General features: G+C 44.0%; 2 protein-coding genes across 11 annotated transcripts; one reads left to right on the top strand and one right to left on the bottom strand.

Annotated features, from left to right (window-relative positions):
• Positions 1-554: 554 nt before the first annotated feature.
• Positions 555-31,829, bottom strand: LOC137534619 (oocyte zinc finger protein XlCOF6-like). 5 transcript variants are annotated; one of them, XM_068256207.1, is made up of 7 exons: positions 31,599-31,829; positions 24,158-24,331; positions 16,747-16,881; positions 14,623-14,701; positions 13,465-13,559; positions 8,790-8,904; positions 555-5,293 (listed from the first exon to the last, which is right to left on the bottom strand). In XM_068256207.1, the coding sequence occupies exons 2-7, from the start codon at positions 24,233-24,235 to the stop codon at positions 3,882-3,884; spliced, it is 1,914 nt and encodes a 637-aa protein (XP_068112308.1). In that variant the 5' UTR covers positions 24,236-24,331; positions 31,599-31,829; the 3' UTR covers positions 555-3,881. The 5 variants fall into 5 exon arrangements, with proteins under 5 accessions (XP_068112308.1, XP_068112310.1, XP_068112309.1 ...); XM_068256209.1 differs by having other exon boundaries at positions 24,158-24,267; XM_068256208.1 differs by lacking the exon at positions 31,599-31,829 and adding an exon at positions 31,317-31,405.
• A 129-nt stretch (positions 31,830-31,958) lies between these two features.
• LOC137534616 (zinc finger protein 879-like) lies at positions 31,959-52,137 on the top strand. Of its 6 annotated transcripts, none has more exons than XM_068256199.1 (9): positions 31,959-32,066; positions 32,385-32,654; positions 40,316-40,545; positions 43,659-43,770; positions 44,598-44,726; positions 44,815-44,938; positions 45,507-45,604; positions 45,683-45,788; positions 50,405-52,137. In XM_068256199.1, the coding sequence occupies exons 3-9, from the start codon at positions 40,439-40,441 to the stop codon at positions 51,979-51,981; spliced, it is 2,253 nt and encodes a 750-aa protein (XP_068112300.1). In that variant the 5' UTR covers positions 31,959-32,066; positions 32,385-32,654; positions 40,316-40,438; the 3' UTR covers positions 51,982-52,137. The 6 variants fall into 6 exon arrangements, with proteins under 6 accessions (XP_068112300.1, XP_068112299.1, XP_068112303.1 ...); XM_068256198.1 differs by having other exon boundaries at positions 31,959-32,102; XM_068256202.1 differs by lacking the exon at positions 32,385-32,654.
• Positions 52,138-60,948: the final 8,811 nt, after the last annotated feature.

The raw sequence follows: 60,948 nt of genomic DNA, 5'->3' as shown, positions 1-60,948 counted from the left end.
GTGACTGTGGTCCTTGCTAATTTGAGGTCATTCACTAACTCCTCCCGTGTAGTTCTAGGATGCTTTTTCACCTTTCTCAGAACCATTGACACCCCACGAGGTGAGATCTTGCATGGAGCCCCAGAGCGAGGTCGATTGATGGTCATTTTGTGCTCCTTCCATTTTCGAACAATCGCACCAACAGTTGTCACCTTCTCTCCCAGCTTCTTGCTAATGGTTTTGTAGCCCATTCCAGCCTTGTGCAGGTCTACAATTTTGTCTCTGACATCCTTGGACAGCTCTTTGGTCTTTCCCATGTTGGAGAGTTTGGAGTCTGCTTGATTGATTGATTCTGTGGACAGGTGTCTTTTATACAGGTGACTAGTTAGGACAGGTGTCCTTAATGAGGGTGACTAATTGAGTAGAATTGTCTAACCACTCTGTGGGAGCCAGAACTCTTAATGGTTGGTAGGGGTTCAAAAACTTATTTCACTCAATGAAATGCAAATCAGTTGCTATCTTTTATTTAAGGATATTTTTTCGATTTTCCTTTTGATGTGCTATCTGCCACTGTTAAAATAAACCTACCAAAATGATACTGTTCTGAGACTTTTCATTTCTTTGTCATTGGACAAACTTACAAAATCAGTGAGGGGTCAAATAATTATTTCCTCCACTGTATCAGCTCTGTGCAGGAAGTGCTAGTAATGCTGCTCTACATCTTTACTCTATGCAGGAAGTGCTAGTGATTCCATCCTACATCCCTACTCTGTGCAGGAAGTGCTAGTGATGTCATCCTACATCCCTACTGTGCAGGAAGTGCTAGTGATGTCATCCAACATCCCAACTCTGTGCAGGAAGTGCTAGTGATGCTATTCTACATCCCTACTCTATGCAGGAAGTGCTAGTGATGTCATCCAACATCCCAACTCTGTGCACAAAGTGCTAGTGATGCCATCCTACATCCCTACTCTGTGCAGGAAGTGCTGGTGATGCTATCCTCCATCCCTACTCTGTGCAGGAAGTGCTCATGATGCCATAACTCATCCCTACTCTGTGCAGGAAGTGCTCATGACGCCATAACTCATCCCTACTCTGTGCAGGAAGTGCTCATCAGTGTTCTCCCCAGGCTCTTTTAGGCGGGTGCTCCACCCGGCTAGTTTTGGTGAGCACCCGGCTGTCATCGGCTCACCTCCTCCTATTCTGTAAGCACAGTTGCACACAGAAGCACCGGCCCTGCATTCTCTCATCTCGTCCCACCCGGCTATTTTTTCCTGCCACCCGGCTACTATTTCTTGCCACCCGGCTAGAAAAAAATTCTGGGGAGAACACTGCTCATGATGCCATAACTCATCCCTACTCTGTGCAGGAAGTGCTCATGACGCCATAACACTTCCCTATTCTGTGCAGGAAGTGCTAGTGATGCCATCCTACATACCAGCTCTGTGCAGGAAGTGCTAGTGATGCTATTCTACATCCCTACTTTATGCAGGAAGTGCTAGTGATGTCATCCTACATCCCAACTCTGTGCAGAAAGTGCTAGTAATGTCATCCTACATCCCAACTCTGTGCAGGAAGTGCTAATGTTGCCATCCTACATACCAGCTCTGTGCAGGAAGTGCTAGTGATGCTGTTCTACATCTCTACTCTATGCAAGAAGTGCTAGTGATTCCATCCTACATCCCTACTCTGTGCAGGAAGTGCTAATGATGCCATCCTACATCCCAACTCTGTGCAGGGAGTGCTAGTGATGCCATCCTACATCCCAACTCTGTGCAGGAAGTGCTAGTGATGCCATAACACATCCCTACTCTGTGCAGGAAGTGCTAATATTGCCATCCTACATACCAGCTCTGTGCAGGAAGTGCTAGCGATGCCATCCTACAACCCCACTCTGTGCAGGAAGTGCTAGTGATGTCATCCTTCATCCCAACTCTGTGCAGGAAGTGCTAGTGATGCCCTCATACATACCAGCTTTGTGTAGGAAGTGCTAGTGATGCTATTCTACATCCCTACTCTATGCAGGAAGTGCTAGTGATGTCATCCAACATCCCAACTCTGTGCAGGAAGTGCAATGATGTCATCCTACATCCCAACTCTGTGCAGGAAGTGCTAGTACTGCCATCCTACATCCCAACTCTGTCCAGGAAGTGCTAGTATTGCCATCCTACATCCCAACTCTGTCCAGGAAGTGCTAGTGATGTCATCCAACATCCCAACTCTGTCCAGGAAGTGCTAGTGGTGCCAGTCTACATCCTAACTCTGTGCACAAAGTGCTAGTGATGCCATCCTACATCCCTACTCTGTGCAGGAAGTGCTAGTGATGCCATCCTACATCCCAACTCTGTGCAGGAAGTGCTAGTGATGCAATTCTACATGCCAACTCTGTGCAGGAAGTGCTAGTGATGCCAGTCTACATCCCAACTCTGTGCAGGAAGTGCTAGTGATGCCATCCTACATCCCTACTCTGTGCAGGAAGTGCTAGTGATGCCATCATACATCCCAACTCTGTGCAGGAAGTGCTAGTGATGCCATTCTACATGCCAACTCTGTGCAGGAAGTGCTAGTGATGCCATCTCATACATTTGTGCAGGAAGTAATAGTGATGGCATACTACATCTCAACTCTCTGCGGGAAGTATGAGTTATGCCATTTAAACCCTATTTAAGAAGTGCTAGTGATGCCATGCTGTATCTTGGACCTCTGTGGGAAGTGCTAGTCGTGCTATCCTGCATCCCAAATCTCTTTGGGATGTACTAGTCATGAAAACCTCCCTGTGGGAAATGGTAGGTATCAGGACTCTGCTGAAGGTGCCGTCCCACTGCAGAACCAGTAAGATTGACTCCAACCCCTCTCAATCTTCAAGCTTCATTTTCCAGCTCTTTCCATTAATGAAAGACATACAGAGCTATCAAAACAAATCTGTTTGCATAAACAGAGTTCTTTTCCCTTAGCTGTAGTCTTGTTTAACTATGAACTGTAGGAGCACTAACAATAATACTGCAACTGATGGAATACGTAGCAGAAGACCACAGAGCTGATATAATGAACTATTTCTGTTCCATATTGTTATAGTGTCTGGTTATATTGCTTGCGTTTGTTGAACAGTTGTCGAGTCAGGTTTCTTGTAGAGCCTGGCATAAACTAGTCAATTTTTGTTAGATCAGGTAAATTATCACCTCCTACCCAATATCAAACGGTTCCCTGTTTTACCACCTTGCAGCAGTAGATATTAAGACAAGATTTTAGAAGAACTCTGAGCCATATGCAATTCACTTTTTTTACCTGAGTAATCTCCTAGGAGATAATTTTCATCTTCTCTTTAAACGAACTTTTCAGTATTTTACAGTTAAAAACTGCCCCAAAAGGTGGTGAAATGTACTATCAAATTTATTTTGAGTATTTTCTTGGTTGCTAGTAACTTAAAAAGCATTTTATGACAAGTTGTGAAAATATCACCTAGGAGAAAACTAAGGAGAAAAAGTGAATTGCACATAGGCCTCTTTGTCTTATGCCAATTGTGTTGCCCAATGTAGTACATATTAAAATATAAGACCATCATTTGCCTGTGCTCTAGCTGGCATCTTGTTCATGTTCTCAAAAATGTTGGATTGATATTTTGACCAAATGTTGATCAGAAATGCCCTACTTTGTAATAGATTTCCATTAGATGCCATGTTTATATTGAATCTAACATGTGCTCTATTGTACAGCGTATGACTAGCTTTAGTGTGAACTTACTAGCTGATACAACCAACCCTAATTTGGCACAACAGTAAACCAGAGCACAGTACCAACCCCTGGGCAGGCAGGTGGCTTCCGCAGTTTGCACATCATAGAGTACAGTTACGGCTGGAGTCTGGACCTAAAAAAATCCCAGATGAAAATGTCACAAGAGTTTCCTAATCCAGTTTAACAGCATGAGTTCTCCGATGCTCTTCAAGTTCTGTTATTAGTCTGAAGCGAACCTTGCACTCTCGACATGAATGTGGCTTGGCAGCCATGTGAATCTTCTGATGGGCGACAAGATTTGAGTAGCTGAAGAAGCATTTCTCGCACTCATTGCACGGGAAGGGCTTTCCATCTGAGCGGGATTCACTTTCTGGGCCAGTAATCAAATACGCATGCACTTTCTCATGTTCCTGGAATTTTGTCCAAGAGGAGAAACACTCGGAGCACTCCGAACAAGAATAAGGCTTTATGTTCTTGTGATACCTCTGGTGTCTGTTGAGGCTCGTTGGGTCGGCAAAGCATTTCTCGCACTCCATGCATGGGAATGGCTTTTCATCCACTGGAGGGCTTATGCTTTCCACAGTTAAGATCAAGGTCTCACCTGTGTGGACTCTCTCATGTTCTTGGAACTTCAGCCAAGAAGAAAAGCACTGGCCACACTCTGAACACAGGTGTGGTTTCTCATCCGTGTGTACGCTCTCGTGTTCATGGAGCTTTGCTCTGCACATGAAAAGCTCTCCGCACTCTGAACAGGCAAATGTCTTGTCTCCGTCGTGGATCTTCCAGTGTTTCTCAAGGTTTTTTTTCCACATAAAGCTCTGCCCACACTCTGTGCAGGTAAAAGGCTTCTCACTGATGGCGCGAGCTTTCCCATGAGCATCTTTATGGTGCCGATTCAGCTGTGCTATGAACTTAAAACGATCCCCACATTCGGAGCAGGGGAAAGGCTTCTCTGCGCTGTGAGTTCGCATGTGGGCTGTGATCCGTGACTGGCAGGTGAAAAGCTTCCCACACTCTGGACAGGGAATTGTTCCCTCTCCAGTGTGGTGGGCCCTCTGATGGTTTCTGAGAGAGTCTCGAAACACAAAAAGTCTCCCGCACTCCTTACATTCGAATGGCTTTTCGCCCGTATGAAGTTTCTGATGTCTAATAAGTTCCATGCTCGTGTGGTAACTCTTCTCACATTCAGAGCACTTGAAAGGTTTCTCTACCGAATGACTTCTAAGATGACGGTTGAGGGAGGTCTTGACCACAAAACACTTTCCGCACAGTGGACAGGAGAATGGAATCTCGCCTGTGTGTGCTTTTTGATGAGCCAGTAGGTCTGGTTTCTTTAAAAACGACAATCCGCATTCGGGACAGATCAGCAGAGGGTCATTCGATGTTTCTGGATTAAGCTGATCAGGGTTAGCGTTGGTTGACTCACCCTCTGTGGTGTGAGTTCCTGCGAGGCTGTCTGGGGTGGAGATGTTTCCATGTGATGAATCTTCTCCAATGCTGTAGTCTTCTTTTTTACAATCCTGGGCCAAAACCAGACTAGTTTCTGAGGTCTTCCAGCTTTTTTTCTGCTGGTCCTCTTCACCTGTTGGGAATAGGGTACATAATTACAAGTAGAACAACAACAAAAGAACATCAGCAAACCTCTAACTGGGAGAGTGGTTGAGGTGACCCAGCGGGAAATCTCAATGGAAAATTCTGCTATTGTGATTGGTTGCTGTTTTAACAGTTCTCCAATAAGAGCACCCTCAACAGCTGTTATTGGAGAACTGCTGAACCAGCAACCACTATGTGGTTTCCCGCTGGGTCACCTCAACCATACTAGTGACACGCTTCCAAGATTATTAGTCCCCCCCCCCCCCCCCTTCCAGTGAGTATTGCACTACGCAGCTCTTCAGAAGAGTTGGACCATTTTCCTTTTGGTTACAGCAAAATCCCACATACCACCTGGTACAGAACTTTGAAGCCTTACTATCTAGCTCATTCGTGTGCCGTCTGTATGATTTTACAATTTAAAGGTGGCCACTAACGATTCAATTTCTAGCAAAAAATTGTTTGAGCGATCAGATAATTCTCATTGGATGTGATCTGATTGTTTGTAAATAATCTCCATTGATGGGCACAATGGATTACGGATGATTATAAATCCAATTGGATTTTCGTCTAACCAAAATTTGGATTTTCTTGTCGGTTTTGATAGATAGTATGCAAAGATTGATTCATTGATGGTGTAGTGAACGATGTACTACGATAATTCACTTTCGATCAGAATTATTTGATTGATACAATGATTTTCACTAGAAATTGGATCGTTAATGGCCACCATTAATCAAACAGAAACATAAAAGTCAGTGGTTTGTTTTCTGCAGTTTCATGAACGAAACCAGGGTGTTACCAGCGGAAGCGTTTTTTGTTCTGTTCCACACCCTTGTGTGCAGGTACAATTATACCGTGTGGAGGACTAAGGAAACAATCGTTAGAAAGCTACTTCTCAATTTGTCCCAGGAGCACGCTAGCCTTTCCGCCAGACCCCAGCTATTAGTTCCTCAGGCCTTGGAACAGAATCCTCCTCCCTGCAATCTGCTGGCTGCATGGAAGGATTTGCCTCTGGTAAGGTCACTGCCATATAAGGTCCATAAATGGCAAGATGGGATTTTATCTTTGTTACAACCAATCTATTCATACATTCCTGTTGTCTTAACAGTTCCGAGGTGCACTTTCAGTATTACTAAGTGTGGTTAAATCCATTAAAGGATACTTGTAATTGAATTGTGAAATCTACACTGCCCACAGTGGTATGAGCCTTGAAGGCTGGCATACCTGTCTGCAGGGTCAGTGTAAGGTGCAGCCTGTATGCCGACCGTTAAAATCTTAGACATTGTAGTAGAATATAATGAAACTGCTGACTGTCACTCGGGCCCGTCCATCTCCACCCTCTTCTGTTTAACGCCGGCCCCTCCTTGAGCTCCACTGTGTGGCTGTCCTGGCTCATAGTGCAGAGAGCGAGCCGCGACAAAGCCACACTACATATGGATAAACATGTATATGTTTAGTGTGACCCCCTGATCTTATTGATGTGAGTTTTGCCTCTACCTGGCACCGTTTTCATGGGGTTTTTTTACATTTATAAATCAGAAAGTAGTTTCAATGTTGCGGCCATATAAAAAAAAAGATTTATAAATAATAAAAAAAAAAATGTAAACGGTGGCAGGGCACGGCAAAACGGAACCTAAAATAAGAGTGATATGGATGTTTCCTGTTGAACAATACCAGTTGCCTGGCAGCTTTGCTGATCTCCTTGGCTGCAGTAATAACTGAATCACATACCTAAAACAAGCATGCAGCTAATCCAGTCTGGCTTCAGTCAGAGGAGCACCTGATCTGCATGCTTGTTGAGGGGCTGTGGCTAAAAGTATTAGAGACAGAATCAGCAGGCGAGTCAGGAAACTGGTATTATTTTAAAAGGGAAAATCCATATCCTTCTCAGTTTAGGTACCCTTTAATAAGGTCAGGGGGTCACACTGAACACATACATTTATTTATTCATATGTATATGTTAAAGTGGTTCTGAACTCTTGGGCAGGACAGAAGGACAACATAGAGAAATGCACCATGTGTATATTTAGAGAGTTTAGCCTGTCTAATCCTTCTTATCTGTGACTAAGCACAAGTTGTAATTTGATCTCTCAGCAGTGTCAACTGACTGCCATGGCAGAGTTAATTGGTAAACACAGGATGTTAACCCTATGTCTGCTTCCATGAAAGCAAGAAGTAGACACACTGCGGATTTATTGCACGATTTGTATCAGCAACAAATAAATGTCTTCAAATGTTATTATGCTGGTGCATATCTTTTAGAGCAGAGAGGAAGTTGTGAGTTCAGGCCTGATCTGCTTTAAGTTGCAGATGTCCTTTAATCTAAAAATAAGTTAAATTCTACCTGGAGGCAAAATCCAAACTGATCCATTTAACCAGCACCTGTGTTTATTATTCATTGATTTGCTAGCCTCAACTTATGACTCCCATGTAAAGCTAATTAGCATGTTAGGAGAATTTCCCCTTTATCATTATATATCAGCGAAAAATGTCCTAACGATAAAGTAGCCTTGTAGCAGCCTTCCTGGGGTTTTCCTTCTGCTCACCTCCTCAGGGATTTCACCACACCCCTTCCTGTCCAGACTGCTTCCTTGTGTACATGTATGACTGGGGAATGGCCTAGACTGCCAGGGTATTTTCCCTCTCTCACTGCACCAGGGGTGGTCTCGCAGGTACAAGGGGAGGCAGCAAGGCAGACCAACAGTCCTGGATCAGGTACTTCTGCAGCCATGTGAACACAAGGGGGTAGAGCCAAGATATAAAACTTACATAACGTAAAGGAAGTAATGGTCTAACTGCAACTTGCATTCCACTCTGACCAAATAAATACGGTGGTTCCCAGATTTCTCCATAACGGCAGGGAAGCCCATTGAAGCACGTATGCAGTATTGAGTCAGCTGGTTAAAGTGGATTTCCAGCCATTAACCACATAAAGCATACCTGGGCCACTAATTAAATTAAATGTATGAACTTATATCAGGCCTGACATGGGTTTTTTTTTTTTTTGTATTTTTTATAATTCAACATTTTAAATGCCTGATGAGACAGGAAGTCTATGAGTACTGGTTCCGCTGAAATGGCGTTTTCGGGGGCTCCCCAATCCTCGTTGAGCCCACCATTCCACAGTGTAGAGTCCCTCTTCTGGCAAAGCTAGCAGCTGTGTACGAGCGGATCTGAACTGGGCATGTGCAAGTAAAGCTGCTCATGCCCAGTAGAATAAAGATGGTTGAGAACTCCTTTATTCATCTGTGCAAGAGCACTTCCTTCTACTGGGCATGTGTTGATCTAACTCACGCATGCCCAGTCCAGATGCCCTCATACACGGCGGAAGCATGACCACAAGAAAACTGCACAACCAGCTTTTATTGAATAGGTTAAGCTGGACCCTGTGCTGGAACGGGGAGCTACAGGAGGATCCGGGAGCCTCTGAACTATCCAGATACTCCCAACTACTGAGTTATCTTTTTATCAGTTTTATCACTGACCTGGGCTGTTCTTTGGAGAGATCTTCTCCATCTCTTTGTGTGACTCCGTACCAGCAATATACATCTCTTCTGCTTCTTCTTTAACTTCAACCTTAATAATAATCTGGTCATCCGGCTTAAAAAAACAAAACAACAAAAATAAAAACAGAAAACTGTTAGTGACACAGTAATGAATCATTGCTTTTAAATCTGAAGAGTAAAGGCAGCCATACATCAGGCGATGATAGGCAGATTCGACTAAGAGACACATTTCTCTCTGTTTGAATCTGATTAGAGAGATCTGTCAGCTGCCAATACACCACAGGCTGATTCCTGATCAATTTTATGCTGAAATCGCTGCATCCACCGTCTTGACGCTGTGCGCGGCCTCCGCTTGTCCTCCACTTGCTCCGGGCTACCTCTGCCATCCATCCACGTGACCCACTTGGTTGCCTAGTAACGTGGGCACAAGTGATGTCACACATGCATGCGTCCTTACTAGGCAACCACTTGGGTCACGTGTATGGACAAAGGACAGCGCCGCGGACAGGTAACGTATAGAGTGCAATGGGCACCAGGGGGTACATTAAACATTAGGGCGGACAGTGTCAGGGGTTTTGTAGCATTCCTCCCAATATCGCTCGCTGTTACAGCCGTGCACCCGATTGAGCAAGTCGGCCCTACATCTTGCAGCATACCTGACAGATTAATGCGGCCAATATCTGCCCGAAATTGGTCGCATTGTTGGTCGGGCATGCATTTGGCGGCACAGATTTCATCCGATTCCGATTATAATAATCGAATCAGATGGTCAATTGGCCGCCAAGTTGCCTGATACATGGCCACCTTAAAGGTGCCTACATACACACACGCCCAAGTTAACAACTTTCATGCAGTTTGAAACCTATTTACACAATCTGTTCATGGGCTGATGAAAACTGGATGTGTTTATGCCCCCTTTAAAGAAGTCTGAACAAAAATTATGTTTTTTTTTAACGAACCTTCCCCTACAGGAGGTTTTTTGATCGTGCGGCCTCTAGTGGTGGAGCAGGCATACATTTACTTACCTAGGGGGCAGCTCTGTAGCCCTCCTTGTCCATCTTCTCTGTCCCTTGCTGAAGAATCCGCAGGTTCCCGCTGGTTATTCGTATGTCCCTGGGCGTGTCATATAAAATGCCTGCTCCAACACTAAAGGCCGCACAATTCACAAAGCTCTCTTAGGGGAGGGTATTTTTAAAAAATTGTTTATAATTTAATGCTCAGATCCTTTTAAGCCTGGTACACACATCCAGTTTCGATTATTCAGTATTACTACTTGTAGTATGAAAGCTTACCTACACAATCTGTTCATAGTATTCAATATCTGTTGGCCTTAATACTACATGGAGGTGGTGAAATTGACCAATCATGATTGAATGTGTGTGTACCAGTCTTTAGGTTCCAAAGTATTCAGCCTTACAACCTCTGCAGTGCAGGCTGCTCAAACAAGGTTCAGTCAAATGAGTACTGGGGTTGGGGTTTCTTTTTGGTTCAGAACCCAGCCACGCCCATTCCTGTACCTGTCACGCCTCCACCAGGCCTTCTCCCACCAACTGGTGACAGTGATCACACAGGGAGGAAGTTAGTAATTGGGTAAGCCTACAGTATTGTGAAACCTCAATGGGGCACAACAAAGCCTTATTTATAGAAGTAACCCATGCTGCTGGTGTAATAAAGATGTATGGTATAATACACAGTTGTAATTCCAGGCAAGATGCAGAGATCTGCCACTTGGAGGGTAAAGTGTACCCGAGGCAGATGCTAACACAAAAAGGATAAATCCTGTGCCCTCCTCGCAACCCCCTACTGTTGCCGTGGGTGGAGCCCTGGAACATATCTGACGAGAGCTTGTGGGATATGTTATTGTGTCCACTTTCCCTGCTGTGTGTGAGCACGCCTGTACTGCACCTGCGCGAGCACGCCTGTACTGCACCTGCGCGAGCACGCCTGTACTGCACCTGCGCGAGCACGCCTGTACTGCACCTGCGCGAGCACGCCTGTACTGCACCTGCGTAAGTATGCCTGCTCCTCCGCAGGAAGTCAGAGCCGCTTATCCACGAGCCGCTCTGTGCTACTGTGCAGGTACGGCCACACTCGTGCACAAAGGGGTGCATGTTGCAAATTTCCAGAGGGGTCTGTGCGGCGGCAGCGCTGTCAAGGAGGACACTGGAAGCCTTTAGAGGAGGAGCCTGAGGCTTCCCTCTTCGTAGGTAAGTACAGTATTCATCTTTTTTGTTAGCATACCCCTTGGGTTCTCTTTGAAGAGGAACTGTATTGAAAATAAAGAATAAAAATGCTTATTTATTTTCAGTATTCATTTATATATTATTTAGTCTGTGTTTATCCATTGCAATATCTTTCCTCTCCCTGATCTACATTCTGAAATGTATCACTGGTGGTGACATCTTTAGTTCTGCCAGGTGATCTGTGCAGATACAGTGGAGGAAATAATTATTTGACCCCTCACTGATTTTGTAAGTTTGTCCAATGACAAAGAAATGAAAAGTCTCAGAACAGTATCATTTCAATGGTAGGTTTATTTTAACAGTGGCAGATAGCACATCAAAAGGAAAATCGAAAAAATAACCTTAAATAAAAGATAGCAACTGATTTGCATTTCATTGAGTGAAATAAGTTTTTGAACCCTCTAACAATAAAAAACTTAATACTTAGTGGAAAAACCCTTGTTTGCAAGCACATAGGTCAAACGTTTCTTGTAATTGATGACCAAGTTTGCACACATTTTAGGAGGAATGTTGGTCCACTCCTCTTTGCAGATCATCTCTAAATCCCTAAGGTTTCGAAGCTGTCTCTGTGCAACTCTGAGCTTGAGCTCCCTCCATAGGTTTTCTATTGGATTAAGGTCCGGAGACTGACTAGGCCACTCCATGATCTTAATGTGCTTCTTCTTGAGCCACTCCTTTGTTGCCTTTGCTGTATGTTTTGGGTCATTGTCGTGCTGGAACACCCATCCATGACCCATTTTCAGTTTCCTGGCAGAGGGAAGGAGGTTGTCGTTCAGGATTTCACGATACATGGCTACGTCCATTTTCCCGTTAATGCGATTAAGTTGTCCTGTGCCCTTAGCAGAAAAACACCCCCAAAGCAAAATGTTTCCACCCCCATGCTTGACGGTGGGGACGGTGTTTTGGGGGTCATAGGCAGCATTTTCCTTCCTCCAAACACAGCGAGTTGAGTTAATGCCAAAGAGCTCTATTTTGGTCTCATCAGACCACAGCACCTTCTCCCAGTCACTCACAGAATCATTCAGGTGTTCATTGGCAAACTTCAGACGGGCCTGCACATGTGCCTTCTTGAGCAGGGGGACCTTGCGAGCCCTGCAGGATTTTAATCCATTGTGGTGTAATGTGTTTCCAATGGTTTTCTTGGTGACTGTGGTCCCTGCTAATTTGAGGTCATTCACTAACTCCTCCCGTGTAGTTCTAGGATGCTTTTTTACCTTTCTCAGAACCATTGACACCCCACGAGGTGAGATCTTGCGTGGAGCCCCAGAGCGAGGTCGATTGATGGTCATTTTGTGCTCCTTCCATTTTCGAACAATCGCACCAACAGTTGTCACCTTCTCTCCCAGCTTCTTGCTAATGGTTTTGTAGCCCATTCCAGCCTTGTGCAGATCTACAATTTTGTCTCTGACATCCTTGGACAGCCCTTTGGTCTTTCCCATGTTGGAGAGTTTGGAGTCTGCTTGATTGATTGATTCTGTGGACAGGTGTCTTTTATACAGGTGACTAGTTAAGACAGGTGTCCTTAATGAGGGTGACTAATTGAGTAGAAGTGTCTAACCACTCTGTGGGAGCCAGAACTCTTAATGGTTGGTAGGGGTTCAAAAACTTATTTCACTCAATGAAATTCAAATCAGTTGCTATCTTTTATTTAAGGTTATTTTTTCGATTTTCCTTTTGATGTGCTATGTGCCACTGTTAAAATAAACCTACCATTGAAATGATACTGTTCTGAGACTTTTCATTTCTTTGTCATTGGACAAACTTACAAAATCAGTGAGGGGTCAAATAATTATTTCCTCCACTGTATGTTTGTTTACTAAGAGTCCTAAGCACAGAGGGAGATAATTGCTTGGCAGTTGGAAACAGCAGTTATTTCCCACAACCCAGCAAGGTTCACAGACAGCAAACTGTCAGGACCATGGTCGTGACATCACACTTTGGGGGGAGTTTCACCACAATATCAGCCATAAAGACGTCCCTGATGATCTATACGAGAAAAGGCAACGATTTCTCTTGGGAAAGGGGGTATCAGTTACTGAATGGAATGAAGTTCAATCCTTGGTTAAAGTTCCTCTTTAGAGCTGATCAGATAACGGCAGAATACCCTGTATATAGGCTCTAGGCTAGGCTGTGATATGTAGTGAAGTCACATGACTTCTCTACATATCACACAACATGGAGTTAGGGCTGAGACACACCAGAAAAGCTCCCCAAACGCTAGAGGTTTCAAAAGCTCTTCCCAATGTAATGCTATGGGGGTTTTTTTTTTACAAAACCTCATCACTCCAGTGTGCACAGATACATAGGATAACATTAGCAAGAGGTTTCAAAAACTCAAAACGCTCAGAAAAACTCCTCTGGTGTTCACCAGGCCTTACTTTGGGGCCGGTGAGTCCATCAGCTTCCCTTACCTGATCCTGAAGTGTGATCTTGGAACCTTCCTGTGTACAGCCCAGATACAGAGGACTGGAGCATGTATCTGGAGGATTTATGTTACTGGATCCATCTGTAGGAAAAAACAAAACAAACAAAACACATATTAACCACTTCACCCCAACGCGGCTTTTACCCTAACGGACAAGAGCGATTTTCACCTTTCAGTGCTCATCCCTTTCATTTGCCAATAGCTTAATCACTACTAATCCCAAGGAAATGATCTAAATCTTGTTTTTTTCACCACCAGTTGGGCTTTTTGGGGTTAATATTTGTTTTCAGTAATTACTTATTTTCTATGCATTTTAAAGGGAAAAACAAGGAAAAAATAAAAAATTTCTCCAATTTCATCCCCTATAGTTTTAATATAAACACTGCTGCTGTGCATAAAACACACACATTTTATCTGCCTATTTGTCCTGGTTATCACACGATTTTAATGATGTCCCTAGTACAAAGTATGGTGACAATATAGTATTTGGAAATAAAGGTGTATTTTTTCTTTGGTGGGGTTTTTTCCCCACTATTTTCACGTGCACTCGCACGGTATTGCACGTGCATGGGAATGCACGCGCGGGAATGTGCACGTGCACAGCTGCAGCAGCACTGTCTAACTTATAAAAACGACCTGGAGCCATTAAGAGGCTCTAGCAGGACGTTTTTATAAGTCAGCTTGTCATCAAAGTGGACCCAAATTAAAAATACAAGATTTCAGAAATAAAATCTATTTTCTAAATTATAATAATAAATAGCAGCCTTTTTTCAGCTGCATGATGACAAATATAAAATATCTTACATTTATTGGAGGAACCCCTCCCTTCCTTTCAAGCTGCCGGGACAAAATCCAGCAAACTGGAGGAGTAGATGGTGTCTGGCAATGGAGGAATTGCTAATGGTTGCCCCCAGTATAACCCTAGTTATGGAAAGAGAAGGGTGAAAAGCATGCACTGAAATGATCATAGGCTTATAGGAGTGTTTATTTATCTTTGTATGTGTCAGAGTGGTGCAACTAAATATTTGTAATAAAAAAAAATGTTTGGTTTGGGTCCGCTTTAAGTGGTTAAATATCTTTAATGAAAAGTGGTGGCTCCTCCATACTGCTCTCAACATTATGAAAGATAAACGTCTCCTCTTACCTGGCGATGAGACAGGTGGCTGATCTTCCAGAAGGGCATCTTTGTAATCTTCGTGTTCTTCTAAATACTCCCAGTCATCCTTGGAAAAACTGAGAGTTATATCCTGACACCTTACAGGAACCTGACACACACACACACACAATGGCCTCAATTCACTAAGATCATGCTGGAGATAATAAGGCAAGAGAAAACTTACCACCACACAGTGAGAGAGTTATCTTATCTCTTCATTCCTTATGCCTAGTACACACCATACAATTTTCTGTAATGCTGGGCAAACACAGCATACTATCTAGCAGATAGTGCGCCGGTATCGAGCCATCGGCTCAATGCCGGCGCGTCACCGCTCGTCCGCGTGCGCATCAATTCCTGCTCGTCGCCGCGGGCACTTTCTTCTCAGTGCTTATCAGCACTTCGTTTTAGCCTATTGTCCGCCCACGGGGATAGAGCCGGGAATCGATCCCCCGCATGATCGGACATGTCGGAAATTATCAATCGAGCTGATTGATAAGAAAGTACACTGCTGTGTATGCCTAGCATAAGATTTTTCTGTTAGATTTTCTGCATTAGATTATTTTCTGTAGAGACTGGTCACTATCTCTGGTGCATTGTCTTCTGGTTATCTCCTGCTGAGTAGAACAATCACTAATTGCTAGGCAGATAGATGGTTAGATAGATAACTTCCAACATGTTGGAAATTATCTATCTGGCAGGTAAATCTAATGCTGGCTACACACGGTGCGTTCCCGCATCGAATGCGGCGCTCGATTCCCGTCGATTCGTTTATTTCCAAGCATTTTCGAGCGCATTTCGATGATTTTTAGGTCGATTGCCATGTTAAGTATGGCAAATCGACCTAACGATCCATCGAAATGTGAATCAGACATGTCGGAAATAAACGAATCGACAGGAATCGAGCGGCGCATGGAGTGCGGGAACGCACCGTGTGTAGCCAGCATTATGCTGGGCATAGACGGTGAGTTTTATGCGCCGGATCTGCCGGCGCGTCCCCGCTCGTCCGCACGTGCGTGCAGATTGATTCTTGCTTGTCCCGCGGGCATCCCGTATCAGCCGCTCGATTCCCCGCTATTGTCCGCCCGCGGGGATCGAGCGGGGAATCTATCCGGCGGATCATTGGACCTGTCGGATATTATCAATCGAGCCATCAGCGGCTCAATTAATAAGGAAGAAACTCACCGTCTATGCCCAGCATTACAGAAAATCTAATTGTATGGTGTGTACTAGGCATAAAGTTACCTCCTCTGTAGTTATTTTCACACACAGTTAATTAACAGCCTGTCTTTAACTTTAGAATTCTGGAGTTATTTTAAGGATTGAAGAGTTAACTTAAAGAGTAACTGTCAGGCTGCAGAAGCTAATTTAAACCTCTATTCTCCTGTGTTAAACAGTTTAGAAGGAAGCCAGAAAGCCATTAGTGAAGATAAAAAATCTCTCTTACCTTTGATGTGTGCTTATCAGAAAAGCTAATTAGACCCAAGAGGACGCAAGCCGCATACTATACTGCAAAGCATTCTGGGGCCCTCCCCTCGGCTGCTAATGAGACGTTACAGCAGCTTGTAATCAGTCCAGCGCGTAGCACTGATAAATCTCCGGGCAGAGTACACTGCAGGAGTCAGCTATTGTTCCTAGCCACATGGCTCATTAATATTCACTGCACACTGTGTTATTCAGTACCAGCTTTTCTGTGATCAGGAAGCAGGCAGGACATGACGACACATTTGACAGAAAAACATGGAGCCTACCATGAGCTGTCAGGAGCATCTATCTCTGCACATACTATATACAAATTCTGTGAAATCCAAACGTGGACAGTGAAATGCATATGTAATTAAGTACAGCCAATATTTAGCTACTGATATATGTATTTATTTTCTCTGAGACCTTATACCTAACAGCTCCTCTTTAAAGACAGAAGAGTTAACTTTAGGTTTGCCTGAGGTAAAAGGTTTCCTGAATCCTACATGCCTTATCACCATGGTTATAACTCTAAAAAAAATTTTAAAAACAGGAGATAAGCTTAGTGAATTGAGGCCAATGACAAAGTCACCATCCAGACACCTTCCTGTTACTGGATAACATCCCATAATTCCTAGCACTGCTCACCTTTCCCATCAGCAGCTCAGTGATCTTGTTGCTGGCTTCCAGAAGCTTCCTCTCAATGTTGCTCTCAGGCACCACGCAATGAGGAAGAGGGATTTTGATTGTTACGAGGTCACCAAACTTCACGGGTCCAAAACTCTGTTGAAACAACAGTGATGTCACAAAACATTTCCACTCAGATTCATTACCCCATTAGCAGCTTCAAAGGGATTATCTAGTTTGAGATAAATGCACTGATTTTGACCTCAGCAGGCAGAACTCATTTTGCTTTACATTCTTGGAATGCCTTGATGTCTCTCTGCTAGCAGAAGATATAGAAACTGAAAGCAGAAGTCCTCCGTAATTTTCTCACTCTGCCCCTAGTGACAAGTAGCCATAAATACACATTACAGAAGTACTAATTAGTAGCATGGAAATGTAACCAATAAGAAATAAAAAGACAACTTTACTTACGGTAACGTCTTTTCCAGTAGTCAAGAGGACAGCACCCCTGGATGAGACCTGTCTCCCTCCCCCACCGTGGACAGGAACTGAAAAAGAAACAATTTGCATAAGCAATAGGCAGCAGTATAAGAGGCAACCACTTACTTCTCTACCTCAGTTTAATAAACAAGATGACACGGACCATAAAAATAATGCTCATACAAACCTTAAATCCTTCCACCCATAAGGGCGGGTTGTAGGGGTGCTGTCCTCTTGACTACTGGAAAAGACGTTACCGTAAGTAAAGTTGTCTTTCCCAGAACGTCATTCGGACAGCACCCCTGGATGAGACGATATACTAGAGATCAGGCTTAGGGTGGGACTACTGCTTGCAAAACCTTCCTTCCAAAGGACAAATCTGTGCTCGCAGATACATCCAGTCGGTAATGTTTCACGAAGGTGTTTTTACTTGACCAAGTTGCAGCTCTGCATATCTGATCAATAGAAGCGCCTGCCCTCTCTGCCCATGATGTTGAAATGCCTCTTGTGGAATGAGCCTTGATGGAAGAACCTAATGTCCTTCCCTGTGACTGATATGATAAAGCAATTGCTTGTTTGATCCAACGTGCCAAGGTTGTCTTTGAGGCTTTATTTCCTCTTGTCTTGCCTGAAAATAGAACAAAGATCGCATCAGATCTTCTCCAGGACTTGGTTCTTTCCAAATAAGTTAATAAACATCTTCTAACATCCAGAAAATGCAGTCTTTTCTCCTTATCATTTGAGGGGTTATCACAAAAAGAGGGAATGTAGATCTCCTGGTTCCTGTGAAATGAAGAAACCACCTTAGGTAGAAATGTTGCGTCTGGACGTAATGTTATCCTGTCTTCTGAGATAACACAGTAAGGTTCCCTTATTGATAATGCCTGTAGTTCACTTATTCTCCTTGCTGTAGTTATTGCCAGGAGAAACACGGTCTTCAACGTCAGGAACTTGTTTGAGACCTGAGATAAGGGTTCAAATGGAGTGTCACACAGGCCCTGCAAAACAACATTCAGATCCCAGGAAGGTATTCTTGGTCTTACTGCAGGTTTCAATCTCTTTAAAGCCTGAAAAAAAACGAATTATAAAATCGTTCTGTGCTAGCTTTCTCTCTAGAAACACACTTAGTGCTGAGACTTGAACCTTTAGTGTGCTAATACTGAGGCCTTTCTTGAAACCGCACTGTAAAAATTCCAACACAGATCTGAGAGAATCTCTATTACATGATCTCTCAGTACACCAATTATTAAATACTCTCCACGCTTTCTGATAAATTACCCTAGTTACTTTCTTCCTACTGTTGAGGAAAGTCTCAGAAAGTTCGTCTGAGAAACCCTTGGACTTTAGGATCTTCCACTCAGATTCCAAGCTGAGAGGTGTAGTAAACTCAGATCCGGATGCAAAACTGGGCCCTGGGATATCAGGTCCGGAGTAAGCGGCAAGATTATCGGCTCTGATATTGCTAGAGACTGAAGCAACGTGAACCATGGTCGTTTGGGCCAAAAGGGGGCAATTAGTATGACCCTCGCTCTGTCCTGGATAATCTTCTTTAACACTCGAGAAAGAAGTGGAATTGGAGGAAACGCATACATTCTCAAACTTTGACGTCCCCTTTAGGTGAACTGCTGTCAATGACCTGATGTTGTTTTCCGACCAGAACATAATCCTTGCCGTCTGGCTCCACAACTTCTGACTCTTTGTGCCTCCCTGTTTGTTTATAAAAGCCACCACAGACCTGTTGTCGGATCTTATCCTGACATGAGAGTCTTTGATCTGACTGCTGAAGTGTTGTAAGGCTCTCCATACCGCTTCCAGTTCTCTGCTGTTTGATGAATTTGAACTCATCTGTACAGACCACTGTCCTTGTGCTGGAAGGGAATCCAGGTGGGCCCCCCAGCCCCATACACTGGCATCTGTTGTAATTATCTTTTGTTGCGGATAATTCCATAGACGACCTGGGGTTAGATGAGACTGGTTCAACCACCACAAAAGGGACACCCTTATGTTGTGAGGGATGAGGATCTTTTTGTCTAAGACCGCAAGGCTTTTGTTCCATGATCTGAGTATCCATAATTGTAGGAATCTTGCATGGAATTGTCCCCACTGAACTGCAGGAAATGAGGCCGTCCGGATCCCCAGAACTGCCATGGCCTTTCTGAGAGACATAGTCCTTGTTTTCTGAAATGAAAAAACAATGTTTAGAATTGCAGACATTTTCCTACTTGGCAGGTAGAGCTTTTCCTGTCTAGTATCAATGTTAAATCCTAAAAATTCTATAACCTGAGATGGGATCAGGGAAGATTTGTCCCAGTTTATCAGCCAACCAAGATCTTGGAGGAAATCTAGGGCTAAACACATCTGGTGTCTTACTGAATCTGCCGATGGACCCCAAATCAAAAAAATCGTCTAAATAACCAACTATGTTAATCTTCTTTAGTCTAAGCTTAACAAGAACCTCAGACATCACCTTGGTAAAGAGCCATGGGGCTGAGGACAGCCCAAAAGGAAGAGAAATAAACTGAAAATGTCTTACCTCCTTCTCTATCTGAACGGCAAATCTCAGGTATTGCTGTGATGTCGGATGTATGGGCAAGTGGAGGTATGCATCCTTTAGATCTAGGGAGGCAAGAAAGTCGTTTTTCTGTAAAAGATGAACCACAGATTTTATATTGTCCATCCTGAATCGTCTGTATCTTACACTTTGATTTAGAATCTTTAGGTTCAGAATAAATCGAAATTTTCCCTCTGGTTTCTTTACCAGAAATACTGGTGAATAGTAACCTTTCTCTTTCTGGCACCTTGGTACCTCTCGTATAACCCTCTTCTTTAGAAGAGAAAGAACTTCTGACTGTAAGGCCAGATCCTTTGTTTGATCCCGTGGGCGGGGAGTAATGCAAAAATTTCGAGGAGGAGGAAGACTGAAGTCGATTTGATAACCCTCTAGAATGATTTTTAGCAACCACTGGTTTGAGAAGTGTGGAAGCCAAACCTCGTAAAAATTTGCAATTCTCCCCCCCCACCGGAATCATGGCGTCATTGCTTATCTGGTCTTTTGGCGGGAGTAAAGTTAGGCTTTGACCTCTGAGGCCTGTAGGGAACCCAGCGTTTGCCTTTGGATGACCTTGGATCCTGCTCTGTTCTGGTAGAGGGACGAAATGGCCGTTTATATTGGAACTGCCTTCTCTTAACAGGAAAGTTCTTTTTTGTATCTGCTGTTCTATCCAGTGTATCATCTAGTTTAGAACCAAAGAGGAGAGCCCCTTCACATGGGACACCACACAGTTTCGATTTGGAAGAATTATCACCATTCCAAGTCTTCACCCATACTCCTCTTCTGGCCGAGTTTATCAAAGCAGTGGTTCTAGCTGTAAGTTTAACTGTATCGTCTGAGGCATCTATCATATAATTTGAGGCATTTAAAACTTTTGGGAAGTCATTGAGTATCTCTTCTCGTGGAACCCCATTAGCGATCTTAGTTTGCATTTCCAATAACCATGTCTTTAATGACCTGCTAACTGCTGTAGAGGCCACCGCTGGCTTAAAGGTCAAGGATGAGGATTCCCATGCTCTGCGTAACAGATTGTCCATCTTTTTATCAATTGGATCCTTTAAATTTCCAAAATCCTCAAATAACAGATCTGTTTTTCTCGACACCCTCGAAAAAGATGGGTCCAACCTAGGCGGAGTACCCCAATATAATTGATCCTCGGGGGAAAAAGGGTATCGCTTAGATAAGGATCTCGGCCAGAAGGCCCGTTTCTCAGGGTTATCCCATTCTTTCTTAATCATACCCTTTAGGGTAGAATGAACTGGGATAAATTGAGACTGAGGATCCGCCAAGGTATTATACATCTCATCCAAGGGTGTCAGAGATTTCTGTTCACTCCTTATGCCCATGGTTTCATACATTTCCATCAATAAATCCTTCATTAAATCTGTGGAAAAGGCAAATTTTGGTCTATCAGCTCTTATTGATTCATCCTCTCCTTCAGATATTTCCTCAAAGTCAGAAATTTCCCCCTCAGACAAATCTGAATCTTCCAAATTATTCTCCTTCCTTTGTCTCTTAGACCCAGGAGGTATCGGCTGAGATACTGTCAATACTGGTGATGTAGGAGTAGGAACGGAAGTCATTGTATCCATTTCAATGCTAGCTCCCTGTAAATCCAAAGGAACAGCTGAAGTAGAAGCAATAGCAGACTCCTTTATCTCCTTTATAGCAGTGGACATTTCCGCCCGCATCCAGCCCATTAAATCTTTAAATATAACAGGTGATTCGTCCTTAACCACCTTTTCAGTGCAGTACTGACATAACTTTTTAGAAGAGGATGAAGATAAACGATTACTACAAATAGCACATTTTCTCTCAGACTTGCTAGAACCATGCTGACTGGTTTGAGTGGATGATCTCTCAGACTTTTCAGCCTATATCAGTTTTATCAGTCTTGTCATGTTTTTTGGGCTATAAAAAAACACAAACAAGAAACAATCCATTACTGATGGCTCTCATATACACACATCAAAACAAGCAGGAGTATCCCAGTACTACATCTACTTGCCAGAGAGGGGTCCTGGCCAGACTTAGCAGACTGCAAAGGAGCTGACCCTGAAGCGTCCTCCATGATCACAAACAGCAAGTGAATCATGGACATAGCATCCAGCTATATACATTCCAACCGACCCAGCTGAAACCAATTGTTGCAGCCCCTGCTGCTTAATTAATCTAATTAGCTGCACATACCTTTGTGAATCAGCTGCATGCTGATTCGTCCTCACCGCCGCGGCCCCTGCCGCATAATTAATCACAGCCCATGCTGGCTTTGAATCTCTTCAGCGTCTTGCGCTGAATCGCTTTCCTCCGCCGCGGCCCCTGCCGCTGCAGACCTCAGATCACGCGGGGACGCCATCGCTCTGACTACTTCCGGGTTACCCGGAAGTGAACTGTTTCATGCGCGCGCATGTGCGCATAAGTCCGCTGCCACCTACGGAGAAGCCTCCCATACGCTGCAGGACTCCCCACTGCTCACTGCGCAGCTCCTCTGGGAGTCCTGGACCACGTTGCCCCTGCCTTCAGACACGGATAGCACTCCTGGAGACCTCTCCTCTGCTCCGTCCGGGGACAGGAAACTAAACTGAGGTAGAGAAGTAAGTGGTTGCCTCTTATACTGCTGCCTATTGCTTATGCAAATTGTTTCTTTTTCAGTTCCTGTCCACGGTGGGGGAGGGAGACAGGTCTCATCCAGGGGTGCTGTCCGAATGACGTTCTGGGAAAAAAGTGTTAAAATTAATTGGCCTGGAGTACTTACAAGCCTTTAAATAAATTGGCTACTAAAGGGTTTAGAGATGAACATGACTTGTGGATGGATCCATAAGAGCAAAACTTCAGCAACTACACCCAGTCCAGCCTAAAGCACATATAGTGTCATGTGACACTCTCAGAATCCAACTCACCTCTCTAGTCATAGGAACTTTCTTTAGTAGAACTGTGACAATCCGAGGGACTTCTCACGTTTAGATGGACTTTTGAGTTCAAAAGCACAGCCAAGTCCCTCTTCCCCATTTCCATAACCACTTTGTAGAAATCATACCCCCTACTGACAACCTGATGACATCAACACCACATTACTGAGGCCAGGCAGTGAATACATGGGGAGGAGGGAGTTTATAATTGGGTAAGTAATTAAGTCCAATAGGGCCCTCTTTTGTTACAACAGTCAGAGATAATGAGGTAGCAAGGATGAATACTATACAACCATACTGACAAATAGGAAGGATGTGATTCACCTGAAGTGAGAAGGATATGGAGGCTGCCATGTTTATTTCCTTTAAAACAATGTAAATTGCCTGGCCATACTTTTTGCCATAGACTCTGAACAAGCATGCAGCAGATCAGGTGTTTCTGACTGAAGAATGACTGAATTCACTGCATGCTTGTTTCATGTGTGTGATTAAGACCGCTGCATGAAAGATTAGCAGGACTGCCAGGCAATATGTATTGTTTAAAAAAAAATATGGCAGCCTCAATATCCCTCTCACTTAAAGAAGAGCTGTCAGCCATACTATTTCAGAAAAAAACAAAAAACATATGTAGATAAATACTCGCTCTACTTACATAGCATATGTATTGCACTGTCCACGTTTTTGATTTTGGTGAATTTCTACAGTAAAAAAAGAGAAAATCCATTTTAGCATTTCCCATTTTAAGTGTGGCTATTTTGAAGCCAATCCTGATGTCATTTACTCCCTTACTCTCCTCTGCCTGATTTGCCCGCCCTTCACTATAGAAAGTGCATTGTCTCAGCATAAGAAATATTGGCCAATCAGAGAGGAACAGAGGTGTGGGAGGAGAAAATAGGAGGGAAAGAGGCTTCAACCAGTCAGGCTGCATTAGTTAAGTCTGAGGGGAAAGTAAAGAAAAATCTTTATATTCAATCTAACTAATCTATAACCAAAATAAATTATCTAATCAAACAAATGAAAAACTGTACCATGTATGAGCACCTTTAGTCAGATTTCAGCAGAATTTATTTTTTTCAAAGCCTAACCAGCCTTTTAATCAATAAACTGTCTGAATGGTTCAGACGTCAACAGTTCAATGGCAAATGCTACCCATGTATAACCACCTTTAGATATGTAGCCATTCATGGAACAGTGCAGAATGTAATTAAATACCTGCTAATGAAACTCCAAGCCAGCGCGGTCCCTGAGTACTCAACCTACAGCTAGAAGATAAGAGTGATGTCATGTGACAATCCCAGAATCCTCCTCACCTCTCCAGTCAGGACTCTTTTTTTATTAAAAAAAAAACATCCAAAATCCTCAGCACTTCCACAATAGTGTGTGTGTTTATTGTCATGTGACCCTCACAAAATCCTCACCAGTCCTGTAAGGTCTGTTTGTTATTAATAGACATACGCATGATGTGATGTGGCCCTTCCAGGATCCTCCTCACCTCTCCGGTCAGCAGGTAGATGATTTCCAGGGCGAGGTTAATTATCCTCTCTGCCTTCGCATTCATGTTTTTGTCCATCCTCAGCTAAACAATCGGGACAGGCCTCGGATCTGGCCAGTCAAAACCAACAATGGGAGGTTACAAAAAAGGTGATAGTGTTTTAAAAACGCAGCTCTGAAAGCAGAAAGACAAAACTGATCAGTATTTACAATGACGGGTCCCTAGATAGCAATGTTAGCATTGGATTCTTTCATTCAACTCATAGACTGCCTGACATTAAAGACTTGTACACACGTCCAAACAATCTGCCCAACTATCTTCTAAACTTGGTCTGTTGGTAGACAGTTTGGCATAAGTATGGCTGGCAAACAAGAAGACAACCAACTGATAACATGTGGTATGCCAGATCCAACCGGTGGGTCTACCTGCCCAACTATCATGCAGGTTGAAGGTGTGTACAAGTCTTTTGAACAACTGTTGTTGTTTTTGAATGGGGACATGTTGTGAAGTTTGTCATTTAGCTTGCACGCATAGTATTTAAGTGAGTTGGTTGTTTAGTTGGTTGGTGTGTGTGTACGTGAAGTAAACAACTTATTGTGCGGTTGGCAGGGGCGTCGCTAGCCCTATTTTGGGGGGGCCCGTGCCCCCAATCTGTCCTGGGTTGCCTCGGATCTCCCGGCCGCCGCTGCCCTGCTCTGCCCTGCTGCCATTCAGACCTCGAACAGCGCCGGGCGACCAGATAGAGCGGGCGCTAGGACCTAGCGGACACCGCTGTAATGCGGACGTGACATCACTTCCGCATATTTGTGCCCGGCGCCCGCTCTATCTGGTCGGGTCGATCCTGAGGTCTGACGTGGCAAGGTAGGTGGGGAGCGCGCCTGTCACTCACTACCTCACGGGGGTCCCTGTCACTCACTATCTAATGGGGGTCCCTGCTGTCACTGACTACCTAACGGGGGTCCCTGCTGTCACTCACTACCTAACTGGGGTCCCTGCTGTCACTCACTACCTAATGGGGGTCCCTGCTGTCACTCACTACCTAATGTTGGTCCCTGCTGTCACTCACTACCTAATGGGGGTCCCTGCTGTCACTCACTACCTAACGGGGGTCCCTGTCACTCACTCCCTACCTAACGGGGGTCCCTGCTGTCACTATCTAACGGGGGTCCCTGCTGTCACTCACTACCTAACGGGGGTCCCTGCTGTCACTCACTACCTAACGGGGGTCCCTGCTGTCACTCACTACCTAACGGGGGTCCCGGCTGTCACGCACTACCTAACGAGGGTCCCTGCTGTCACTCACTACCTAACGGGGGTCCCTGCTGTCACTCACTACCTAACGGGGGTCCCTGCTGTCACTCACTACCTAACAGGGGTCCCTGCTGTCACTCACTACCTAACGGGGTCCCTGCTGTCACTCACTACCTAACGGGGGTCCCTGCTGTCACTCACTATCTAACGGGGGTCCCTGCTGTCACTCACTATCTAAACGGGGGTCCCTGCTGTCACTCACTATCTAAACGGGGATCCCTGCTGTCACTCACTATCTAAACGGGGATCCCTGCTGTCACTCACTATCTAAACGGGGGTCCCTGCTGTCACTCACTATTTAACTGGGGGTCCCTGCTGTCACTCACTACCCAACTGGGGGTCCCTGCTGTCACTCATTACCCAACTGGGGGTCCCTGCTGTCACTCACTACCCAACTGGGGGTCCCTGCTGTCACTCACTACCCAACTGGGGGTCCCTGCTGTCACTACCCAACTGGGGGTCCCTGTCACTACCTAACTGGGGGGTGCCTGTCACTACCTAACTGGGGGGTGCCTGTCACTACCTAACTGGGGGGTGCCTGTCACTACCTAACTGGGGGGTGCCTGTCACTACCTAACTGGGGGGTGCCTGTCACTATCTAACTGGGGGGTGCCTGTCACTACCTAACTGGGGGGTGCCTGTCACTACCTAACTGGGGGGTGCCTGTCACTACCTAACTGGGGGGTGCCTGTCACTACCTAACTGGGGGGTGCCTGTCACTACCTAACTGGGGGGTGCCTGTCACTACCTAACTGGGGGGTGCCTGTCACTACCTAACTGGGGGGTGCCTGTCACTACCTAACTGGGGGGTGCCTGTCACTACCTAACTGGGGGGTGCCTGTCACTACCTAACTGGGGGGTGCCTGTCACTACCTAACTGGGGGGTGCCTGTCACTACCTAACTGGGGGGTGCCTGTCACTACCTAACTGGGGGGTGCCTGTCACTACCTAACTGGGGGGTGCCTGTCACTACCTAAACTGGGGGCTCGTGTCACTGCCTACACTGGGGGGCTCCTGTCACTAACTGAACTGGGGGGCTCCTGTCACTACCTAAACTGGGGTACTCCTGGCGCTACCTTAACTAGGGGACACCTGTCGCTACCTAAACTATCCAGGCCAGCCAGCCCAGCATCACCACCAGCCAACCAGCCCAGAATCACTTTTAAAAAGGCCACAGCATCACCACCAGTCAGGCCAGCATTTACTTCAACCAGCCAAGCACAGCCCAGCATCACTGCCAGCCAACCCAGCCACAACATCGGCCACAGCATCACCGCCAGCCAGGCCACAGCATCACTGCCAGGCCCTTCAGCTCACACATCATCCCCAATCCAGCCAAAAACAGTATTGCCAGGCACAGCAGCCAGTAGAGGAGAATTCAGAAGCCAGGTGAGAGGTGTCTACCATATTAAGGGGGCATTCTGCCTATTTATGTGAAATGCTGTCTATTTATGTGCCTCATGGCTGCTGAATTTGTCTTGTTGGGGGCCTCAAGATTGCTGAATTTGTCTTGTTGGGTGCCTCATGATTTGTTGGGGGCCTCATGATTGCTGAATTTGTCTTGTTGGGGGCCTTACGCTTGCTGAATTTGTCTTGTTGGGGGCCTCATGATTTCTGAATTTGTCTTGATAGGGGCCTCATGATTGCTGAATTTGTCTTGTTGGGGGCCTCATGATTTCTGAATTTGTCTTGATAGGGGCCTCATGATTGCTGAATTTGTCTTGTTGGGGGTCACATGATTGCTAACTGCAAGACTATGGGAAAAGCTGAATCATCATCATATGAGACAATAGCATTAAACCTACTTTTTTTTAGCTTTTTAAAACAGAAAATAAAACTGGGAGGTTCTAAAAAAAAATGAATATATTTTTTCAGGAGTAGGATGGATGAAATTGTTTATCTTTTCAGTTTTTCAACTTGGATTTTCCATAATGTTCATGTATGTGTTAAAACGTTTGTATAGTATTTAGTTTAAATTGCTGTTGCCACTTTGCGATAGATAAGTGACTTGTGGGTTGCAGTTTGGGCCTCCAAAAGGTTCACCACCACTGTCCTAATCTAATGTACGATTGGCCCCACCCATGGCCACGCCCTCTCACTGCATGACCACACCCATTTTTTTGCCGCGGCACATAGCCCCCACCTAGTGCCCCTAGGTGCCACCGGTCTCCATGGAACCTAGGAACGCCCCTGGCGGTTGGTCATGTTCTGCGGCAGTGAACCAATGAAAATCCATTACAGAACCAAGTGAGGTGCAGTCTTATATAGACATATAATAAAACTTTGAGTAAAAAAAAAAAAAGTTTGCAAAACCAAAAAAAAAAGAAACTAGTAGAAAGACAAAATGAAAAAATCAAAAGCCCATAATAATGTAGTAAGTTAGGATTATGCAGACAAGTATGTTGCTTATAATAATACGCACAAGCTAGGGTTACTGCTAAGGCAACCACTGATTAGTCAAGTGGGAGCTCTCTGTAGATCAAGAAAGTGGGTCTACAACCCTCCACCAAGGGTGGACTAAACTTGCAGAAAGTATTTGAAACAGGGGTGCCAACAAAAGAATAATATACACTAAAATCACCTCCCCGAACATGAATACCTTAGATTTTGTTAATTTCAAGCGCAAAAGAACTTTGAGTACTTCACATTACAAAGCATTTCGTAGGAGTGATCCACTTCATCAGGCAGATTCAGGAGTAAGGTCTCTTTCACAGTAGGACGTTGCATTTTGATGTGATGTTAAAGTCGCAACGCAAATTACAACGCAATGCCCCCAAAAAGTCACAACACAACTTAATGCCCCATTATCGACACACACAGTAGAGCATACAGGCAATGAAAAGTATGCTTCCAAGCAGGGCTGTGGAGTCTGAGTTGGAGTCGGAGTAGAGGAGTCGGAGTAATTTTGGTCACCCGGAGTCGGAGTTGCAGTCGTTGATTTCATAAACTTCGGAGTCGGATGATTTTTGTACAAAATCCACAGCCCTGTTAAGTATTAGACTAAGGAGTCGGAGTCGAGGAGTCAGAGTCGGAGCTATTTTGGGTACCCGGAGTTGGAGTTGTGGTTTCATAAACTGAGGAGTCGGAGTCGGAAGATTTTTGTACGGACTCCACAGCCCTGCTTCCAAGTCATTACTGAGCATGTGTAAACAGTCCAACGCAGCTAATAATGTGTATAACGCACAGCATGCAGCACTTTCTAATAACACTACACGTCACACATAAACACAACATGTGCACTGTGAATGTCGCACAGACTTAGTATTGCTGTGCAACTTCTTGGGGGCATTGCATTCTAATTTGAGTTGTGACTTTAACGTTGCATCAAAACGCCACCTCCTACTATGAAAGAGGCCTAAGTGTTAAAAGCACCAGACTAGCCATGCACCTCAGAAATTAACAAAATCAAGTCATCTTTGGGAGGTAAGTCCACCGCTACCTCCTTTTTAAACTGATTTTAGTGCATATTATTCTTTTGTTGGCACCTCTGTTTCAAATATTTTCTGTAAAAAAGGAGACTAGTTGCTCCACTTTTTCATTCTCCTCATTAAATAGTGGATTTGACCCTTGAAGACCTGGCTTACACAAACATTTATGAATGGTAAAACACAACAGTTCCAGCTGTTACATTTCTTGTTATTATGTAATAAAGGTGCAAAAATGCTACCATTTCCTAATGAATATACTTGTCATGCATTTTTGACAGTTAAATTTAAAGCATACATCTGGCAAAAAAAAAAAAGTTACACCAATGAAGAAAAGTTGGCACTAGTCTACTTGAGGTGTCCCAATGGGAAAGAACAATTCTCCAATCAGAGCACCTTCTACAACTTGAAGCATTGCAATTAGATGAGTGTGAGCGTAATTATTATATAACCTAACCGAAACCTAATAGTTCTTAGAGGGTGCTGTCATTGAAGAGCTGTTGAAATAGCAAGCAATCATATTACTGAAATTTCCCTATGAAGTTTCATGCTGGGTCACCTCAAGTAGACTAACGTCGAAAAGTTGCATTGCCCCGCACATTGGGTAAGTAATAATATACGTAGCTCTGCCCCTCTCACAAAGAAAGATATGGAAAAGGCAGAGGCAATCCGTAAGAACCTGCCTCTCATGTGTTTATTACACAATGGGTATCATTCATAAAGAGGCTACGGTAAGGGGAATCGATGCGGAAAAACACCGCTGGCGGTGTTTTAGACTTCTGGGTGGGCATTCATAAAGAAGTATCCATGTGCGGAAGCAGTGCGGAGATTCCCCGAACTAGGCTGGCGGTAGGCAGGCGGTAGGCTTGCGGAGACACGGAAGCTGCCGAGTTGATACATTTCTCCGTGTTCCGCTCTGCTGCAGCTGCCTGGGAGGTCTGTGTGTCTCCATTCACTTACATTGGTATCGCCACATCAGAGGGAGCGGGACTTTCCGACGTGGCACCGCTGGCGGTATTCTTTATGAATTAACATTTTGCTACATTTGTTCCGATAATCACCGCACAAGGCGGTGATTTATCACTCTGCTCGGTAGTGTCATTTTTTCATGCGGAAAGAGCCTTTATGAATGCTGACTTTGCCGAGTGGTCGGTAAAGTCAGCTGTTTTTAGCATTTCCGCATGCGGAAATGCTTTATGAATGATAGCCAATGTGTTTGGAAAGATACATTTTCTTCATGACCTCTGTTTTTTTATTAAATTTCACCAGAGGTGCACATAAGTACTGTATGCACTTTTCATGGGCCATTGTATTTACAATCACGCAAACCAAACTTTAGATACCATACTGCCCAACATACATCAGATGAGAGGAGAAAACCTCAAATCGGCGGATATAAATAATCATTGGTGAATTAAAGTTGTTGCTACTAAACTAAGTAAACATGTAGTGTCCAAGGAAAATGACAACGGTTTTCCGTGGCTGATTTTCCATATATAGTAAGTGTTTCAAAGCGCTTGTCCTCCCCCATGAGCTGCCGGCTGTCTATGGGAATTGCATGTTATATTATGCTAAAGGGACTCATAGTTTTTGAACCAAAAATTGCAAAAAACATGCACGTCCCATAGAGAATCATTAGATACAATGTGCACATTGCATAATGCAGGCGTTAAGTGATGCACACTCTGCACGTTACTTTTCATAGCATAAAAACTGTGGTGCTAGTTTAGTTTAGGTGACCCGGCGGAAAACCTCATAGGGAACAGTTCTCCAATCACAGTACCTTCTACAACTTAGCCAAATAATGTGGGTGTATTATTACGACAACCTATCCAAAACCTAACAATTGTAGAGGGCGCCGTTACCTGCTGGGTCACCTGATCTATACTAGCGCCAACACTGTAGAGCTAATATGGTTGAGGTGACCCAGCGTGAAAGTCCATAAGGAAACGTAGTCCAATCACAGCAAAGTCTAAAACTTAAAGCATTCTAATTGGCCGAACAGTGTGGGCGTATTAGTACCACAACCAGCAGATTGCAAGAATGCTGTGCACTAAACCACATTAACAGAATTTCCCTATGGACTTTCTCGTTGGCTCATATCACCTATACTAGGTGACTACTACAAATAATGCACTGTATAAAGTGCGTTAGGATAGTATGGTCCGTTACGGCTCAGAGGTGTGAACATGCCCATACAAATGTATAGGCGGTACGTTAACTTGCAGTGCGCATAATGTGAACGCACCCTAAAAATTTCAACCTATCTCCTTGAAATGTTTATGTAAACAGTATAATATGAGATCTATATATCACCCTAAATATAGTCTCAGTGACAGGGCTATAACATTCACCAGCAGTAAACTCCGCCCCCTTACATTTCACCTGTACAGGAAACAGTGTGAACCCAATATAATACCCACAACGCAATTATATCAGCCAGCTGGGATGGACAGAATGTTTTCCCCGATAATAAAAACATCGCAAGGACCTCGCTGCCTCTTCCCTCCTCTCCAGCAGAAAAAACATTTCTTGCATAAACATGGCGGCATACTCATGGGTTAGGCTCCGCCCCCTGACCCCATAGGACAGATCTCTCTATAAATTAAGTGAATCTCCCCCCCTCCTCCATTCTTTTTTTTCTGTCCTCGATGGGCAGATGCTCTATAGGCTTTTCTCTTTTTTATGCTTTGGAGATCCCTTACCTTTTTTCTTTTTTTCATCCATGAGGGTCTCATATCTATTTTTGAAAGTGGGTTCAGCCTCTCCCGCTATTACTGGCATTCAGGTCCCTTAAAGAGGGATGTTTACCTCAATACTGCTACCCCATTGCAGTGCACACTTCCAATACGTTTTTTTCTTTTTTTTTTTTTCTCTTCTTCTCTCCCAAGTTGAAGTCTCGAGATACATGAGACATGGAGGAGGCTTCTCTCATTGGCTGGCAGAACCTTCCATCTGGCTTTACATCTCCCGAGACTTGCAGCAAGATCTCGGACTCAGGGATTGGCTGGCTAGCCTGCAGCAGGGATATTTACCCGGAAGTTTTCTCTCTCCTTGCCTAGCAAGACACTGAGAGGCTCCGTGGGTGGTCAGTGTTCATTGGCTGGTAGCAAGCTCCTTTTTACTGTGCTTTTTGCCTTGGCTGCAGCAGCGTTTCTCCTGCATGCCGAAAGGTACTTTATTGGTCTCCTACTCCTCATCTGACACAGGTAGGATGCTGGTCTCTTTTTGTATATCAAGAATGCATAGAAGGCAGCAAAGATTTTAGCAGTCATTTATCAGACTAAATGGATGATTCTGCACCAGGAACTTCTGCTGGGGTATCCAGGTAACAGGATACTAAATGTATCCCTGTCACTGGTGTTGTTTTATTTTTTTCTTATTTTGTACCTGGTTGCTCAAAAAAGAGTGCTTTCTCTCTCTCTCTCCTTTTATTGTTGCGGATTTTTTGGTGAAAACACTATTTTTATTTTCCTTTTGTGTTTTCACAGTCCGTATGAGGGAGAAGAAGGACTTATGGTCGCTAAAATCATCCAGTCCTTACCGAAGAAAAAATTTACCTCCTTCTCAAACTGGAGATCATTATGAGGGTTTTCTTCAATCAACTAAGCCGAATCCTTTTAGAAGAAATCCTTATAGGGACTATTACCGAGAGAGAGAAGTTCATCTAGAAATCACTATAATAGGAGAAATTCTCCAGGGAGACGTTTGCCAGAACAGTGCTGCAACAAGCTGTTATTGTCACGATTCCTGCTAGCAGGGTATTTGCTGATCACATTTAGTAGCATATACAAAAGGTCAGGACACAGATATGCAATGAATTAGTGTTTAATATGAACAGTGCTATGTACATATATACAAATATAACAATCACAATACAGAATCATCAAGCAGAATCGACATCAAACACAGTCCAAGATCAAATACACACTAAGATCAGAACCCCTACGATATTACATACACACAGAGCTACCACTAAGCTAACCTATGTATGTACAAAACAGGGTTAAATGAATACACTCTAGCTAATCTGGGACACAGACAAGCGACAGAACAGGGCAAGATAGGACGCAAGCCAAAGGCTCACACAGACAGACAAGCTGGATTCACAGAGCAGAACAAGGAAGTGGACCAGCAAGCAGAAGTCACACTGACACGAGGATCTGCGTAGTGTGAAGAGAGTGGCCAGCTTAAATAGGAACTAGCAGCCTGGCCAGACACCTGTGGAACAGAGATATGTATAACCCATGATACTCCATCTAGTGGTAAACTGCAGGCAACCATGAAAAGCAAACAGAGCCACCTGCTGGTGACTTGTGATGAAGCAGGAAGCAACAGCGTTTCTGACAGTTATGTCTCATAGAGAAAGATCTCATAGGAGACAGTTCTCCAAGACGCTCTGAATCATATAATAGATATGACTCTGATCGTTTTTCTCCCATGAGAAATTATTATGCAAATCATTCTCCAAGAAGATAGGATCGATCTAGATCCCGTTCTTCGGGAATCAGTGGAATTCTCTCAACATAAAAGACCAGAATCAAATTTATGCTGGTCCTGCTGCGCACAACCTGCTTTACCAAATAAAAAAAGTTTGTGAATCATGTTTTTTAACGGAGCTGGCTAGGGACAAGGAAGCAGATAATGAACAAGTGTTATCTTATATACAGCAAGCGGTGCAAGACACCTTTCAAAAGATGCCAGCTACACAGGCAATTGCTCCCACAGCAGCAATGGTTCACTTGGAGGAATCCAATTCTCAGGCGGACTTACCGCCTATAGGATTTGATTTTTCTTTGGTACCTGCATTCTTGTCAGCAATTAAATCTGCAATCGAGTGGCAGGAAGAAGATGAAATACAACAGGAACAGGATAAATATTATCCGCACTTACAGAGCCAACCAAAATCGTTTCCCTTTAGAAAAGTAATAAAGGATCTCATTCTTAAAGAATGGTCTAAACAGGCCTTCATTATCTAACAGATTCTCTAAGCTTTATCCGTTAAGGCTGCTTACACACCAAGACGTTACAGGCACACGTTAGTGCGCCTGTAACGCTCCCCCAACGCACAGCAATGTTACACAAGTGGGCTGTTCACACAGCCCACGTTGCGTTACATGTAACGCTGCACGTTCTGTGCAAAGTGCAGCATGCTACGTCGTTGGAGCGGCTATAGCCGCGTTAGACTGTTTGCACATGCGCAGTGGGGGGCGGAGGAGGCAGGGAGAGCCAGCTACAGTAGCCGCGCACATGGCTACTTAATATTCACTGCACTGGCGGGCGCTGATTGGCCGGCGGGACCACGTGATGCGGAGTGTCTCGCTCCGCATCACGTGGTCCCGCTGGCCAATCAGCGCCACTCTGGGAGACATTATAGGACTCGAGCCGCCTAACGCGGCTCACTCTACCGTCGGCTCTTGCAGCACCATACGTTGTGTTAGGTGCACATTATGCGACCTTAACGTGCCACCTAATGCAACGTCTTGGTGTGCAAGAAGCCTAAAAGTTGATGAAGCAAAATTGATTGACTGTGCCCCTGTGGTGGATGCATCCATAATGAGGCTTCCTAAACATGTCACATTGCCTATGGATTATGCTGTACTCTTCAAGGATCCGTTAGATAGAAAGATAGACACGGACATTAAAAAAGCCTTTTTGGCATCCGTGGCAGCATGCAGACCAGCCATTGCCTTAACTTCCTTAGCTAAGGCCATAAGGGTATGGGTTGATAATGTAGAAACTGCATTAAACTCAGATATGGACAAACAGGAAATAGTTAAGCTCCTTGAATTAAAGCTTGCAGGAGATTTTGTTGGTGAGGCTGCCATAGACACGATCAGGTCAACAGCTAGATCAATGTTGCATAGTGTAACGGCGAAACGTGCACTCTGGTTGAAGCCATGGTCGGCAGACCAGGCGTCAAGAAATAATTGATGCAAAATCCCATTTAATGGAACGCACCTCTTTGGCCCTGCTATGGACAGTGCAATCTTCATGGTAACAGGTGGAAAAATAGGTCTTATTCCGCAGGATAGGAAACCAAGAAATTATAGACAACAAGGGTCAAGAAAGTTTTCTTCAAATAGATTCCAACAGACAAGATCATATAAACCTGGGAAACAGTTTGGTAGAAACTGGAGGGGAACCCAGTCTTCTTTTCTCAAAAACCGGAATAAGCCAGCTTCCTCTTCCCAACAGAACAAAAAGTCCTTTTAAAGGTGCGCCCACTCAAGACGCTCCAGTGGGGGCAAGGCTTCGTCTCTACTGGAGGTCTTGGGTGGAAAATCTAGAAGATCCATGGGTTCTGAAGACACTAGAAAGAGGTCATATGTGGAAGTTCAAGAAAACACCTCCAGTAAGTCGTTTTATGCAAACAAAAATGCCGGAAAACAAACAAATATCAAGCATTGTTGGATTATGTTCTCTCTTTAAGGAGAATGAAGGCAGTAATAGAAGTACCAGAAAAGGATCGCTTCAGGGGAATCTATTCACCTCTCTTCTTAGTTCCAAAGGCGACAGGAAATTGGAGGCCGGTACTGGACTTGAAATTTCTAAATCATGACATAAAGGTGGGTTGGTTCAAAATGGAGTCTTTACAGTCAATAATTCCCATGATTCAAGTAAACGATTAGATGACCTCTATCGACCTGGCAGATGCATATCTGCACGTCCCCATCAACAAAAATTTTCAAAAATTTCTTCGGTTTGCGATACTAGGAAAACACTACCAATTCCAAGAACTTCTGTTCGGTATATCAACGGCTCTGAGAACCTTCACCAAGATCCTCCTACCAGTAATAGCACTGCTCAGAACAAAAGGCTTGCGAACATTTCACTATCTAGACGATATACTACTACTGCATCAGGACAAAGAAATTCTACTAGAACACCAGCAGATGTTGTTGAATACTCTAACAGATTTGGGCTGGCTATTAAATCTAAAAAAGAGTCAACTGATACGTAATATCACGGCAGTGACGTATATAAGGCGGCAAGGGGGAACGCGGAGTTTAGCCCTCCTACAGGAGACACATCAAATAATGACATGGGCTCATAAGAACCTAGACAGCCTATCAGCAACTTACCGGCCTTGAAACGAAAATATCGTAGCAGATCGCTTGAGCAGGACTTTTGTCAATCAAAACGCATGGCAGTTGAATGATCGAATCTTCAATTGGATAGTCAGGAAATGGGGGGTGCCGCAAATAGATCTCTGGGCATCAGCAGCCAATTCAAAGCTACCAAAGTTCTTTGCAAGGTTTCCACACCCACAGTCATTGGGAACAGACTGTCTAACACAAGTTTGGGACTTCAGGCTAGGATACGCTTTTTCCCCATTTCCAATGATAACCAGATTTCTACAAAAAGTATCAAAGGAATCATCCATGATCATATCTATTATGCCGTTCTGGCCCCGGAGGCCTTGGTTTGCCCTAGCACTGCAGTTGAGTCTAGACAAACCGATACAGTTACCGCCTTGTCACGATCTTCTCTTCCAGGGGAATCTTCTGTACCCAGAAGTAAAGACGTTACATTTAACAGCATGGAAGCTGAGAGGCAAGGTTACTTAATTCAAGGTTGTTCCTCTAATGTGGCAGAAACTCTTCTTAAGGCTAGAAAACCTGCTTCCATATGTACAAAGCGCAAGATCGTACATGCAGTGGTTCAGGACAGAGGGCAGGGTCAGGGAAAATCATCCCTTCAGGATCCCTAGAGGATGTTTTTGGGTACCTATAGCCAGAGGGGAACCACCCAACAGTCAGGTAAAAGGGAACCTAAAGTAAGAGTTATATGGAGGCTGCCACATTTATTTCCTTTTAAAGGATACCACAACTGACATGTGGCATAATGAGATAGACATGTGTATGTACAGTGCCTAGCACACAAATAACTATGCTGTGTTCCTTTTTTTCTTTCTCTGCCTGAAAGAGGTAAATATCAGGTATGTAAGTGGCTGACTCAGTCCTGACTCAGACAGGAAGTGACTACAGTGTGACCCTTACTGATAAGAAATCCCCCCCTTTTTTATCTCTTTCTTGCTCTCAGAAGCCATTTTCTGCTAGGAAAGTGTTTTATAGTTGGAATTTCTTATCAGTGAAGGTCACACTGTAGTCACTTCCTGTCTGAGTCAAGACTGAGTCAGCCACTTACATACCTGATATTTACCTCTTTCAGGCAGAGAAAGAAAAAAAGGAACACAGCATAGTTATTTGTGTGCTAGGCACTGTACATACCCATGTCTATCTCATTATGCCACATGTCAGTTGTGGTATCCTTTAAACAATATCAGTTGCCTGGTAGCCCTGCTGATCCTCTGCCTCTAATACTTTTAGCCATAAACCCTTAAACAAGCATGCAGCAGATCAGGTGTTTCTGTCATTATTGTCAGATCTGACAAGATTAACTGCATGCTTGTTTCTAGTGTTATTTAAACAGTACTGCAGCCAAACAGATCAGCAGGGCTGCCAAAAAACTGGTATTGCTTAACCACTTTACCCCCGCCCATACGAATTTCTCCATCCCTTTTTCCATCCTTTAACCCCCAGGGACGGAGAAATCCGCACTTTCCACGCTCCAGCCGCTGCCCGCGCTCTTGCTCGTAAACACGCCGCCGCCGCCCGCAGATCAATGAACGGGAAAATCCATTCCCGTTCGTTGATATAAGCCCCGCAATCATCCGCTGCTCTCCGATGAGCAGTGTGATCATTGTGAAAAAAAACAAACAAAAAACACGTTACCAGCCTCCTTGTACTTCCTCCAAGCGTCTGGAAGGACGCTTGAAGGTCGCATTAAACAAAGTTATTGTTGCCATCTTGTGGCCAAATAGTAAAATTACACCCTGAACATTTTTCACATACAAATGAATTACTTATACACAAAAAATTAACTCATTACCTCCCACACATATTTTTTTTTTTTTTTTAATTAAAAAATTTACAATTAAAAAAAAAAAAAAATACATAGTTACCTTAGGGACTAAACTTTTTAAATATTTGTCAGAAGGGTACAACACTGTTACTTTATAAACTATGGGCTTGTAATTAGGGATGGACGCAAAACAGAAAAAAATGCACCTTCATTTCCAAATAAAATATTGGCGCCAAACATTGTGATAGGGACATAATTTAAACGGTTTTATAACCGGGACAAAAGGGCAAATACATTTCATGGGTTTTAATTACAGTAGCATGCATTATTTAAAAACTATAATGGCCGAAAACTGAATTTTTTTTTTTTCCCACATTTTTCCTATTTTCCCATTAAAACACATTTAGAATAAAATAATTCTTGGCATAATGTCCCACCTAAAGAAAGCCTAATTGGTGGCGGAAAAAACAAGATCTAGTTCATTTCATTGTGATAAGTAATGATAAAGTTATAGACGAATGAATGGAAGGAGCGCTGAAAGGTGAAAATTGCTCTGGTGCTCAGGGGGTAAAACCCCTCAGTGGTGAAGTGGTTAAAGGTAAATAAGTATGGCAGCCTCCATATACCTGTCACTACAGTTGTCCTTTAATAATACCAGTTGCCTGGCAGTCCTGATTATCATTCAGTTATTAGTAGTGTCTGAATCACACCTGAAACAAGCATGCAGCTAATCATCACATTTTTGTCAGAGACATCTGATCTGCATGCTTGTTCAGGGTCTATGGCTATAGGTATTATGCTGGGCATACACGGAGCGATTCGGCGGCTTGATTAGCTGCCGGATCAACTCCCGCCGCGTCCCCGCTCGTCTCCACGGCCGCCCGGATCGATTCCCGCTCGTCCCCGCAGGCGCTTCCTTATCTTCCGCTCGATTCTGACCATTGTCCGCCCGCGGGAATTGAGCGGCGAATCGATCCATGCGGTGATCGGACCTGTCAGAAATTATCAATCGAGCCATCAGCGGCTCGATTGATAAGGAAAAACTGATCGTGTATGGCCAGCATTAGAGGCAAAGAACCAACATTACTGCCAGGCTACTGGTATTGTTTACAGGAAATCTTAAAGTACACCTGTAAGTAAGAAAAAGTTGCCCCAAAGGGGTGCACACCTCAATAGAGGGAAGCCTTTGGACAATCCAGAAGCTTCCCCCATCCTCCACCAGGACGACCCCAGAGAGACCCTCGACAAGCGCTTGTCGATGGCTTATGCATGTGCAGTAGCCTGAGCGGGTCCATGTCACTGCGCATGTGTGATCCATCAGAGACCCAACCAGACTCGGCTTTTTCCACTAAAGCCCAAGTGTGTGCATGCTAGTGTGCAGGCGCAGCGTGTCCCCTTGCCCATGAGCTTCGAGGGACTGAAACGGCCAGATGGAGAAGGAAAAGGGAAGCCTCTCCCAGGTAAGTATCGAACGTTTCACTTTTAAATAACTTACAGGTTTACTTTAGGTGTGGGGAAAAAGGTTGAGACTTATTTACCTGGGGCTTCTTCCAGCCCTTTGTACTCCTTCGGGTCCCTCTCTGTCCTCCCGGTCTGCTGCATTATGTCGCTATCACTAAATTCATTCAACCAAGAATTGAACTTCATCCCAATCAGTAGCCGATACCCCCTTTCCCATGGGAAATCTTTTCCTTTTCACAAACTGCTCATCAGGGGGCTCTGTATGGCTGATCTTGTGGTGAAACCCCTCCCACAGTGGGATGTCAGGACCATGGTGCTGACATCACACTGAAGGAGCCTTGTTGCATTGTGGGAAATAATTGTTTCCAACTGCAAAAAAAAAGCAAGCATCATCTCCTTCCACTGACATCACCTGCCAGCAGTAAAAATGTCACCATGTGATAAATGCCAGAATGTAAATCAGGGAGAGGAAAGATTTTACAATGGGCAAACACTAACTAAATCAGTTATACATAATTATTGTAAAAATGAAGCACTTGTTTTATTACATTATTTTCCCTGGAGTTCCATTGTGCTCCTGTGGCTGGCAGCATTCTGTGCATGCAGTTCATTAAACTTGGAACAGCGCATGTTCAGAATGCTCCATGCAATGGGAACGCAGTCGAGGAGGTGCGCAGCTGGGGCTGAGCATGCACAGTACCGGCGACTGTTACAGCAGCGGGATTTAGTTGGGGGCACATTCGCACACAGGTGTGGACCAGGAGGACAGCGAGGGATCTAATAAATTGCAGGGGGCTGGAAGAAGCCCCAACTAAACAAATTTTCAACTTTTTGATCGCCTTTAAAATTAAATATGTCAGCCTCCATAAAGCAAAATGTCAGATTCTCTGGTCCTCCTGCCCTACACACCTGAAACACATTGTGGAGGTGGGAGGCACTTGTATGGTACATAATGAACAGTAGCTGGCATAATCATGATGCATTTTTCAGGAACAAAATCATTTTCATGTAAAGCTCGCTGACACAGGCTGTCTTTCTGCAGCACACCACATATCATTTTAATATTTATTTATTTTACTCCTTCTGACCACAGCAGCATGCATTGTCTCCTAATAATGCCGTGTGGGCGTCAAGAAAATGGCCGCCGCTCTTTCGGCTCCCGGACCACGGCGGCTTGGTTTCTATGGCGATGAGAAATTAACGGTGGCCATGCTGAATGAGGGAAAACCGGCTTGGAACGCATAGACCGGAAAGTGGGAGATTTCGAGGGCGAAAGTGGGCTGCGGACTCGTCGTTTCCATTGAGGAGTGTTGGAGATTGCAGGTGAGCAGATTCTGGGGTGACCCGCTGGTCTGAGGCGTAATATTGGGTGGAGAGACAGAAATATGCATTTCAATACAAATAATATATTATAATATTATATTGGATGAAAGTATTGCCATTGTTATAGTTATTGCTGTAATAAAGAAATGTTTTTCTTAAAATTTTATTATGCTGTTGTGCATCTTTTAGAGCAGAAAAGAAATTCTGAGATCAGATCCGCTTTAACATGCAAATCTCTATAGACCAAAAAAGCAGAAGCCATGCTAGCAAGTGAAAACCACTACCTGCCGCTTAGAGACCAATGCTAATTAATCAGGCACTGGATAATTGTGGAAAATGGTGGCTTTCATTTGTTAGCACAGCTTCCACTTCCAGACAAGCAAAGATTTGCATATTAGGACATTTTTGATTATTTGTTAGTTTGAAACCGTGGTAATTTTCTTTAGGATTACGTACATAAATAAGCATGAGGTGTACGGGAATAATTTATGTCAGTATGTATAATCAGTGAAAAAAAATAAAAAATAAAAATAAATATATATATATATATATATATATATATATATATATATATATATATATATATACATACATACATACATACATACATACATACATACATACATACATACATACATACATACATACATACATACATACATACATACATACATACATACATACATACATACATACATACATACATACATACATACATACATACATACTTTATTTATTTTGCATGAGGTGGAAAAATAGTACCCTATAATGTTTCTTTGTTTATCCTAGAGTGCACATATTGAGTAGCAATAACATTTGTAGCTTAACCCTTAAAAATAATAATTGCCCTTGAAGAGTTATTTGTTTCAGAATAAGAAGTGAAAGTTTTTTTTTAAAGAGAACCCGAGGTCGGTTCTAACAATGCTATCAGCATACAGAGGCTGGGTCTGCATATACTGCCCAGCCTCTGTTGCTATACAGCTTCCCCGCAGATTGGAGGGAAGGGACGCGGGCGGGGACCGGAGCTATGCAGGAGGTGGGGGAGCAGCGAGACTGACAGTTGCAGAGCTAAACAGCCGGCTGCGACAAGCTGCGTATCGACAGCTCGGCTGATGATTTATGGGGGAATAGCAGAGCGCGGGGGGGGGGGGGGCTTAGGGGGGATCGGTATAGCAACAGAGGTTGGGCAGTATATGCAGACCCAGCCTCTGTATGCTGATAGCATTGTTAGAACCCACCTCGGGTTCGCTTTAAAGGGTTCCTAAAGTGGTACAGTAAGCATAATTAAGTTCAGTTTAAGATGTTAAAATATATAAAGCTTACAGATGCCTTAAAATTAATTTTATTATCCTAACCACTATATTTGAGCGCCCCCCCCCCCCCCCCAAAAAAAAAACAAAAAAGTATATAATTAGATAAATACTAATTACATAGCATATGTATTATACTGTCCACACTTTGATTTAAGTTATAGTAAATAAAGGGAAAACTGTTCCAGGCATTTTCCATCTTTACTGCCTCTGACTTAAGTTAATCCTGATGTCATTTCCTCCCTAACTGTTTTTTTTTTCCTCATAGAAACTGCACTGTCATATCTAGCTTGCTTTTTAAAAACGTGTGAACACAGCATAGATCGTATTTCAGCAGCTTCTGCAGAGAGGTGAAATGTATTTCCCTTCTCAGCCTCATGTCACACTGAACTGCCCTCAGCTAATCAGTGAGGAGCAGGAATGTGTGAAGGGAGATAACAAGCTTTCCTCTCCCCGACAATGTACCAGAAAGGAGCCAGGCTGACTGAGATAAGATTGATTAGAGAAAAAACATTTATGATATTGGAATGCTTACAATGCAATTTTCAATTACCTTCCAGTCATAGTGTCTCCTCTTATCCTAAATAGGAAGCTTTCTGTTATCTGCATACTAAGATAAGCTTGTTACTGCAGCTAAAAAAAAAATCCCAGTGGCACTGCACAGTTTTTGCAGTTAGGCAACCAGCCCGGGTAAAAAGAAAAAAAATGGGGGACATATAGGCACATATATTAGAAAAAAACGGGGGGGGGGGGGGGGGGGAGTTACATATATTTTTGGGGCACTCACTATTTTTTTTGGCACGAATGGAGCATGTATATGGGGGATGCTCAACACTGCCTAAAGATCTGGCATGTTTGAACTTTAGTGCTGTCCAACTCCGTCCAAATCCTGTGCATATTGTTCTCTCACTAACCCCACCCACCGGAGGCCATTCTGTTGTGCTCCATGTGTTACACAGTTACATAGTTTTTTTGTTTGAAAAAAGACATACGTCCATCGAGTTCAACCAGTACAAAGTACAACACCAGCCTGCTCCCTCACATATCCCTGTTGATCCAGAGGAAGGCGAAAAAACCCTTACAAGGCATGGTCCAATTAGCCCCAAAAGGGAAAAATTCCTTCCCGACTTCAGATGGCAATCAGATAAAATCCCTGGATATCGGATAAAATCCCTGTTGTCCCTCCTCCGCGCTCTATAGTTACAAATGCATCAGTAGCCTGTAGGCTAGCGATGCACCTGTACAGTAGTCAGCCCCAAACTGTCACCCAAGGGATCAATTTCCCAGTCTACAGTTGTTTTCAAATACAAGTACATCTGATTGCATGACTGTAAGTACTTGTTACTATTTTTTTTTTCTCTTATGCACTCACTGATGGATTGACAGCAGACTTTGCCATGTCTGTCTAAAGTTTCTGTAGTAAATACTTTTGGAATGGGTATCGCAGTCGAGCTACTTCACATTGCGCAGCAAAGTAAAGGAGCGCGCGTAACTTAGGAGCTGATTTTTATGTTGCGCTACTGCCTTACTGCAGCTTAATGAATCAACCTCCATGTTACTGTAAGTCAGTGGTGGATGAATTATTGTGAAACTCAGGAGCCAGTCTGTCTAATCCAGAAATGTTTAGTGCCCAGCTCCATCACTAACAAGTACAGTAAAACTCAAAAGTTAGGAACTAGCTGCCATTTTTAAAGAGCCCTGGGCTGGCTACTGAGCTCATGGGATTTTTCCAGCCCTGCTTAAATTTAACATTTGTATTTAATTATTTTTAGGGCCTCCTCATCCATTTGTTTCTTCCAACAGGTTAAGGGTTTCCTCTACTACGGTCTCAAAAAGAATGAAAAAGGACAGGAACAAGATGGCCAATAAGTTATTTGATCTCACCCTGGAGATCATCTACTTGCTGACTGGAGAGGTGAGGAGGATTCTGGGAGTGAGAATGACATCACCTCTAATAAAACACACACTTTATTAGAGAGGCAGGGCCGGTTCTAGACACTTTGCCGCCTGAAGCAATAATTTAGGATTCTCATTAGCAAACACCTAACCCCCGCTTCCCTGACGTATGTTTGTGCAAAGGCGTACCAGAGAGAGGAGAGACATATTGGGCTGTGCATTGCAGGCACTGGCACTATGCTTGCCTCTTTCTGCTTCCTCCAAGACAATCTCCTCCCTGCTGGCCCACAGCATCTGATCCCCAGGGTATGTGCTGCACTGGCGCGGCATCACTCACCCACTTTCAGCAGATTGTTGATGGGATCACCAGCCACACATTAAGTCCTCCTTCCTCTCTGACTACAGCGGTGCCTCATGTGACCCGGCAGCACGTAACAGGTCACATGAGGCACCGCTGTAGCCATGTGTACAGGACGCTGGATGGACGGATGAAGAGCCCTTCGCTAGGATGCTGAGAGCAGGTGAGTGAAGCGGCACCACGCATCTAGGGAGGGGGAAGCAGGGAGTGACAGGAGGGGAACATTTGGGGAGCGGAGCCGTTTCTTGCCGCCCTCTAATTGTTGCCTCCATGAAGCACTTGATTCACGTTGCTTCATGGAAGAACCACCCCTGTAGAGAGGTAAGGAGGATTCTGGCAGTGTTACATCTACAGTATATTGATGAAACACACACGATTGGATAGAGGACTCTGAGAAGGCCACATGACATTTCTCTTATGTCAGTTAATGAAGCACAGATGTGACTAAAAAGGTGTCCATGTCAATTGACATCATTCTGTTTCAATAGAGTTTCCCTCATGTGAAGTCTGGAGATCATGTGACCATTAAAGCACCTGCAACTCACTCACTGACACCTGAGAGTAACAAGAAGATTCTAGAAGTCACCAACAAGATGATTGAGCTGTTGACAGGAGAGGTTAGCAGAGCTGGGAATTATGGGACATTATCTAGTAACGCAATGGATGTGTCTGGAGGGTGACTGTATCATTGTGTGTGTGTGTCAGGTTCCTGTACGGTGCCAGGATGTCACTGTCTATTTCTCCATGGAGGAGTGGCAATATTTAGAAGGACACAAGGATCTCTACAAGGACCTCATGATGGAGAAACAGCCACCCCTCCCATCACCAGGTAAGAGCACACATCTGCTTCTTGTAAAGGAAAGCGCAATATATAGGGTCCACTTCTATCACCTCACCATCTCATAAACACATCAAAACAATGTATTTTAAGGGAATTTCAAAGTTTTATTATGATATAATAAATTGTTTATGTAGTACAGCTAAGAAATACAACATTAGTAGCAAAGATATGAGTCACATATTGTTTCCAGTTCAGGAAGAGCTAGAGGAATATCAGTTATCTGTGCAAAAGAGCTTCTCTGAGCTCTCCGACCCAACTTGGGTCGGAGACTGCTCTTTTTTCTGAAGCTCTTCTACATCAAAGAAAAAGTCAGAGGCAGCTTCAGATAAGGTTTTACTGCAGGGAGTTCAAAGAGTCATTATCTCTGCTATGTTTTATAGTTTAAAATGTAGTTTGTGGTTTGTAATTATATACTGTATGTAAGCTATATAATTGAAAATAAAAATGAGACTTTTCTTTGTTACCATTTTTTGTTATCTGTACTACACATGCAATTCATTATATCTTAAGGGTTTTTTTTTCCCTTCAGTGTCACATTAAAGTGTGTTTCTTACAGATGGATGCAAGAACAGAATCCCATTAGAGGGATATACAGGTCCTCTTCGTTCCCAGGATTGTCCACAGGAGGATCCCACCATCCCCCACCATTGTCAGGTAGGTTGACCTGTGAGTCTGAAGGAGGCAAAGAAATTGGGTGAATCTTCTGAAAGTAACAATTGTTATGTCATTTAGGATTTAGACCTCATAAACATCAAGGTTAAAATCTTAGATGAAGAAGTGATGGATGTGAGTCAGGATGAGCCAATTAAGGAGGAAATTCTTCCAGAGTTCAGCATAGGTGGGTAATAAATGTAAACTGAACGAGTCATTCCTTGTTTTATCACTACTAACATTTTCTTTGCCAGATAGTTTTCAGTGGATGTTGAGTTATTCTGTTTCAATATGTTTATTAATAAAAGTTGAAGAAACATATCACTTTTAAAGCATACACAAAGCAATATGTATATCATTATTGACAAAGCTAAGATATGCCGATAAGAATAACCAATTCAGTGAGTATAATTGATTAATTTGGATACTTCAGTTATGTAGAAGGTCAGGTATATTCTAACAATAGTGAAACCAGCTAGATAAAGGGTATATCCAGGCCTGGATTTACCTCACAGGAGCCTATAGGCACAGATGTCCTGGTACCTTAGATTTCACCCTCCATGGACCTACAAACCCTTACCAAACTTCACCACAAGTGTGCTGCCAGGCCCAGCTGTCACTTCTCCCTTACTTCCCTTGCCCATCATAAGCAGCTACAGGTGCCCCCAAGTGTTAGGTAGCCAGAAGTACCCTCAAAATTAAGTAGCTAGAGGTGCCCTGAAGTATTAGGTAGCTAGCGGTGCTCCCAACTGAAGGAAGATCTCAATGCCGAGAGCTGGATAAGTAACCTCTTATTTACACTCTGCATAGAGAAAGAGAGAAGGAGGAGCTCTGGGAGGGGAGTGAGCCGCCTTTCCATCATCAGGCGCCTGTAGGCACGTGCCTTATGGTAAATCCGGCCCTGGGTATATCCATATTAACTCAGAATAACTCTATTTGTTAGAGAGAGCAAACCACTCCTGAATTTAGTGGTAAGGTATTCTACTTTGCTTTGGAGATCAATGTTTTAAGAAATCAGGAGATTTTATTTAGGTTTTTTGCTTTTCCCGGCCAGAATAACTGTCTTAATACTCAGGCCGGCTTCACACTGCAGCACTTCTAGCTAAACAGGAAGTCACGCTTGCGGTCACTTCCTGTTTTGGAAATACGGAAGTGCATGGAAGCGTATTTTAAAAATACGCTTATGCGCATCACAACGTCGCCGCACCACAGCCGCCAACATTTTTTAAATCCCTGCATCACCATAGACTTACATGACTTCCGGTCCGCCGCATGCCGATGCAGATATGTGTGCTGACGTAGTTTTGGAAGCGTGTCAGATTGAGCACTTCAGGCGCACCGCAGGCAATATGAAAGCACCCATAGACTTTCATTGCCCTGCAGTAGCAGTGCGGTAAATTGCTGCGAAAGGGCCCTCAAAGTTTTATGAAGCATCGCCATTCTTGTCAATTTATGGTAAGCTGTGTGGACATTACATCTTTAGCAGAACATGGAGGGTTTTGTAGATGACCAGTAAAAATATGACCATGAGGGGTTTTGTAGATGGCCATGAAAGAGGATGATCATTTGTACTCCAGAATGGACTTTACAGGGGCATGTGTCCCTCACTGCAGCTCCACTTCCATCCGGTCTCCCGGGGGCCCCTCCGTTGCACACGCCGACCCAGCGAGGTCAGTATCTTCTGTAAGTGCGCGGCCGCGCCACTCACATAACCAGGAATGTTCTGCGCAGGCACAAATCTCCTGGCCACGTGATTGCGAGCAGCGCGTCTAGGCCCAGACACAGAAGATACTGACCTCGCTGGGTCGGTGTGTGCAATGGAGGGGACACCAGGAGACATGCTGAAAGCGGAGCTGCGGCAAGGGACACAGGGCTTGATTCATTAAGCTGCACTGCTAAAGCAGCACATCTTAAAGAAAATCTGTAATGAAAAAACTTCCCCTGAGGGGTACTCACCTCGGGTGGGGGAAGCCTCCAGACCCTATTGAGGCTTCCCCCGTCCTCCTCGGTCCCACGGCGGCGGAGAAAATCCTCCCGGAGTGGCGCAGTATCCGCTCTTCCCACGGAGATAGGCGAAAATAGCCGATCTCCGTCGGGTCCGCTCTACTGCGCAGGAGACTTGCCCCTGCGCAGTAGAGCGGCCCGACAGAGATCAGCTATTTTCGCCTATCTCAGTCAGAAGAGCTGCAACAGCGCCCCCGCTGGAGCCTGAAAAGGTAAATATTGCACAGGCTGTCGGATTTGTCGCCTGGGCGTTCCGGGGGCTGCAGCGAGACCGCTGTGGGACACAGGACGACGGGGGAAGCCTCAATAGGGTCCAGAGGCTTCCCCCTACTGAGGTGAGTACCCCCCCAGGGGAACTTTTTTCAGTACAGGTTTTCTTTAATGTGAAGGAGCAGCCGCTGCTATGTAAGGAGCGTGCCTTACTTAGATAGGAGCGGGCCTTCCTATACATTGTAACTATGTGTAGGAAGGCATGCTCCTATCTAAGGAAGGCACACTCCTTACATAGCAGCGAGTGCTGCTATGTAAGCCATGCATTAGTGGCCGCGCCTTCACATTGAGTGTATGTATATTTCTTATGGGACATTACACACAGCCTAGGCTTGGCACCTAAGTTGTTACAGAATCTTTATAGTACTGCAAAGTAACACATCAAGTTATACAGTATAATCTTGGTATAATAAACTCTGGTATAGTAAACTAACTCTCCAGGTCTCGGACAATCTCCATTATACAGTAAGTCTATGAGAGCAACACCTGGTATAGTAAACTTGCATGTAATAAAACTTCTGTTATAGTAAACATGTTTTTTGGCCCCTACATGAGGCTGACTCTGGCTATAGTAAAAAGAGGGCGGTGCATGCATCATAGTGTGAAACCCATGGTCAGCTGCGCTCTTCAGGCTGGTTGCATGTGAGCTGATGCCTGATAACATTTGTAGGGCAAGAAGAATGGCAGCAGTGCTAGATATACAGTACTGTACAAATATGCAGCCTGGGGAAAATGAGGAATAATGTGAATGTAAACAAAACAGGAAGCAGCATTACCACTTCCACTTTACAATCACTGATAAAAGTATCATCACAGTCCTCTCACAGGATTGTACGCACTCCTGGGTATCTCTTCCCTTATTAGTGATGACGCTTCTGGTAGTGTGTGGTGTGCAGTACAGGCTACTTTAACATGGCTAGATAGTGTAATGGTTAAGGGCTCTGCCTCTGACACAGGAGACCTGGGTTCGTATCTCGGCTCTGCCTGTTCAGTAAGCCAGCACCTATTCAGTAGGAGACCTTGGGCAAGTCTCCCTAACACTGCAACTGCCTATAGAGTGTGCCCTAGTGGCTGCAGCTCTGGCGCTTTGAGTCCGCCAGGAGAAAAGCGTGATATAAATGTTCTGCGTTTGTTGTTTGTGTTTGTAGTGCAGATCAGAGCGGGCCTACTCGCTGCAAAACTAAGGAGAGTTACAGATGCGAGTGGCTTATCATGATTGGCTGCATTTTGAAGTGAGGCTTCATGATTGGCTCAAGTGTGAGCAGAAAGTTTTGCAGGACACGTTCTAAAAGTCCCGCCTGCGGAGGTATTGAAACCACTCACAGGTAGCCAGTGGCTGCCTCTATTCAGTGATGGCTGCAATGTTTAAGGAGTCCTGGATACTGTACCAGCAATTTGTCCAGCCTGGCTATGCAGCCCTAAGGTATACTTACCCTTGTAGTCCACCAAATATGCAAGTGCTTGTACTGTACCCCCAATAGGAGGACAGAGTTGCTCCTTTGCTGCATAAAATGTACCAGGGCATGCTGGGCCATTTCTAGGACAATTTCTGATCTAGTAAACCACTTTTCCTGCTCCCTTGGCGTTTACTATAACAGGATTATGCTGTATGTAGTTTGCCGAGGTAGTGTCTGCAGACCTTTTTAATATTGGGTGCTAGGAATTGCTGGAGGATGTGGCTGTTTCATCCAAAAACAGAGGTTACAGAAGTTTGCAATTTACACACCAAAAGGTTCTGATAGAAAACCGTTTTATTTCATCTGAAAGTCAGAATCTTACATCACCAACAATTGTTTTGAGGCCTTGCAGGGTCTCTGTTATCGAGGTATTATAAACCAGACTTAAAACATTTAAAGCAAACTGAATTTTATTTAAATTAACCTTCCCACAAGGGGAGGTTTGTCATAGTGTGCCGTTAGGGGTGAGAGGAATCGCTTACCTACAGGGGCCTTCTCCTGTGGCCTCTCATCTGTACGGTGGCCGCCATCTCCTCCGCGCATGCTGCAGCTTAATTTTTTCCACACACATCTGCCTGGATGCAGGGAGATGTAGTCTGTAAATGCGAGTACATCTCTGTACTTGCATCTAAGGACTACATCTCCCAGCATGCATTCTGGCGAGCGTGTGCAAAGCTAGAAAAATTAAACTGCGGCATGTTTTAAGATGGCAACCACCATACAGGACACAGGAGCAGGCCCCTTAGGTAAATAATTCCTTTCACTCCAATGGCACACTATTACAAACATCCATTATAGGGAAGTTCATAAAAAAATAATTATGCTGCTCAATTCAGTTTAAGTCTGGTTCATCATTTGTTGATAAAGGAGACCCTGTAAGGCCCCAAAACTACCAGTATTATCTGTGATGTAACTCTTTTTCAGTCAGAACCTTTTTGGTGTACGAATTTGTAGACTCCTGCAAGCATCTGGTTACATGGACTGCAAACATTAACACTGTGAGCATTAACCATTTAATTATGTACTATTAAGGCAAATTCTAAAAAAAACCGCCCAATTTCTCTCACGACAGGTGGACACGAGCTGAATAGAACATCAGAAGGATGCCGTAATTCACCTCCAAAGTATGATACGGACAGTAAAGATATTATGCATGCTTCTCCGAGAGGAACTGCCTTTACCCCAAATAGCCATGTGGCACTTTACCATGCTGACCCATTATGTAGTCCATCCAATCTTAAGGAACCATCCCATGATCAGTCCCATACTATCACCTCAGGTCTCCTTCCTGGACTTAACAATGTGGTTAGATTAATGGACCCTGTCAACCCTTCAGGACTTTATCTTAAAAGATCATATAACATCACCCCGAATATTCATCCACGCCTCCAGAGTATGGATAGATTAATCACTCCCTCCAGCTCTGACGCATATTTTCACGGAAGACCTCTTATTGCCCCAAACCTATATCCAGGACTCCACCGATCACCGGGTCTCTTGAATTCTGGCAATCTTTACTCTAGAATCATCAAGAATAAACCACTTACTCCTAAGTTTCAGTGTTCAGAATGTGGGAAATATTTAACCCAGAAATCCCACCTCGTGGAACACTTGAGGATCCACAGAGGGGAAAATCCATATACATGTACAGTGTGCGAGAAATCTTTTACATGCAAAGCAAACCTGGACCGGCATCACAGAGTTCACACGGGTGAGCGGCCCTTTGCCTGTACTGATTGTGGAAAATGCTACATGACAACATCGTGCCTGAATCAGCACCGGAAGATCCACAGTGGTCAGAAGCCATTTCCATGTTCTGAGTGTGGGAAATGCTTCCTCACCAGTTCTGCTCTTCTCCAGCATTGTGAAACGCACACAAGCGAGACCTCTTTCACATGTCCACAATGTGGCCGGAGCTATAAGAGAAGGTGGGAGCTTCTCAAGCACCAGAAGGTACATACGGGAGAGAAACCATTTTCTTGTTCAGAGTGTGGAAAATGTTTCATATGGAAGTTTGCATTGAACACACATCTAAAAAGAGTCCACACGGGAGAAGGGACTTTTCCATGTTCTGTATGCGGGAAGCGTTACCCGTGCCGGTCACGGCTTACAGAGCATCAGAGGACCCACTCGGGAGAGAAACCATATTCCTGCTCCGAGTGTGGGAAGCAGTTTACAACAAGATCAGAGCTGGCGCATCACCAGAGGACTCACGTGACAGACAAGTCCTATCAGTGCTCAGAGTGCGGCAAATGCTTCACGTGGACCTTCCAGCTCAGGACTCACCAGCGCGTTCACACCGGAGAGAAGCCCTTTACCTGCTCCGAATGTGGGAAGTGCTTCACGCTGATGGCACTACTCAGGAGACACCAGAAACACCACACTGGGGACAAGCCCTTTGTGTGTTCAGAGTGTGGGAAACGATTCATCACGAGAGCAGAGCTTGTTGTTCATGAGAGGGTCCACAGGGGGGAGAAGCCATTTTCATGCCCAGAATGTGGGAAATGCTTCACCCAAAGGTCACAGCTCCAGACCCATCAGCGCACTCACACGGACGAAAAGCCGTACCCCTGTCCAGTATGTGGGAGGTGCTTTGGCAGGAAGTCCCATCTCAATAAACATCAAAGAACCCACAATCGCCGAGTGTAAAAAGGAAAACTGTGATGGTTTTGTGCCGAGGAAGTATATTATTTATAAAATGTACTGTAATAATATCATTTTATCTCTTTTGCTCTAATCTTCCTGGGATTGTTTGATTGTCCTGTTCAGCCAAAGGCTATGAAATACAGTAGAACAAACATTTCATCTATGCCTTACTTCTCCAGTTTTTAAACCTCATCTACTGCCACAAATACCGGTAGTTTCTTAAGTTGGCCACACACCATACAATGTTTTAAATATCTGTTCAATTTATGAATTGCAATAAATTTTTCTGACTGATTGTAACATTTCAAAAATATGACCAATGTACCACACACATATGTTCAATTTTCCCCCAATTAAGATAAAAATGATTGGAAACTGAGAAAATTTCTAGGGTGTGTATATTAATACATTGACAATCTAACACACACCATACAATCTTTAGGAAAATTGAAGAAAAATGTCCAGCATTCCGGATCAATAACAATTGAAGAAAAAATGGGGAAAAAAAAGTTTCACTTTTTTCGGGAGATCCGATCACATTGCCGGAAAATCCAGATAATTTTATTGTATCGTGTGTGGCCATCTTTAGCCCTGTGTGGATACTCTGCAACAGAGCTTGTTTTTTTCAGTGTAGAATCTCCTTTTATTAGCTAATGTAGGCCGGTTCACCAGTCATGATTGTAGTGCACCACAGGCTCCCATAGCTGTAGAATGCAGTCTTCTCACCAAGCCTTGTCTGTGCCCCGACCCCTTAAGTCTGAGCAGTAGAATAAAGCAAGCCAAGCAGCAGACCTAGCCCCGCCCACAGAACTTCCAGCTTTTTTACATTTACACGATCCTTGTTGACGCTCCTTTGATTAGGGTTCACTTTAAAGTGGACCCAAATTAAAAATACAAGATTTCAGAAATAAAATATATTTTCTAAATTAAAATGATAAATAGCAGCCTTTTTTCAGCTGCATGATGACAAATATATTTACATTTATTGGAGGAACCCCTCCCTTCCTTTCAAATTGCCGGGATTTTTCCGGCAAACTGGTGGAGGAGATAAAAAACAAAACACAGGCTGCTACTAATGGTGTCACAGGGGAGGTGATCTCAGCTTGTGTGAGATTTCACATACACAACGCCCCTGTGAGGGAGGGGAGCTGATGACAAACACACCCATGATCTAAAACCTCCTACAAAGCTCAGAAGTAATGGCTGCCACCTGTATAACCCTAGTTATGAAAAGAGAAGGGTGAAAAGTGTAATTTTATTGATGTGTATGTACCGTACTTGAAAATGTATGTATTTTGTAGGTGTAATATACTTTTTGGCCATAAGATGGCGCTAGTGAACACCCGTTATAGGAAGTGTTCACTTTTTTTTTTTTTTACACTTTATTTAATTGTTACATTTCCTGGTTTTGTGAATGGACGTAGCCGCTGTTCGCGGTCACGTCCATTCACTCCAGGCACTGCGATTGGGTAGAGGACCGTTCGGTCTTCTTCCACAATCACCCATCACGGGATCCTGACGGTAACAGTGGCAGTAGCGGCATGCACACGGCAGTAGCAGCGGCAGGAACGCGTGACGTATTAAAATGTCATGTTGCCGTTAATAGCGGTAAGCATGACGTTTTAATACGTTAGGATGTCAATAAATGGTTAAGAAGGCAAACTTCTGTTTTAACATTTCAGTAAGGAGGCCTTTTGCTTCTTTTTAGCCTCTTACACACCCCTATGAGTTATGATTCATCATGAGCTTTTCTAGGCAATCTGTGTGTCTGGTGTGTGATCCAGATACTACTGCAGCCAAAGAGATTAGCAGGACAGCCAGGTAACCGGCAGGGGAGTAGCAATAGGGGTTGCAGAGGTTGTTTCCGCATCGGGACCCTTGGGCCAGAAGCGCCCTGATGGGCCCTCCCTCAACTGCAGTATTCGCTCTCTATTGGTCCTGTGCTCATAATAATTGTATAGATACTTTGAATAGTGGTAATCATTAAACTGTTCCCCATCTCCTTCTTACACTTCTGACACTGTGGTTGCCATTGGCAGGTTTTGGTGCGCTGTATCAATGATTATGTATAGAATGCTTGGGAATGCTTTGCCATGCAAAACTTGCATCAGGGCCCACAGCTCCTTAGCTACCCCACTGGCAACTGGTATCCTTGGCCACCATATTTCTCTCCCATCAGGTGTGCTTTAAAGCAGTAGGATAAGCCATACTATGCCACGAAAAAAAACACATATATGAGTAGATAGTTACTTGATCTACTTACATAACACATGTATTGTACTGTCCATGTTTTGAGTTCAGTGAATTTTATATAGTAAATGAAGAGAATTCTGTTCCTGGTGGGGGCAATGTCTTTTGCCCACAGTTTAGGCTAAATTCTGATGTCATTTCTGCCTTTTACTTTTTTCTTTTCTTCTCCAATCGCTGAGTCACCCCAGCCTTGCTTGTAAAAACAAGTGAGCAGAGGATCATGTTTCAGCTAGGCAACTAGGCAGGGAAATAAAAGGAAGAGGAGGAATATTGTAACGATTGGGGAATTATCTCCGAGGTCAGCGCACAAGCTGTGCGCTGACACTGCGGAAATCCTCCACAAGCGTCTGAATAACAGAACCCAGCTTTGGTGCAATGCACCTGTAGAGGGGAATTCCCATCGGCAGATGGAGCTGTGGAGTGCAGAGGAATTAACCCTCTACACTGCCACAGTTGCCAGATAGGAATTGTACGAGGGGAAGCAATGCAGGGCAAGATAGCCCCTAGTGAGAGAGAGTGAGCACAGAGACAGAATGTATGTATGTCCACCAATCTAGTCGCCACCTGGCGACGGTGAACACACACCAGCGAAGACCAAGTGGAAAAGCAATCGCCAGAATGCCGTTTGCTAATAGGGACACAAGACTGAGTAAAGACAGCATAGATGTAGTAAGAAAGACACCGCAAACCATAACAATCAGAACGCTAAGGAAAATAACAAACGCACTCGCTAAACGTGGTCGCCGCACGAGAAGCGCAACAGCGACAAAACACGTTAATGCCGCGGTCTCCGCACAAAAAATGCAACAGAGACAAAACGCGCCGACCCTGACTAACAAAAGAACACAGAAAACACAAACCAATAAATAACAGAACCGCTTGCTAATCGGTTGCCTTACCTCAGGCAACAGCAAGTGTTTACTCCAGACCGACAGACAGAGAACAGGAACAGGTCAGATGGGATCCACTACTCTTCCGCAAGAGCAAGTGCGATCCACACAAGACAGACAGGAGTAGCCAGTAGCAACTGCAGCTCTGGCTATACTCCTAGACAGAATACAGAGAGATCCACCGCCTCTAACGCTAGGGCGAATGCAATCCAAACAGAGCGAATTCCTGTCAGCCGCCGCAGCGACAGAACAATCGCAACAGAAAGACAGAACAATGCAATACAGATAATAACGATCTACTATGCTAGAAGGAATGCCAGTGCACTCCCAAGGAACTACTCTAAGATAGCAATATTAGCAAACAATAAGCAGAGGGCTGAGACTCCAGGCAAGTTAGCAGGAACAAACCTGCATGACCAGCAGGGAATTCTGGGAGGAAATGGCATTTATACTGCAAGCCATCAAAGGAAGCAGCTAAGCAATTTGCATGACAAGTGGATGCCAATTCCTCACCAGAACAGGAACTCTGCAACTTGCAGAGTGAAGACAGGTCTCTTTTTCCAGGGACCTGCAGCACTCAGACCTAAAAAATGGACAAAAAGCTGTCTGCCTGTGCAGACAGCAGAGCAGATCATTACAAATATATTATAGATAAAAAGAACCCCCAGCATGCAACTGTTTGGCACTGACTACTAAGGGGTCAGTGCTCCTTAAGTATGTGATAACTCCAAATCATAATAGCAGAAAAAGTTTGAAAGTTTTGAATGCAGGATTAGCATCTTTATCACTTAATACACTCAGACCAGTTGCTGTTGAAATTTGATTGTTATGGTGACAATACCGCTTTAAAGTAACAGGGAAACCTCTGCTATCCCATGGTGAGTTGTAATTGGGGCAGTAAATCAGACTATGAAGATACATGAAACATTCCAATGTGGTATGTAGCATTATGTACAAAACTCATTAGAGGTTACAGTGTGACGAAACAGCATAGATGAGATTCCTGCTCAATGCAGCTTAGAGCAATTTAATTCCACTGGTCTTTACTTATTTCAGTTTACAAAAAACAGGAGATACAAGCTCCCTACTCGCTACAGCTTACACAGACCAAGGGGCGTGAAGGTCCTGCTTTGTATAGCTGAAAGGGTCAGGGGGGTATGAGGGTTTAACCAATTACAGCTTTGTGGCCAGAACTACATGAAGACCAGGGGTGATGTGGCTGAGCCTAGATGAATATGTTGGCGCTATGCGCTGGTGCATTGATGGAGAACCTTTGGTCTCAATGTAGTTCTGGCAAGGAGGATTGATACTGGTGCTGTAAGGTACTGGGAGGCCTGTTGTTTCCAGTGAGTATGTTGTATTTTTTTGCAGGGACTACTGAACACGAATGCAGCTGCAAATAATACACTGTAAAAGAGATGTTTGGGGGCTACTAAAAAAGGCTTTGTGGGCTGTAGTTTGGAAACCACTGATATACTATAAGTGATGCTGGAAGGAACGTAATCAGAAAGAATAGAAAACTACTTACTGAAGTGAGAGGGATGTAGTCATATATAGTACAATAATCATGTTGGGAGCTAATATTCAGACAAGGAGCTTCCATGCAGCAAGTGTAGGCATCTCAACACAGCGATAGACTGGGTTTGGCACTGCTGCACAGGGCAGGAGCCATTGTTACTCATTTTCCACACCTGCACTCATCCGCTGACTGGCAGCAAATGTTGAAAAGACAAAAGAGAAGAAGAGCACACACTGTGACGTGTAGAAAGGATAAGCTAAAGCCCTTTTTGGAAAAAATCTCAACTATTAGGTGAGGCTGAGGTACCCGTACGGGCCACCAGCAGTCGTACTTGTGTCTCACTTGTTCCGGGGTCCAGACCTGCAGCAGCGTCCTGGATGGATGAGCAGAGAAAAGGTTAACTTCAGTACCAGGTCAGGAGCTGGGCTTGCGGCAGCATCCGGGATGAAGGGCCAGAAGGTATAGCAGCAGCTGGAGAGCTGTAGCAAAGGTGTGTACCAAGTAATGTGCGGGAAGCTGTGCTTGGCCGGTAATAGCATTTCCACCAGCAGTGAGTGCAGTTAATGAGATGAAACTAAGCGGTGAGAGGCTGGAGAGTTTAATGTAAACTTGTTTATTTTAGCCACACATCACGCATAATCTCTTCTGCGCTTTTAAGCTAGACTCAAATGAATATAAACTATAAATAGACGTAACGGGCTGGGTGGAATATCTGTTCCATGGAAATACAGTATGCTTGGAACTGCAGTATGGCTTGTTTCCTCTCTTCTCTGGATTCAGCTTGTGGGCGGGTCAACCAAGTGTGACCATGTAACACACAAAGTAGGAAGAAGGTGGCCAGGCAGCAGGGAGATATAGAAAGGGAGCTAGTGGTTGACTTATAACTGGATTCTGATCTAAAGCGCTATATTTAGACTTGCCGAGGCACAGCAAAGTCCTGTGTGTGACAGAAGTCAGTACTGCTAAGTAAAGCCTCTTACACACCAGGGCTGTGGAGTCGGTACAAAAATCTTCAGACTCCAACTCCTCAGTTTATGAAACCACTGACTCCAACTTCTGACTCTGGGTACCCAAAATGGCTCTGACTCCTTAGTCAAATACTTACCAGGGCTGTGGATTTCGTACAAAAATTGTCCGACTCCTCAGTTTATGAAATCACCAACTCCGAGTACTAAAAATTGCTCAGACTCCGACTCCACAGCCCTGTTACACACGAACATACACGGTCAGCCGGCAGGGAGATGGATTCGATCTCTCAGGTGACAGTTCAGAGCTGAGGAGCGCAGGCTAGCGACACATTCTGTTGTTATGAAAGGGGGAGGAGGGCCAACAGCTCGGCGCATAATGGAGTGCAAAGGAGTGGGTTGGGTGACTAGGAGAACAATGCCTTTGACCTGCGATTGGATGAGACATCTGATTGCTCGCCGATACACCAAGGGGCATTGAAGTCCACTATATCCACGAGAGCCTGGGCCAGCGGCCTCAACCGAAAACCATCTAGCCTGTGTACAAGGAGTATCCTGTCTGTTTACAGCGAATCTCAATTAGCCTGAACTCAGTGTTTGGTAAATCTGCAAAGGGATAATAAAGAGATAATGTACAATAAGAGGGAAGGGAAGAAAAACTTCAGAAGCAGAAGAAGAAAAATTGAAGGCACCTCTTTTTCAATGCATGAGCACACAGTGTAGATAGCTTACTGTCAGTATAGCTTAAAGAGGAACTGTATCGAAGGAGGGGGGATAAATCAATCCAATCCAGTGAGACATTAAAAAAATAGAAGAAAGATCAAGAAATTATTTGTTCAATTTGATCCACAATCAGCCTGCTCATAATCATTTTTACTACTGGCAGACATGAAAAAAAACAAAACCAGCCATTATAAATAACCACACCCCCTAACAATGCAGTAGGCTAAAATGTTGGCTTGTTATAGATATACATATGCACAGAGGAAGATACTGTGTGAGGAGTTTCCACACAATATCAATCAGACTCCCATGATGATCTATTTGAGAAAAGGTAAAGATTTCTCATGGGAAAAAGGGCATCAGCTACTGATTGGGATGAAATTCAATCCCGGGGTTACAGTTCCTCTTTAAACTATACATATTGGAATGACATACCATTATCTTAACATGGGGATAAAATCCAATACTTAGTGTGTATCAGAACTCATGGTAAAGCATGTGATAGGTTTGTAAGGCTCTAATTTGCTGATGACGATCATGCAAAAGCAGCAATTAATTACATATAGTTACATAGTTATTTTGGTTGAAAAAAGACATACGTCCATCGAGTTCAACCAGAAAATAAAGTACAACACCAGCCTGCTCCCTCACATATTCCTGTTGATCCAGAGGAAGGCGAAAAAACCCCACAAGGCATGGTCCAATTAGCCCCAAAAGGGAAAAAATTCCTTCCAGACTCCAGATGGCAATCAGATAAAATCCCTGGATCAACATCATTAGGCATTACCTAGTAATTGTAGCCATGGAAGTCTTTCAACGCAAGGAAAGCATCTAAGCCCCCTTTAAATGCAGGTATAGAGTTTGCCATAACGACTTCCTGTGGCAATGCATTCCACATCTTAATCACTCTTACTGTAAAGAACTCTTTCCTAAATAAATGGCTAAAACGTTTTTCCTCCATGCGCAGATCATGTCCTCTAGTCCTTTGAGAAGGCCTAGGGACAAAAAGCTCATCCGCCAAGCTATTATATTGCCCTCTGATGTATTTATACATGTTCATTAGATCCCCTCTAAGGCGTCTTTTCTCTAAACTAAATAAACCCAGTTTATCTAACCTTTCTTGGTAAGTGAGACCTTCCATCCCACGTATCAATTTTGTTGCTCGTCTCTGCACCTGCTCTAAAACTGCAATATCTTTTTTGTAATGTGGTGCCCAGAACTGAATTCCATATTCCAGATGTGGCCTTACTAGAGAGTTAAACAGTGGCAATATTATGCTCGCATCTCGAGTTTTTATTTCCCTTTTAATGGATCCCAAAATTTTGTTCGCTTTAGCTGCAGCTGCTTGGCATTGAGTACGATTATTTAACTTGTTGTCAATGAGTACTCCTAAGTCCTTCTCCAAGTTTGATGTCCCCAACTGTATCACATTTATTTTGTATGGTGCTAGTCCATTAGTATGTCCAAAAGGCATGACTTTACATTTGTCAACGTTGAATTTCATCTGCCATGTATGTGCCCATATAGCCATCCTATCCAGATCCTGTTGCAATATGACACTATCTTCCTGAGAGTTGATGATTCTGCACAATTTTGTATCATCTGCAAAAATAGCAACATTGCTCACTACTGCATCTACTAGGTCATTAATAAATAAATTGAAGAGCACTGGACCCAGAACAGACCCCTGTGGGACCCCACTGCCAACAGTCTCCCATTTTGAGTACGATCCATTGACCACAACTCTTTGTTTTCTGTCCATTGGCCAGTTCCCTATCCATGAACACAGACTCTTCCCCAGTCCTTGCATCCTCAACTTTTGCACCAGACTTTTGTGGGGAACAGTGTCGAAGGCCTTTGCAAAGTCCAAGTATATCGCATCTACAGCATTCCCAATATCCATATTAGCATTCACTACCTCATAATAGCTGAGCATGTTAGTCAAACAGGACCTGTCTTTAGTAAACCCATGTTGATGCTGAGAAATAAGATTATTTTCTACTATGAAGTCATGTATAGTATCTCTTAGTAACCCCTCAAATAGTTTGCATACAACTGATGTTAAGCTTACAGGTCTATAATTTCCTGGATCTGATTTTTTGCCCTTCTTAAATAATGGGAAAATGTGGGCTGTACGCCAATCCACTGGGACTCTGCCAGTTGCAAGAGAGTCACAAAAGATAAGATAAAGGGGTTTAGCTATAACTGAACTTAATTCCCTTAGGACCCGAGGATGCATGCCATCCGGGCCAGGTGCCTTGTCTATTTTTAATTTATTTAGTCTTGCCTTCACTTCTTCCTGCGTTAAGTATTTAATATTACAGTTAGAAGATTGAGACTCTTCCGCCTCTGTAGTTTGCAAAACAGTGCTGTTTCTTTTGTGAAGACAGAAGCCTAGAAAGCATTTAATAACTCTGCCTTACCTTGGTCATCCACCATTGAGTCCCCCCCCCCCCCCCCCCTCATCCATTAGGAGTCCTATACAGTCAACCTTTCTTTTTTTAGAGTTAATGTACTTGTAAAACTTTTTTGGGTTAGATTTGATATCCTTAGCGTTTTGTTTTTCAGCTTCAATCTTTGCCTGCCTAATTTCTTTTTTTACAATTTTTATTGCACTCCTTAT

This window comes from Hyperolius riggenbachi, chromosome 10 (genome assembly GCF_040937935.1).
Source record: "Hyperolius riggenbachi isolate aHypRig1 chromosome 10, aHypRig1.pri, whole genome shotgun sequence".
NCBI classification, from domain to species: Eukaryota; Metazoa; Chordata; class Amphibia; order Anura; family Hyperoliidae; genus Hyperolius; species Hyperolius riggenbachi.
The sequence above is the reverse complement of the archived record's forward strand: the minus strand, read 5'-3'. Positions and strand labels throughout refer to the sequence as shown.

Excerpts from the sequence above, each read along its gene's own strand:
- LOC137534619 (XM_068256207.1), bottom strand. The coding sequence starts at position 24,235 with ATGGACAAAAACATGAATGCGAAGGCAGAGAGGATAATTAACCTCGCC. Across the intron at positions 16,882-24,157 it reads TCTACCTGCTGACCGGAGAG|AGTTTTGGACCCGTGAAGTT; the intron begins GTGAGGAGGATC and ends TTGTTTCAACAG. Across the intron at positions 8,905-13,464 it reads AGATCACACTTCAGGATCAG|CCGGATGACCAGATTATTAT; the intron begins GTAAGGGAAGCT and ends TGTTTTTTTAAG.
- LOC137534616 (XM_068256202.1), top strand. The coding sequence starts at position 40,439 with ATGAGGGAAAACCGGCTTGGAACGCATAGACCGGAAAGTGGGAGATTT. Across the intron at positions 44,939-45,506 it reads GCCACCCCTCCCATCACCAG|ATGGATGCAAGAACAGAATC; the intron begins GTAAGAGCACAC and ends TGTTTCTTACAG. Across the intron at positions 45,605-45,682 it reads CCATCCCCCACCATTGTCAG|GATTTAGACCTCATAAACAT; the intron begins GTAGGTTGACCT and ends TATGTCATTTAG.